This window comes from Poecilia formosa, unplaced genomic scaffold, assembly GCF_000485575.1.
Source record: "Poecilia formosa unplaced genomic scaffold, Poecilia_formosa-5.1.2 Scaffold126, whole genome shotgun sequence".
Classification (NCBI taxonomy): Eukaryota; Metazoa; Chordata; class Actinopteri; order Cyprinodontiformes; family Poeciliidae; genus Poecilia; species Poecilia formosa.
The window spans coordinates 5,559-77,135 of NW_006800065.1; the positions used below are offsets into that span (position 1 = coordinate 5,559).

General features: G+C 38.7%; 4 protein-coding genes and 1 long non-coding RNA gene across 8 annotated transcripts; 2 read left to right on the forward strand and 3 right to left on the reverse strand.

The window, feature by feature from the left end:
• Positions 1–18,494: 18,494 nt before the first annotated feature.
• Positions 18,495–19,770, reverse strand: LOC103144438 (ankyrin repeat and BTB/POZ domain-containing protein BTBD11-A-like). Its single transcript, XM_007561428.2, has one exon. The coding sequence runs from the start codon at positions 19,375–19,377 to the stop codon at positions 18,514–18,516; it is 864 nt and encodes a 287-aa protein (XP_007561490.2). The 5' UTR covers positions 19,378–19,770; the 3' UTR covers positions 18,495–18,513.
• A 3,706-nt stretch (positions 19,771–23,476) lies between these two features.
• On the forward strand, positions 23,477–35,404 carry cry1b (cryptochrome circadian regulator 1b). Of its 4 annotated transcripts, none has more exons than XM_007561355.2 (12): positions 23,477–23,568; positions 24,301–24,558; positions 27,274–27,382; positions 28,154–28,296; positions 28,422–28,606; positions 29,034–29,122; positions 30,166–30,306; positions 30,430–30,741; positions 31,901–32,052; positions 32,347–32,549; positions 34,254–34,382; positions 34,726–35,404. In XM_007561355.2, exons 1-12 carry the CDS (start codon positions 23,492–23,494, stop codon positions 34,809–34,811), a joined length of 1,884 nt encoding a protein of 627 aa, XP_007561417.1. In that variant the 5' UTR covers positions 23,477–23,491; the 3' UTR covers positions 34,812–35,404. The 4 variants fall into 4 exon arrangements, with proteins under 4 accessions (XP_007561417.1, XP_007561422.1, XP_007561423.1 ...); XM_007561360.2 differs by having other exon boundaries at positions 23,560–23,578; XM_007561361.2 differs by lacking the exon at positions 23,477–23,568 and adding an exon at positions 23,748–23,833.
• Positions 35,405–37,246: 1,842 nt separating this feature from the next.
• LOC103144396 (dihydrofolate reductase) lies at positions 37,247–41,316 on the forward strand. The gene is made up of 6 exons (XM_007561362.2): positions 37,247–37,454; positions 38,211–38,260; positions 38,344–38,449; positions 38,586–38,712; positions 39,798–39,913; positions 40,921–41,316. The coding sequence occupies exons 1-6, from the start codon at positions 37,348–37,350 to the stop codon at positions 41,009–41,011; spliced, it is 597 nt and encodes a 198-aa protein (XP_007561424.1). The 5' UTR covers positions 37,247–37,347; the 3' UTR covers positions 41,012–41,316.
• Positions 41,315–43,025, reverse strand: LOC107837245 (uncharacterized). The gene is made up of 2 exons (XR_001663253.1): positions 42,810–43,025; positions 41,315–42,472 (listed from the first exon to the last, which is right to left on the reverse strand). It is a non-coding gene; the product is annotated as an uncharacterized LOC107837245 (long non-coding RNA).
• Positions 43,026–47,233: 4,208 nt separating this feature from the next.
• mterf2 (mitochondrial transcription termination factor 2) lies at positions 47,234–50,700 on the reverse strand. Its single transcript, XM_007561363.2, has 2 exons — positions 50,595–50,700; positions 47,234–48,759 (listed from the first exon to the last, which is right to left on the reverse strand). Exon 2 carries the CDS (start codon positions 48,728–48,730, stop codon positions 47,603–47,605), a length of 1,128 nt encoding a protein of 375 aa, XP_007561425.1. The 5' UTR covers positions 48,731–48,759; positions 50,595–50,700; the 3' UTR covers positions 47,234–47,602.
• Positions 50,701–71,577: the final 20,877 nt, after the last annotated feature.

A 71,577-nucleotide genomic window follows, 5' to 3' on the forward strand; every position in this document is an offset into this window, starting at 1 on the left:
GCTCCTAAAATCACAAAATAAGACTCTGATGGAGCGTGACAGACATCTAAGCTTTGCTTTATATTTAAAGTCTGCGCTTACAGGAGCCTCCTGCTGTCACTTGTAAACTAATGAAACTGAGGTGTGAAATCCGAGTCAATATGAGACGACTGTCGTCTTAATCAAAACAACTGTGAGTCAGCAGGGACAGGAAGAGCTGCGTTACGACAGGGGAGACGGGAATGAACAACAAACTTCTTGTCCAATAAGTCTGAAATGATGACACAGCGAGAAAGATATTTATCAGCTCTTAGCTTTTAAAGTGATTAACCTTATCTGGTATTATAAAGCTGAGCACATTCCTCTACAGAAGTCGAACTATTCGGCCGTTAAGATGAAAAGTTTAAAAGCAAATCCCAGAAATGTGTCATTATCATCAGGAGGAGATATTGTCTGTCCTTGACTGATCAGTCTCTGTTCTCCTTTTTCTTTCCTCCAAGACGCATTCCCTTCTGTTGCAACTTGGACATGACTTATGCGCTCAGGCCTGCATCACAAAGAGGATAAATGTGTTCAAATTACACAGCTTATTGCTCCCTGGCTTTGTTTACAAATTAAAAAGGCAGCTGCTGTCACGCCGATTCCTTTCTCTTGCCATGTGTGTTGATCTATCTGAAGATCTATGCGGCTCTCAATGTGAAGACGTTTTCACATTTTGCTCGCTCGTTTGTTTTTGCCACATTATTAGGCACGTGTTGCCGGCGCTGATTTTGTTTTCTCTCTCTTTTTTTTTAACGTTCCAAACTCAAAACCGCTTGTGGCATTTCAACAAGAAATCAGGTTTTTCAACCATCCTCACATGAAAGCACCTTGCATTTGCTGCACATTTATCGGGTGCATATCTATAATTTGAATCTCTCATCCCAACACATCCCGAAGGAGCTCTGCTGCTGGATTGAGTTAAGGTGACTGCGGAGGACACTGAAGTACATTGGGCTCGTTGTTGTACTCAAGGGAACAGTTATAGCTGATTTCAGATTTGTGACATTACGCATTGTCCATCATAAATACACTCTTTTTTTAAAGGAATGGACATGTGTAACAATACTCAGGTAGGCTGAGGAGATCAAACAGTGCTGAGTTGGTAGTACAATATGGCTCAAAGTGTGACAATGCCTTTAAATCTGTATTTTTTGGTGTCAGTCAGCTTTGCTCTGTTTGTATTGTCTCTTCTTCCTCAGTTTTTTTTGCAATTTGAATCTAAACATTTCATTTTCTTGTGCTATTAATAATAAAAACAAAACTGTTCTATTCTTTTTTTTTTTTTTTAAGCTGCGTGGTTCCTCAGTCTGGGCTTGAACCATCGCCACTCCAGCAACCCTTAACCGTAAAACAGTTAAGGGCTCCATGACTACAGGGGTAAATATTCTGCATCACTCTTTCCCGCCACTAATCAAGATCCTTCTGAGAGGAGAAATAGCGACGCTGTCAGCTTTTTATCACCTTGAATCTGACCTCATTTTATTCAATAAAGCTGAAACACACCCTGAAATCGATGCCTATGGAAGACTTTTAGAGCTACACTATGGACAAAGTTTCCGCACGAAGCAGAATAACGAACAGTGCTGTTTTGGAGCACACAATTAAAACTTTTCTTTCAGAATAGACAATCAGCTTGAAATGTCATAATCAAGTTAAGTACTCACAATTTTTTATTTTTTTTTCTGATTTACAAAACCATTGATGAGTATGTAAGCAAGTAGATCTGTAATGAGGAAACACGTCTACATAAGGTCACATGACCGGTGAAGCAATAATGTCACAGGCAGCTGCAGGAGCATCTGACAGTGAAAACAGTGAGCAAAAGTCACCAGGATGTCTTGTAGAAATTTTGAATGGGTTTCGACAGGAATCCAGTTTCGGTTTGAAATGCAGTGTTTGTATGTAGCAAACATGTGGTTTATACAGATGTTGCAGTAGCACAATGTGGGAACCGCTGGGTATGTAAGGGCAATACAATTCAGACTAAAAGTACTATGATATCCAGAAAACAGCATCTCTTTTTAGATAATCTCTCTGGACTGCACCTCTTGCAAAAGGCACTTGCCATTTCACATACACACATGTCAGTGGCTTGGTGTATCATTGTGTCTTTGTGGCTTTCTCTTAGTTGTAATCATTCGAATTTCCAAGTATTCCGCATCACAGTTGCTCTGGCAGCGCTACTTTTAGGCGCCACTTACACAACATCAAGCCACAGTCGAGCAACAGGAAGATGAAAGTGGATGGCACAGCTTTCCCTACAACAGAGTCGACCCTAATAGTTCACTTTAGATCACTGCTCACCCTCGCACCTGAGACACGCATGCATGAGCGCATACACACTCTCTCACGCACACACACACACACACACACACACACACACACACACACACACACACACACACACACACACACACACACACACACACACACACACACACACACACACACACACACACACACACACACCGGATCCCAGCAAAACGTGAAGTCTATTGTTTTCAGGCTCTCGGTTCCAATGTTTTTCACCTTGTTTTCGCATCCTGTCCTCCGCCTCTTCCTCTTCCTTCCTCGACCCCGACAACTTTGTCTTGATGACGGATTTCACAAAGCAAGCAGCACATGCTGCAGCGCAAAAAACTTCATGCTCGGGGTGTAAGTGTGCAGCTGGGTGAAAGTGTAATTTAATTCCTTATAAAAGTTATGCAGGTGTGCAGAAGGTTATAATTACATGAAAATGTTTTTGCAATTACATGAATCAAAGCCTACGGACCATTAATAATTTAATTACATGATGAAAAAAAAATATTACTTTCACTTTTGCACATGTGGGACCATTTGCTTTTCATTTCTGCACCCTCAGGTGCTGCGTTCCTCCACTTCAACGTATGATCACGGTTAACGATTACAACCGGAGATCAGAAAGCTTGGGCAGGGATTCAGCTGGTAGTGCGGGGCATTCGATTAGTTTGTTTAAAACAATAGATGAGCGAACCAAAGTTGTGCCTCCAAAACGAGTCAGTTCCAGTAGACAGTTTTGCCTCACAAACATTCTTTCCAGCTTGCACTTTTTAGTATGTTTGGAGATTAACGCAAGGCAAGGACCATCTTCTCACTCAGCTCTGCAGCTCATCCTCTATGGCCTCATCCTGTGCTTTACAAAGCAGACTCCCAGCTGGGAGCGAGTCCGCGCGGATCCGAGCTGCAAGGTGATGCAGCATTGTGCCAGGTGGACAACTGACAAACACACCTGTTTCACTAGCAGCTCCTCGTCCTTTCGACTCCTCTCCATCGTGTGAGTCAGAGGGCGCTCTGATTTACTAGCGAGAAACTGATGGAACTGAAAGAACAGAAAATTATAAAAGTGGGTGAGTCATTCATAGTGGCCTTTATTCGCAGCTGTCCTGGATAGTAGTGTGGGTGTTTCCCAGAAATTACTTCTGTTTATTAAATGTACCTGTGGTAGATTCACCCTCACGTGTGAAAACAAAATTTAAGAAAAACAAAACATAGATTTTGTTGTTTCCAGCATTTGGAGTTTTCTACTTTGCATTGGAGGCAACTCAAAAGGGCATCTTTGAGCCTCGGATGAGTACAGTGAGTAATTTAAGTACCATATATAATATTGTGCAAGGTATACGCAACTACAGTTTCTCTTCTTTTTACCACAGTTTGATGTGGTGGGACTCAAATAAAGGAGCTGAACAAATGATAAAACTTTAATAACAGAGGAGCTGCTAGGCTGGGAACAAACATTAATCTAATAGAAGCAAAAGAAAAACAACCGACAAAAAAAATATAATTCTCCATTAGTCGAAAGAAGCACTGAGAACGAACAGTGCTTCTTTCTTTTATACGAGAACGTCATATAAAAACAGAATTAATTATTAATCTGTTTAGGCCAAATTATCTCTCATTTTGGTGTCCAAAACAATAAAAGTCTCTGCAGAAGATGAAGACGGGCCAGAGGCACAGCTTTCTAACCTTCACAAAAACAAATGTTGAGTTTTTGTTTCCAGCAATGCTTGGAAATAATAGAGCAAAAGATAATCTTCGACTCGCATATGTTTTTTTTTTGTTTTGTTTTTCTGTAAACATTTTCTGGGACCCAATATTTACTGTAATGTCTACTTTGAAGTGTTGCAATATATTACATTTGGCATGAAAAAGGAAAATTCCAGTCACACAGAATTCACCTCGTTTGAAATGTATTGATTTGAGTGCGACGTCTATTACTGGTTTTCACAATTGTTGACTATACGATGAGTTTATGATGTGTGTTTATGTTTTCATGATGAAAAGCACTTTGAAATGTGTTATACAAATAGACTTGATTGATTATTTAAATTTTTACCAACAGCAAACTGTGAAGGTCAGAGTTAGCTTTGAGAGTACAGCACAACGGCAGACCTACAACGACACGACCTTCCACCTAAACTGACCAACCAGGCAAGAAAATCAGTAATCTGAGAAGCAGCCAAGGGAATTATGGTAAAGACCAGCTGTAAAGACCTGAAACGTTGTGTGATAGAAAACGAATGCTACTAAAGCTGAACATCACCCTAAATGCGCAATAGTTTCTCTGTCCTTGCATGGACAGAGAAACTATTCAAATTCAATGAGCTAAGATTGAGCGAAATACAAGGGAAGGAAACCTGTTACAGGCTGAGGACACAGGTTGCAGCTTGCATTGGTCAATCACATAAAATATCCCAAAATCCACTGAAGTCTTGGTTGCAAAACCTCAAAATGTGAAAAAGCACAAGGGCTATTGATGCAGTTCACTGTGTACAATTGGCAGAAGATCGTAGGGGGGGCAGGGGAGGGGGTATATGTATCTTATATATTTAGGCAGGGGGTCTCGAGATAAAAGGTCTGTAGTACATCAGATGTCAAGACTGACTCAATGAGAGTGTAGTTACTAAAATACTCCATAGCTGTTGCCCTGGTAACAGCACTGCAGAGTAAACATTCTGTGAAATCTTTGCTGTGTTGTTGTGAACAGTGGTGGAGCCCTTTCCTCCAAATCCCTCACATTTATTATTGTTTCTCCTTTCTCTATCTGCGAAAGTTGTAACAATGTGTGATGCAAAGCATCAGCTACTGTACAGGAGCGACCCGGTGCCATTACACGTCAATCACCTGTAGGGGGGGTTTGGCTGGGGGTACCTGCAGGAAATACAGGGGGCAGTCCCCACTCTGCACTCACTCTAGCTTCACCCGGATTGTAAAATTATGAACAAGCATAAAGAAAAACAAAACATGCAACAGAATTCTAAGAAATGTGCTTTGGAGAGAGGGAAGAGTGTTCTCAAAAGAGAAAACAGAGGCAGCTTGTACAAGGCTGCAAGAATTTTTTTTTTCCTTTGTTTGTTTTCTACACTGATTCTGTTCGAAAGCTCAAATAAACACGTCCACACTTCAGCACACCTCCACACAGTCTCGTGGGAAGGAGCTGAATCTGCAGATTTTATGTACAGTCAGAACGTATGTGTTTAGCACACAGATAGAGAGAGCGCATTGAAAAGATGCGAGAAGGTTATTTTAAAGGTTGCAGCCCAAAAACATTCGGAAAAGCAGCTAAATAAGAAACCAGATAAATCCTGGCATAAAACCGTGTCTCAGCAGAGATATGCTTAACTGCCTACATGAGCTTGCATAGGTTTGCTCTCAACGCTATGCCGATCCTAAATTTCATATTTTGACACTTGCAGCAACTGCTGATTAATAGAAGTACTTCCGAATAGTTTCAAAAGAGTTATCTCTCGGAGTCATACGTCTTTTTGCCCTGCAGCAACTTTATAATGCATTAATATTTGATTAGCTGAGAACTGGGTCCACAAATGTTTACCAATCCCAGCTCATTTCATGACATTATGTTGTTGGGATTGGAACAAGTAAAGTTTGTGCAAACTGTGAACTGCAAAATGCAGCTGTTTTTCATAAAGGTAATCAAGCAAGACTCAGTAGTCACATCTGCATCCTGCTGCGGCCATAATTGGTACAAAAGCCGAATCTGCAAAAATGTTCCAACTGGGAAAAAATCACGAACAAAATAGACATTTACCTTCTCCTCTGGTAATCTGTACCATATGTCCCTAGTTCAGATGGGGGTGGAGAAAACCCAGAAGAAGGAGTCAGAAATTGGGAAAATGTCCAGCGATCATTTGTTTTTAGCACTTTAGGTATGGACATCATGTGCACAGCTCTGCCCACTCTGCACTGTAAACTACAGTTGCAGAGCGTAGTTTGATCTAAAGGAGATTTGCCATGGCTCAGACGCGCAGAGATTGTCTGTCTCTGCAGCATGTAACACAGTCAAGGCTTTCAAAGCTCAGATTGACAGAACTATTAGAGCCCCACAAGACACGTAGGATGGGACAAGGTTACCTCACCTCTGCATTTACTCCTCGTCATGCTGTTGGCTGACTGTGAATATGTGGAGTGAATAGAAAAGCTGGACCAAAACAAGAGCGAGAAATTGAAGAAGGAAGGCAGAGGGAGGGAGAAATTGGGAGCAGAAATGAGACAAAGGAGAAGTGACAGAACAACGGCAAGAAGGCACAAAAAGTCGTTCTCCTGAATCTCTCAGGCAGCGCATCGGAGCTGATTGTGTTCTTAAAAAATAGAAAGGAAATTGCGCATTCACTTAACTCAAACATGTAGAGCGGAGTGTAGAGTGTGCTGCAAGCAGTGACACAAACATAGTCTGAAGGTCAGTGGTCTGAGCTCTCATGGGTGGTAATGGGATACTGGTCCAGTGGAACAGAATTGGTACTGCATCAGCAGATTTAACACTTGCTTAAGAACCAATAAAGCCCTGTTCTGAGCATGTCTTTATGCTAATTTAGTTTTCATGTGCAGGAAAAAAGGCACCAAAAAAAACATCAAACATAACATAAAGCAGTAAATTTAGGACACTTCCATATTCACTCCTGTTTAAAAGCGCTAAAGTCACACAAAACAATCACCTCAGGCCCACTTGATTGAAACATTAAAGCACTCAGTATTCTTTGGATCTTTAACCTTTTTCAAACTCAAGACATTTAGTTTGGAGGGCTTCTGACTGTTGAAGTGAGACGGAAAGACATTATGAGACGAAAAGCGCTGTCTGATGCGTCGAGGAAGAAGAATGTAGCATTTAGAAAGGTCTCAGATGACTGTCAAATCAGCCACTTGTATGGAAAATAGTTTCAAAAACAACTCACAACATGCACAGATCAGACAATCCAAGCAAGCAAAAAATAAAATAAAATCTTTCCACAAACCCTAAAATGTCATCAAGCAACCTACAGCAGGCTCTCACAACTGTTGGTTTTAAAGTTCGTGTCGTTCTATCAGAAACTCAGCAGAGTCGTTTAATTGTGACTGAAAGTGAAGGAAAAAAATGATGTCAAGACTAAAGTTTGGCGTTTTCATGCACAACATTTTCATATCCAATCTAAAACATGTTAAAGCAGCTCATGTAATCAGTACTATACGATTCATTAAACCATGTAATCAATATTGGTTGTTTATAACAAAGAGCATGGTAGGTCATGGTTCACAAAAAAAGAAAATAATTGGTTTAAAAAAATAATAATAAATATGTTTTGTTGAATCCAGAAAAACCACTCAAATAAAGTGGAGGGAAAATTGAAAATATGACAAAGACTCAAGCTGATGCTAAATTTATGCTGCCAACCGATTACCACAGACTTTAATGGTCATTTAGACAATTTCTGTTTCATCAAAAATCAAGATGCTAAAATGGTTACTTCAGAATCCACCAGTCGTAATTATCCGCTTCAAAAAAAATATAAATAAAAAAAATCCAAACTATTCCTTTAAACTTCAAAAGGTTTGTCTTTGGTGTCTAAGAAACCCACTTCAAATGGCAAAGCCACTGCTGTCACAGAAGATATGCACTCTGGATGTTTTGGTAAAGTGCACAGTTATTCACAGCCATCACATACATGTGGAGGAGCAAATTAGAAGCTGTAATGTTTCCGGTCCCATGCAAGATACAGACCCCATCCTAAAGGCACTAAGAACTATATTTATCTGAATTGCATTATTTATTTAATATCTTTGTAAGCAATCAATTGTAGACATACTTGTAATAAATGCTGTTTTTCTTTATGGGATTATGCTATCTCAGTGAAAGAGCAATTTGTTTAAAGTTTTTTTTTCTATATATATCCTTATCAGAGGAGCCGATATATGTGGAGGTTGGTACAATTTTGCTAATACAGTGGGACTCGTTTTTTTTGTTACTGTCCCACTGCCTCATTCACATGCAAAGTGAGTGAAACACACTCGGACAGAACTGGGGTTATTCCTGCTAAGATAGTTCCTGATTTGTAAGCGCTCCAGATGAGGCAGGCCGATGGAGAGTGGATAAAATCATATGTGGCAGTTTCTTAGACTTTAAGGTTCCACGTTTATTCAGGTCCAAAGCAGCGAGCGGCAGAAAAAAGGATCTGTAATGGCAAAGGATAATTCTGTCCTCCAGTGAAAACAGAGGGTATATAGTGTGTGTGATTCATAGAAAAATAATAATAATTAAAAAAAAAAAACAAATTGAGAGGAAATGTGTTTCTATCTGCCACAGGAACAATAATATCTGTCCAGCGTTTATTAAGCTATAAATAGTTCTGCGTTCCTCATATATAATATAGTTCATCTGCTCACGGCAACTCCAGAAATCCCACATAAGTTTGCACCCACACTGCTAAGCGTACTGAAGCCAAGGATTAGTGAAACCTGCAGAAGGCTTGACATTGGCAGCTCAGGGAGGCAAATAGTAGGAAACCTTCTTCACCTTGAGTAATCCTCTGATCATGATGACGACACCTAAGGGTTTATAGAAGGAATATAATGAATAATCCTTAAAGGAATTAGTTTGACATTTTCAGATGAAGGGTTCTCTTAGCTTGATAAGCGTTAGCCAAACTGTGAATATAACAGAGCAAGCACTTCTGTGATATCTAGTATGATATGAAATGGCTGATTTTTTTTTTTTTTAGACAGATGTTTAATAGAACATTGCCATGCAAACCTCGACCTAAATAATGCAGATTTTAAATTTGACAGAGTAAGTGGCGTCCTATTAGCAAAAATGTGGGGGCAAGTTTTATTCGGATCTTTACCAGATCTGCCAGCAGGTTTGTCTGCGTCTGCAAATATTTGTGGTTTTGCATGTATTAAAGCTCCATCCATCCATTTTCTTACACCCTATTCCCGTTGGGGTCGAGAAGGGTGCTGGTGCCCCTCTCCAGCTGTCAGCGGGCGAGAGGCGGGGTACAACCTGGACGGGTCACCAGTCCATCGCAGGTATAAAAGCTCCGACAAATGAATATGTGTCTTGATGCATACCATCACACAGCTTCCCTTAGCACATAAGATATTTTCTCAGAATTTCATTTAACTTGCATGAAAAAAAGCAAGTCTAAAACTTGTTTGCCACAATCTTCCCTGTAATTTCCAGGCCAGACTGGATGCTATTTAAGAGGGATCATTTCACTTTATGTAAGAAAAGGTATTTGGAGCTCCAAAAGAACGCGGTGATACTGACGCTTCACCCAGCTAATCCACTTGCTGGTACTTGTTTGCCCAGACTTTCTCTCTTGCTATAAAAAGACATAGACACCGCTTGTTTGGGTCTCATCTGTCACCAACAGCATCTCTTATGGATTTTCCTGTTTTGATCCTTGCCATCTGTGCCTCTTTCTTTCCTTCTATTTTCCATCCATAGTCAACATAATGAACAATTCATGACTTTGGCTATGCATTTATTCTGGTCTAGAAGTGCTGTGTTATTCATCAAAGTAAAAGCTCGTTCAGAGTAACAAGAAGGTAATGGTAAGCTTCAAGGAAAACACAACAAAGTTTCTCTAGAATGGAAAAATAAAACACTCTAAAAAGAGCTGGAATTGTGTTGATTCTATGATAAAAATAAATCCACATTTGGGGTAAATGCATAATCTATGGTAATTTAAAAGCAATCGTTGGGTTGACAGTGTTAGACCTATTATGGGGAAAATCTAATTTTGGTATAAAAGGTCAAGCATGAAAATGAGCGAAAGCTCCTAAATTATTCTTAGCTGCGGCAGCTCCAGCAGTAAAACGACTTAGAACAAAGACTCTGAGCTTTTTACCTCATGATTGACCATAATTGGGCCGGACTGCAACGTTTCCTTCAAGGACACGAGCTCCGTCGAGTTTACATTCGATGACTGGTGAATGGATATGTGTGTGTGTGTGCTCTGCAAAAATGCTGCACTCATTTGAGCAGCATGTGGATTAGAATTAATGTATGGCAGCTCAGCAGCTGCACACACCAACACACAAAGAAATGAAGCAAGCTTCTGCGATGGGAAGGTTTTACAGGAGCAGATTAGCACACTTTTAATGGCTATCGGTTTTAGTCCTTGTTGACATGTCGATGATGATTAAATGTGATAATCGTGTTGACATGTGTGACTTATGCCTTGACTGTCTTTGACTGCAGTTGTGCACAGAATGTCCCTATCTGGGACAATAAAAAAAAAGAGTGAACTGAAGTGCATAAGAATAAGGCTTTGTTACGGAATTGAAAAATGAAGTGCAATCTATTGCAGGCATTGCCATCTGGGTGCGGGACTTACTGTATTCTATCACTTGTCGCTCCTTAATCAACTGGAGTAAACTTGGCTGGTGTTCTCCCTCGTTGTACCAGACTCTGCGTCTCATCAGCATTTCTCATTACGCTCAGAAACTCATAATTTATCCCACATCCCCTCGTGGGTCCTGTGTGAGTCTGAGTGTGCTTGCAGCAGGTTTCTGTGTGCGACTGTGTGCTGCTGTGTAAGGGTTTCCCTTAGTACAAATATGTTATGTTTCACTGCTAGACATAATGGGGACCGGTCTCCGCTGGTACAGAGTGGTACTGCTGCTGACTGCAGTCATTCCTGCCTGCCTGCTTTCACCACATCACGTCCACCAGGCGTCCACCTCGCACAACACTGACACACAGATAAGCAACAAAAGACTTGTGAATGTGAGGCGGGGGCCCCACTTAATCACCCCAGAAAAAGGCTCTTACAACAGAACAAACAGTGTGGTGCAATTATTCTAAAAGCACACACATCATACCCTCGACATGTGCCCTGATGCTATCTAAAATCTGTCTTTTCTCACATTTTTTATGCTGACTTTAAAAGGAAATCCCACCTGGGTTGCGCACTTCAAACTGTAATGTTCCCATTGTTTCCAAAGGATGTGCTTCAGCACAGTAATTTGCCATTTTTGTGTGGCCACTTTGCCTTTTCTGCTTTCCAGAGTGGGTTAACCTCAGGAAGGTGCATTCTTTGTGTTGGAAAGAGCACACATTAGTGACAGCGAATGTGAGTTCCTGGCAAGAAAAAGCGCACAAGAGTGAACACAGCACAATACCAACGAGCAGCAAGACGGTTGTTCAAATTGTCTCAAATTACCTCTCTGCAGTGTAACAGTTCACAGGTTCGTGGCAACTAAACAAAAGGAAGAAAGGTGTTGCTGTGGATCATTTCTATGAACTTTGCAGGTTGTGCAAGATGAGACTGTGAAAGATGCAAATATTGAATCAAAACATGTGTAATTGATTTAAATGCTGGAATATGGGGCTTTTCAATGGGGCGAGGGGTACCACATGAGGAAAAAATTAAACCAGAAAAAGTAACTTCAGATATTTAGCCAACTTCACCAAACCTATGTCAGAGAGAAATGGTTGGATTTTTAGTACCTAAAGCTAAAACACAATATGTCTGACTTATGTGGAATGGTTGCCAGGAAAAAGTATTTTCTCTGACCACAGTAGGACAACACTATAACCTCTAAGGGTAACTTAGAGGTCACTTTAATTGAACTTACTGGTTAGTTTCCTGTTTATCAGGTACTTTCCCATAACTTACTGTGTATCTTCCTGAAATGAACAGTTACTAACCAGGTACATTCATGGCAAGTTCTACAAAGTAACTTATAAGTGCCAGAAAAATATCTAGTAAGAGCCATAAAAGTAAATTCTGAAATATATCCTGGTAAATCCCAGATAGTACCTGGTAAGTGACCAGCAAGTTCCTTGGTAGTTTAAGGAAAATGTCTTGCTAGTGCTGGAAAGTAACCTCTAACAACCAGGAATGTGCCCGGTAAGATAAGTAGCAGGAAAGTACCCGTTACTTCTGAAATGAACTTGGGATTTTCCCGGAAAGTACTTTGTTACTTTAACTAATGAACCAGGATGTTTTACTAAAGTTCCAGAATGTTCTTGGTAAGCTGTAGGAAAGTAACCAGCAATTCAACACAAGCTCCAGAAACGTACAGGATAAGACGAGCTTCAAGAAGGTAAGAGACAAGTTTAGTGAAATAACTTGAAGGTTTACAGTAATACATGAGCTATTTTAACATAAATCTCCATTTGGCAAACAAATAAACCTCATATTAGCTGACAAGCTTGGCAGCGAAAGGTGCATAGCTTTGTTCTGTGAGTCGAAGCACATAGATGCTTTACCGACATCTTCTTTAATCAGACATGGGGCCTTCTGACCAACAACTGGAGCTCATGTTTTGGGTTATCAACAGGACAATTATTCCAAGACATCATATTGAAAAGGAAAACAAGCAAGGTGTTTTAGTGTTGTAGTTAAAGTCCACACCTTATTGAAATGCTGCAGTTGGCGCTTAAGAGAGTGGAATTTAAAGAGAAATGTCAGGAAACCTAAATGGAGTGAAAGTGGATCTGAATTCATCCACACATGTGGGAGGGATACAGAGAAAACCACTTCACAGGGTATTGCTGCTAAAGATAATTCTTTATCATTTCAGTAGAATTTCTTAGCTTGATTAATGCATAATTTAGTTACCTTTCCCACATAATTGAATGTAAGCATACTAAATATGCACACCATCACTGGTTTCTGAATATGGAACATTTTTGAGACAAATAGTTTAAAGACTTTTCTACTCATACACCTTAGGCATATGTATTTTTTGTCCACAATAAAACCTTAAGAAATAACACCACAGAATAGCGTTGGTTATGAAAACTAGCATCTACCCTCAATCACTTAACATCAAGGTACAACAATAAAAAAAAATATATATAAAAAAAGTGAACAGCTTCAACCCAGTCAGCATTGCTTGAACTTGAAAGTCGTGTCACAACTGTGAGTGAGATTGAGAACCTGTCCTCGGGGTGACACAGATCCCTGAGCGCTGGATATAATGTTCCGCTAAATTCATTTTCTGTGACATGCACATGCCTTCAGGAATATTAAAGAATCCCTGTGCCCTGGTTCTGATAGGAGTCAGAAGAAACTGTTCACTATATGGAGCAGTTTCCTGTTCTGACAGGAACTCGCAGCTGAAGCAGGGAAACCCAACACCCACTTGCAAACAACACTGAGTCAGACATGGTGAGGAGCCCCTGACGTCTTGATGTATATATGCGTATATGGCAATGTGTGTTTTGGGTTCGTGTGTAGCAGGGCAGCTGGGGGGGAGCTGCCATATGGTGGATGTGCCAAAGCGTGACTGCAGCAGTAGGTGAAAACAGACTTTATAGAACACGGTAATTATGGACTCTGTGTTAAAGTCTGACATATCAAGTCACAAAACAACCAAGAACAAGCATTTCCGCATGTGTTTAAAATTGATGAAATGCAAAGAGAAAGAGCCATGCATATTTTATAATGTACTGTACATCCAGTGCCTTACCAATAGTTTCACATTACAAGGAATAATCTAATTTTTAAGCAAACTGACAATGAAAAAAATTATTCCCGAAGCATTGTTTTCGGCATTGATATAAAATAGCCTCCTTCTGTAATTTAAAATGAATTTGCCCACAGAGGGACAATAAATGACATTTCTCTCCTGTTCTCTAATTAGGAATTTATATTGCAGAGGTAGACCTTTCCCTCGCTGCTCCAGTCCTAAAGTTGTACTAAGCTATTTTTATATTTACAATATGAGTGTGAAGGTAAAATAAAAAAAATCGTAAAACTCAAATTTACTTCAAACAGCGGAAAAAGTAACCAGCATAGCTTATCTGCAAACATAATCTGTTAAAGATTATATTTGTTTTCACTTTTTGTCACATTCATAAATGTGTCAAAAAATCAAACAAATTTTAAAATGAGTTTGCATCTAAAATACAAAAGGCAGTTCTCAAATGCTGATCTCATTTACTAAGGAAAAAATAATCAAGGCCAACTTGTGTGAAAATATAATTTTCCCATGTTCAATATTGGGTTGAAGTTCATCCGTAGCCATAAGCAGGTATATTATTGTCTATAACTCACTGTAACTCACTGAACTGTAACTTTTTGTCTAACAAAAAGCAGGCCATGAACCTGAAAAGTAACATCTAAAGCACTGCAGCATCACTTTTCCTCAGTTAATGTCACTGTTTATAATTCATCAACAGGAATGAGTAGGCAAAATCCATGCCAGGACTTCCCATGTAAAAACCACATCTGACCAAAAAGGCCTGTCTCAGATTTCTCAAAAAAGAGACATACATATATTTCATTAAAATACCGATGCAAACCCAAAATTGGCCTTTTACGCTGAAAAACCCTGGATTGTGGCTGAAAAGAAACATAAATGAAATGTAAAAGAACTGATTTTCAGTTACTTGGTGGCAATTGTTCAAAGGGCAGTATTTAATTTAAGTGTAAGTTAATATCTTTACAAAGTTTTCAGATGTTATAGTGTAGCATGCAAACAATAGTTTTTGTAAAAAGAAATTAGAAATGAACTTTTGGGAGGAAATATTATCATTTGCACTAATCATGCACTGAACCAGCTAGTTAACCATTTTAACCTCTCTGATGTTCAAATGCTTACACTTGACTGTTCATCCTGCTTCCATCACAACCAGGTGGAAAATAAATGTTTACTTAACTTCTTACATGTCATAATATTATGCCTGATGCTGGTGGTAAAGTGCTAATTATTTATTTATTTAAGTTATGAAAGTTGCTTAAAGGACTAAAATTGTCTTTGCCATCTGTTTAGACAATAAAAAGTATAAAGGAACACAAAAACATAATTGGCTTTCAATGAAGATAAAGCATTTGCTTGTTGAGGGATACTTGAAATTGTTCGGGGTGTGTACTTATTTTTTCCAGTGTAACCTCATTACTAAGATAAAGACAAGACAGGAAGGAACCCGCCGAGGTAACAACCTTATTGGATTTGTGACAGCACAGAAATGGAAATCGTCTTTGGTGGATGAGATGCAATAAAGATATTCATAAGAGCTTCCTCACAAAGCTGGGTCACCAGCACCATTGCCTAACACAAAAAAATCACCTCAGTAACTCCCGCTTGGCAAAGGGAGACAGATAGAATAAATGGAGCGATGCAGGGTTCAATTTGGCGGGCAGAAGCTCTGCTAAGGTCAATCCAGTCTCTGCTTTACTGGTTTGGTTTTGGCAGAAAAAAAAATGGCAGTCTTTGCTTTCCCCGTCTCTAAAGATGAAAGCAGAAAGGCCACTTTAGATTACTGAATATTTCAGAATAAATCTTACATTTTTTAGCATGTTGGCAAATAATATATCCAATAATAATATCCATCTTAACCTGTAATATCTATTCATTAATAGTAACCTGCATAAGCTTACAACAAGAAGGTACCCAGAGACTAAAGCTTCTGAAATGGGATTTTTTTTTTTTCGTTTGTAAAGACTTCATTTTTTCAAAGTTTAACATTCAGAGCTCCAAAGATAACAGGGCACTTAAATCATGATGTAAATGATTAGATGAGACAGTCCTTCATCTTCTTTGTTTTCTTTAACAGTGCTACCAAATTAATCGTTTTTGCTTTGCATGTTTCTAAGACCTCTATAATGTAAACAATGTTTCAACACTTGTATTGAATTCAATACTTGTCTAATGTCCTCTGATGGAGGATTAAAGTAGTACAGGTGACAAGTCCCATTTTAATTCAAAGTCTACAATGGCCAGAAGCAGTTTTCATGGAGTGCAAAGTTTTGAAAGACTTGCTGCAGAAAGTTAAAGTGAACTGATTAATCTTGACCCCTTATTAGACTCGCAAAATAATAACTTCTTGTCAGTGTTTTGAAGTAAAACTGACAAAAATGTGAGTATAAACTGCAAATTGTTTCCTCAAAAAGGACAGGCTGTTTTCTACATTTGACAACAGTCTCCTGTATTCTCTATATGTCCAGGCTACTAAGTAAGACTGTGAAACATAAGATATTTTCCTATTCTATTCTGTTCTATTCTGTTCTATTCTATTCTATCGGAACACCATGCTCACAGTGAAACATGGTGGTTGCAGTATTATGCTCTGGGGTTGCTTTTCTTCACGGTGGATGGAATAATGAAGAGATGTCAAGAACCAGCCAAATTAGATCCTTTGATTGATATCCTGAAATGAAGCATGCGTTTAAAGCAGTGCACATTTACAATATATAATATTAGAGCTTTTTCATTCATTTTTAACTTCTCAAAGAATTGTTTTATTTTTTGCAGCTAAATTGTACGGGATATATTTCATGTGAACATATATGAACAAGTTCTGAAATAAGCGATAGCCACTGTAGCCACAACTAAAGTGAAATAAACTGGAATCTCCTTAAAGTGTCTTTTGTGACTAGAACTCTCCACTTTGATTCCTAGCAGCATCCTATGAAAACAACACTGACCATGATTCCTTAAGATTCACTTGAATGATGTGAATGACAAAATGATCGATAACTTTTATGGGGTTCATAGTTTATGGTAACAGGATCTGGAAGTGCCTAGAGTTTCATTTGCAAGTCAGAAAACTTGGGATTTTTGTTAACTGTTGTATTTAGTGGCCGGGCTATTAATGGCAGGACAAGTTAAACAAACAACATCCAAGATGGATGTTGTACAATTCTACATGTCCAACTGATTTAATGAGATACAAACAATCAGAAGTGCAAATACTGTTTAATAAATCCACTCTCAGCCATATTGAATTGAGTTGATAAGGGATCTCTGACTTAACAAGTCTGCAACTCATGAAGAATTCAGACGTAAGGGTCAAGCTCCAGTTGATTTCTCGGAAGTAGAACTTGTGAGATTTTCGCTACTAAATACAAATTGGAGAGCACATTTTCTGAACTGCTAACACCCGATTACTCTGCATGTAACGTGGGGTTGGCCATTATAGAACCTTTGACTGAAAACTCTCAAAAATGACATTAGAGCTTATCAACCAAAGGAGCAACAAGGATTCCACACAAAACAATGATTAAACGCTATAGAATAATCTGGTTCAAAAGCACAGACAACCTTCCCATTTAAATGCCTCAATTTATTCAGCAAAGTACCCAAAATGTGAGTTTGGTTCTACACTACAGTCCAACACTCATTCAAGTCAGCAAAACAGTGCTCACACTCAACAAATATTGCATTGATGTCGAACTCCATGGCACTTGTCTCTAGATTTTTCTGGTATGTGTCATAGTATGTGAGCAGTGCGTAAGTTTAACTTGAGCCGTCCAAAGAAAGTTAGACAATTCTGCACTGCTCTCAGCAGCTAGAAATGGAAACAAACTTCTAACACGTCTGACATATAAAACCAGTGGAACAGTGAAGGTAAACCGTTCTCGACACAATGACAGGTTCCTCTCAGTGATTCATAAAAACAGTCAGTCTTTCTAGCTTCCTGTCTGTCTCATCCCTCTCTCATTCACTCTGTAGCTCAGTTTTATTTACATCAGTCTGCATAATGCATGACAGCACACAAGTCCCACAAGGCTTTTCATTATGTAAACCTGTTGCAAGAGGAACATCCATCATTACACGGGCGTTTGTTTGAGTAGTTTCTGATTGGTAAAGCAGCAGTAAACTCTAAATGCAATTTTACATTTCTAAATGTAAAAGACAGAAGCGAACGGATAGAATCTGTAAAGTGTTTTGCGGATCTGTTTGTAGTACAAATGACTACAGGAATGAAAGAGAACCGCCCCCTACTCCTTGGGAGGAAAAACCCACTTCTGCAGGGAATCACTGATGGACACCAGCAGGGAGGGGCCCTTTAACAAAAAACTCTGAGAATGAATCACTGAACCTGAGTGTATTGGCTCTATCCTTATCAGTATGCACATTAAGAAAACAACTGCATGTAATTTAAGATTGATATCAGGCAGTTGTCTCTGCAGTGCCTGGAGAGAAAAAGGAGGCAATGGTGATAAGAAAAGAATTCTCCTCCTTTCTCCCCACCTTCACATTTCTGTCATTCATTACCTGCCTGCATATTCCTGTAGTCTGAGCAGCATTGCAGCTGAATGCACTAAGAGTAAACGTCATCAAGTATCGTGACGACGAAAAGGCTCAAACTTCTCCTGCACTCGGAGAAAGGACTTGTTAATTTGCGAGTTTCTCTTTATTCACTTGATAGTCACCAAGTGAAGATATATATAATATATCTATTAGCTATTTTATACATTGAGCTGAAGAGTAGTAACACCCTGTTGCACCGACTTCCAGCCTTCATAACTCACCACTCGCATTCTTCCCGCAGATCAGGTGTTGCCAGGGCTGCACCGACCCCCACACCTCTGCGTCGCCGTTGACGGCCTGCTCCAGGACCTCCACCGTGAACTTGGGGATCCCGTTGTCGCGCTCCAGCAGGGCGCTGCGCAGCACCCGCGCGTACACCTCGCGGAAGAGGCTCTCCATGCATGCGGCCAGGTAGATGGCCGCGTGCTCGTGGATCCTGACCGCGACCCTGCTGTCCACCATCCACCTGAAGAACTTCCCCACGTTGAAGATGAGCCCGCAGCGTGCCGACTTGCCGCGGCTGAACTTGTCCTCGTCCGTGCTCATGTTGTACATGGACAAGGCACTGACGGCCGCGCCGATGCAGCTCATCGAAACGCTCCATGACAGGATGATCTTTATGGCACTTTGTACCTCGTATTTAGTGCATTTGGCGTAGCGCAAGCTCAGGCGCTGCGCCTCCTTGGCCACCCTGACCAGGACGCGGCTGACCAGCACCGAGAGCCTGAGCAGGACGTCCTGGGGGGGCGTCGGAAGACTCATCTCCTCGTCCTTGCACAGCGCGCTTGCAACTTCCCCGAGGCTCCATGGCACATCCTCAAGCTCGGGTAGTTTAGCGCACTGCCCGCTGCACTCCAGGATCTCGGCGTCCTCAACCAGGACCGTGTTAACAGTGTCCAGACTGTTGTGTCGACTGTGCATTGAGTCGGTTAAATGCCAGTAATTCCCCCCATGTGCCTCTGAGCAGCACAGCGACGCACTGGACGATCTGAAGGAGTCAGCGGCTCCACCATAACCAGAATCTAGCGTCAAATCCTCCAGGGTCCTCGCTGCTGACTTGCTACTCCTTGCCATAACTGCACTTCATAGCTACTGTAGAAAAAGAAGAGCTTGGGAAAAAGTGGGGAGTGGGGGGTGATGCTCAAATGATGGTAGTTTGGAATCGCCTTGCACGGGTTCTGCTCACTGATTCGTTTTTTCCTTTTTTTTTTTTTCCTTTTGAGGAAAGTCCATCCAAGCCCGAAGAGAAGAAAGTTAGATTGCAGTATTTTACTTCAGCGCATCAACGGTGCTGTACCAACGCAGAGCCTGACAGATGGAGGCGGGGCCCTGGAGAAAATGAGAGTACCCCTCAACCAATAGACTCTTGGGAAGGGACAAGAAAAGAGTTCTAATTGGTTTGCTTTAAAGGATCGATAAAAGAAATGAAGCTCATGACCAAAAAAATAACGGAAATGATAACTGTAAATCATTAAAGGATTTTTTTTTCTTTTTAATTTAAATAATTTTGGAAAGAAGAAATAAACTTAATAATAACAATAATAATAATAATAACACTAGTGGAGACATATGAGCAGATCTTATCTAAGGTAAATGAAAAACAAATGCACTGCAGCACGTAACGACTGAACCTCTGATTCAAAAGCAGCTGCCTGAATGTGTTCATGGTTAAGGGACAAGTTCGAAAGAGTATCAGGCTATGTGGGCCCATGTCTGATCGTAACATGATTCAGTACCATTAATAATAGATTGCATGCATAATGCATCGTCGTTTCTCTGAAGGAGAACTCATCGAAAAGATCCAATATTCTTTCTAGGACATGTGTTCTCTGGTTGATCCTCAAGGTCTAACTTGGACTTCAGCTTCTTCATGGACACCGACTGCCTTCTTACCGCAGTGGAAGGACACAAAGTTCAGATGAGAAATCTGCAGGCATACTCGGAAAGACAAGTGTGGTAATTCAGTTTTGTGTAGTGATTATGGCAACAACAAAAAAAAAGAGAAAAAGAGAGAGAGAGAGAGAGAGAAAGAGAGAGAGAGAGAGAGAGAGAGAGAGAGAGAGAGAAGAAATGAAGGAACGAACTACGTCAATGCAGAGAGAGTAACATGCTGAGGTCATGACAGAAATAATGTAAACGAGCCGCAAGGACTGCTCAGTGAGTAGTCACTGAGCAGTGAGTTTGCATTACAGATGCAGTAGAAAGCTTCTGCATTTGACAGCAGAGTGCTTATGTGACTGAAGCAACAGTGATCCCTGGTGTTGGGGTGACTAACAACAGTTCTGCCCCCCCCCCTCCTCCCTCCCCTCCAAACAACTTACATTCTGACAAATTTTAAAAAAATATATAGGAAAATTCTATAGCTATAAATAAGCAGAGCTCTGAGCCAAAGGAGATTCAAATGTCAGACTGGCCCAGTCAAAGTAAAAATATTAAGTGAATGCAAATATACAGCTTACTTTTCAGACCTTCATTTGTCAGAAATTTGGGAAAATAAAACCTACCATCTTACCTGGACACTGGTTTGTATTGATCCGTGCCATAAAATCAACATAAAATGCATGCGAGTAGTGTATATGTCTAATTCATAGCTGTTAAAATCAGCATAACCCTCTGCTAAATGGCTAATTAAAAAAAACAACAACATACAATTACTAATGTGTGCAACATCAAACATGTTTGTGTAAAAAGAGAAGGAGGAATCTACCATACATCTGCTTTTAAACAAGTGGAGGCAAACACACTTGATTATAGTTCCATCAGCCTTGAATATTTGGCTAACAGTGAAATCCTGACTTTCATGCTGGTTTTGCTGACCTACATATGGTAAAATGAAATTACCTCTTTGTAGCTCATTAGAAATTACCACACATGATAATATCAAAAATGTGAAAATTGTGGATTTATTTCATTATAAAGAAGTCGTCAGCTTTAAAATTTTTGAGTGCTTAGCAGACAAAAAGCTGAGGCGCTGATAGATAACATTGTGAAGTGCTCCATTTAACCTAAATTAAATAGAAGTTTTTCCACTTTAAAAACCTTCTGAAATTAAAATTTTGTAAAAGTGTGACCATAAATCCAAAAGTTGATCTTTCAAACTCAATCAGAACACTGAAATACTTCTGGTGGGTCAGCAAAAGGTGAGAGAACAAAGCTTCTTTGGTAGAAAAATTGTTCATCTAATTAAAACCCACCACTAAGCAGTTTTGGCACAAACCAGTGACCTGGTTTCCAACCATTGTGCTGCTATTGTTTATGGCATGTTGGTTTGCTCTTCTGCCGGCTAGTTTGTATCAGAGTTTATTATTAGTAGAGTGCTATCTTTATACCATAGGAGGTGGAAGTAGTCATCTTCAATTAAAATCTTTACTAATGAACCTTTGCTAAGTGACACATTTGCTTAAATGTTATAATTTAAGTTAGCTGCCTTACCTTGACACTCCATAGTCGTGGAAAAAAAATCTAGAAAAAAAGCACTAACAAGCAAAGCATTCAGAGACAATCTTATTATTCTTTCAATCACACAAGTATATGTACTTCTAAAATTTACAGGGAAAATTTAATTTTAGATATAAAAGCAAATGAAGTGCCAAACCGTTCAGGTAAAAAGATGTTGCTTCAAAGCATCTGACATTATTTTCTTGGTCACATTGCCATCTAGTGTCAGTTTGTAAAGCTGCAAGTAAGAGTTAAGTTTGTGCGGTTAATTTTGATCGTATTTATTAGTGAAAGAAATAAAATCTACTCGAAGAGGACCTGAAGCAATCCTCTTGACCAGAAACAGTGAGGGAACAAGATGTCTAAAGGCATAAAACTTGTTTTTCTTGTAACATGGGTGCCCCCTTAATCCGCCCCAATTTTCTTAATTTTGGCAATTGGCCAAATTTTGGGCAATTAGGTCATACTTACATAAGAAAACAGTCTTATCCACTGGTCTTATCCACCTCAGCAATGGACTGAATACCAGCAACTGTCCGCTTTTGCTCTGCCATGAGAGAGGGCTGACTGGCAGACCTGCTCACTGGGTCATGTCTAACTGGAGATTTGTTTTAGTTCCCTTACACTCAACGACAAATTGTAGGGTTCTCATCCAATCTGTTGGTCATTGGCAAAAAAAAAAGAATGGCCTTCTCTGTGTTGAAACAGTTATTTTTCAGGAAAAGAAAGCCTGAAGAATAAGTTGACCAGAGTTCTGAGAAACTCTGAGAATTAAACCAAAAACTAAAGCTCTGTTTTAGACATAAAACAGAGCTTTTTAATGTCTAAGCATAACATATGTTTATCACATAAACATATGTTATATGTATATAACATATGTTATATATATATATGTTATATGGATATATATCTGTTTTAGATATATCTAAAATTATATTTACATTTTAGATATAATTGTGGCTTATAGTAAAAGTGTGGCTTATAGTGCACCACTATATGCCACACTTATAGTGGTGCCAATAAGTGTGGCTCCAGTGATTTTTGCATAAACATATTTAAACGTGGATTTCTTTTCCACATATATTCTCAAATTTAATCTTTTGTTTGTTTCAGTTCTGAAAGTAACCAAAAGTATTTTCAAAACCATGTCTCCTGTTCTTGTTTTACTTAAATCTAATTTTTATCTCCAGATTTACATCTGCAGTAGAAACTGGATTTGAAACACTGAAGAGCAGTGTTGTTTTACGCAGTAAACAAATTGTGTCAACAGAAATGTGTATTCTGAGTGAAACGTCATGACATTCCACCCCTGAATAATTGAGGTTGAAGAAACTTTGGCTAGACGCAAAGAACCTACTTATCTAATATATTCCTGCAGCAAATTATCCCCAAAGCAACACACTTCCAACTCTAAGCTTTGCATTTGGCATGAGGTTTTTCTTGTGGAATGGTGTTTGGTTCATACCAAACGTGTCCTCTGTTCTGGTGTTCAAATAATTACGTTTCAGAATTCTTTTAAATTACTTACTAGAACATTTCTTTCTGTAATAAAAACAAATGCTCCCGTGTTACACGCCTTCAGTAGAATCCATGACACAGCTGACAGTTTTATGTAATTTAACGTGGCTCACATTGGTTTGAGATTATCGCTCCTCTGGATGGGCGGGGCTGGCCATGACCGAACGAACGTACTGTTCCTGTTTCACCCCTGCGACCGCTATGCTAAATCAAACGCACCAACTAGAATGCCATGTCGCGTGTGACCATCCGGGTACTTCTGCATAGCTATATAACTGCAACTAAGGCCTCTGATTTGTTGCGTGTAAAGTACGTTTCTGTAAGTTATTTCAAGGTTTTACCCTACAAAAAGACGCTTCTACACAAACTATGTTGTATTTAGACGTTGAATCTGATGTTTAACAAATGCAGTTTAACAAAAAACGCCATGTAATCGACAGTTGTAAAGCACATTACGGAAACGTGACGGAGAAAGTCTTACATAACTTCCAGTTCTGACCAATCAGGGCGTGTAGTTTCTTCCTCCGTCTGCATGTGGGTGGAGATGTTGACACAGAAGAGACAGAGACATCTTGTAGGTAGTTGTTCATACGCGTAGTATATATTTACAGCTTTTGTTGTGTTCGTATTTTAAAATATTTGTCAAATTTGCCTACATTAATTATAGAGCTAGCTATAAACCGTAAACATTTGGACGTTTTGAAGTTTTTTTGCGTGTTAGCAACGTGCGTTTGAACCGTCTGAAGGTGTCGTATTTCTACACTCGCTTTTTCTTTAATTGTTGCTACTAGCTTGAAATAGTTTAATTTTCAGCTTATTTTTTGTAAATGTTTCCATTTGATTATAACAACTGAGCTTGATTAGATTTGTGTGTGTTTTCACTGTGTTTCGGGGTTTATCTGCCGTCTACACATGCAGCCAGAGCTGCTCAGCAAACCCAACTCGGTGGATAAAGCCATGGAGCAAGGTTAAACTGGACAAACGTACTAAAAACTGCGGAGCAGGTTGAAAACTCCATCTTTAATTTTTGTCTACTGACAGAGAAAAACGTGAACGGACACCCTCTTTGGTTTGTTTTTGTTTTGCCACTGGAAGGACCACCCTCTTTATTTTCAACGCTGCGCTAAAGAATTCAGACAGCATGGGAGTCAACACCATCCATTGGTTTAGGAAGGGACTACGGCTGCACGACAACCCGGCTCTGAGGGACTCTATCCGGGGTACAGACACCCTGCGATGCATCTACATCCTGGACCCATGGTTCGCTGGTTCCTCTAGTGTGGGCATCAATAGATGGAGGTAAGAGATTGGACAGAAGGGGTCATAAAGATATTTATCTGAACGCCTCCTTGGAGAGTTGTGGACCAACTTCAACTAAAGGGTATGAATTAGATGCTACGAAATTACTTTTGCCCAGCTGAAGACTTTCTCTGTGGGGTTTGCATGTATGAGTTTTCTCTGGTATCCTTCCTCCATCCAAAGAAATCAATCCCCATGACTGCTATGAAGACCAGCCCTGCAAGGATTAGGCAGGTATAAAAAATAGATGGACGGATGGAGAATAAATATCTTATGAATCATTAACTTTAATTCAAAGTTTCAATAGAGACCATAATACCATGCATGTAACTAAGAATAAGGAAATGTTTACATGACTTTGTTTCTCATTTGCTGTCTCTTAGTCTACCCTGTCATCACATATAATATTTAAGAAAGCCAAAAAGTAGGGTGCTGTATAAACTGCCAAAAACAAGTGTTTGGTCACTTGGGTTCAGAAATGCGAAAAGGCAACAGTTTAACACGACTTAAAGTATCAGATTTAAAATCTGAATTTTATGGAATCATTATAGTACTGTCAAATATTAATTATTATACTCCTAATAAGAGATAGTGATGATCTCCTGTTTGACTGACTATTTAAAAACACTTTGAAATTTAGATTCTTATCCTACACTATTTGTTCAGCGGCACTTCTCACAGAAGAAGGATCCCAACGGGTTGTTAAGCTGCTATTCTGAAATACTTACTAACCTGGTATTCATCACAATCAAACATTTGTATTTTAGTTACTTCAGAACTGTAGATAATGTGTTTGACTTTTTTTATTATGTGATTATAAAAATGTTTCCCCAAATCTCGGTGCTATGCACAAAATAACATTTATAATCTGCCATTTTTAGAAATCCACATTTTTCATTTATATTCATAAGTTAGTTCATCATCTCATGCTCTTTCATATTATTGAGAAACACTACTTTCAGTCTATCCAAGTGAATTTCTTTTGTAGACCGAGTTTTGTTTGAACCAGAAAATGGATACTTCACCACCCATACATTAGTTGCTAGTCTCCCAGGGTTTAGTCTTTTGCATTTATTGATAGAGTATACATCTGTAGACTGATAACTGTGCAGAATCACAGTACACGCACGATGATCAGATTTGCTGATGACACTATTAATGGTGTTATCCACTGCAGTGAGTCAGCCTACTTGGAGGGGATCAACCAGAGAACAGCTTGCATCTCAAAACCAGAATAAGAAGCTGATTGTTGATTCCAGCTGATTTGGAGGAAATCACCATCGTCTATGTCATTAATAAACACAAGTGGAAAAATTTAAAGATTCCTAGGAATGTGAACCCACTTGCAATTTAATCATTCATCTTATTTGTATTTAACTGGTTAGTAAATAAATTATATCTTTGATACATCATGTTCCGCATGGAAATTGTAGATTTTCCGCAGTTAATCTGGTACTATGTGGTATTTAGTAGAAGCCATGTGCTGTTTCAGCCCAAATTACTTTTTGAACTCTGATTTCATTTGGACTAATGTTATCTGGGCACAAACAGTGTAGACCACTCATGTCTTGGTTAAGGCTCCAGGCAATGAGTTGCCGGCCTAATCACCGTATTGCTAGTTCTCTTTCTTAGCTGTTCAGTTTTTATGAAAGACTCAGAAACAGTGTCGGTGTGCTGATAGCTTTAGCCTACAATTATACGCTTTTATTCACCAAGGAGCTCTCCACATTACCGTATTTCTTCCTGTACACTTCATTGTTGTTTCCATAATTCCACATATTACATATTTCCCCATAATGTTCTGTTCATTAATGCTTGTGTTTGAGTCACTGTAACAAGTTAATTTGTTTGCAGTTAATCTATATTGTTTAATGAAATCAGTAAGTCAAATAAAGACACTTTTCAATAGTATTCTAATTTAAGAAATATGACTGGATAAAGTGGGGTTTTTTTTGGCATTTTTTCTTTAATTTAAGAACATTAATATTGATCCATAATTTTTGTGCTGAATCATTCTATGCCACGGTTAGTTAACATGTGTTCTTATTTTTAGCCACAGGCTAATATGAGAGTGCATAAATAAAACTTCTGAGAAATGTATTTAATATAAAGCCTTTCAGATCCAAGTTTTATGCCATGTATGTAAGAAAATTAGAACTTTCTAAGTGGAGAAATTATGGGAAGATGCTCCATAAAATGTGTTTTCATCTTTTGGCTCTATATCGAATCAGATAAACAATTAAAATATACAAAAACACTTGAGTCTGCTTTCACCATTTTTATATTTAAAGATTAAGGACTCTTTCAATCTTGACAATAGTTTTTTTTTTTTTTTAAAGCAGGAACAAACAGTATAGATTTATTTTGGTTTTCATCATAATGAATATCTTCAGATTAGTCTTGAGCAGCTCAGCAGCATTTGATGTTTTTATGTGGTTTACTTTTTAAACTAACTTGTCAACCATAATTTCAGAGGTTCTCATTGAAGCAGTTAAAGTCTCCTATAATTCAGGGCCTTCGGTTGTTTTTCCCTAACATGGTCCCACATGACAGTCATAAAAATAAATGTCTGCTGAATTGCGTGGTGTATCTAACCTCTAAAGAGTTCGTTCAGATCAACTATGCTTGTCAGTACTGATCTTGTGATTGCATTCTGTGTATCTGTGAGCATGAAATATAAGTCATTTGGTAACGTCTGTCCTTCTGTCTTCTCAGGTTTTTGCTGCATTGTTTAGAGGATTTGGATGCAAGCCTGCGCAAAATTAACTCCCGCTTGTTTGTGATCAGAGGCCAACCCACAGATGTCTTCCCTCGCCTTTTCAGGGTATGAAAATTACTTCCGAGTTTTTGTTAATCTAGGTGAAAATGAGAATTAACTGATGTGTTTTTTCGAAAAAGTAAAACCATGAGGTTAAAAAAAAATGCTGAAATTGAATTAAGTTTAACTTTCTATATGCATCTAGAGCTTAATGCATTATTTGGAGTTCTGTCCTCCACCTGGTGCATTAAATAAGCTAACATAACAACTAATGAGTCAAAACTGATAAAATACAACATTAGATCAAGTTCACTCAAGCTTCAATAAAAGTATATGAAAATACAAACTTTAGCAGTATAATTCTACAGTATCGTGGTTGTTAAAAGTGATTCAAGAACCCATTAATTAAAACATCTAACATATCAGTACAAGGACAATAGAGGCAGCATTACAGGGTAAATCAAGTAAACAATTATAAGAAGTCTATAAATCAGATACTTTTTTTCATGCAAAAAAAATGAACTGATTACATTTTCCAGCAAGTCAAAAACATTTTCATTTGGATAGTTTTAAATTGTGTGCTGCCCTGTTAGTGATTGTGTTGATTATTCTACTCATCTGTTTTAATAAAAAATGGATCTGTGATGATATCTAAGTTTTTTCATATCCTTTTATAAACCAAATATTGACAGAATTCTGTATTGACAATCAGATTTTGGTGTTTGCACATTCATGCCGGTTTGGACAAATTTATGATGTTAAATAAAACAACTAATTGTGTTTAAACACACTCCAGTATTGTGTTTCTCAGTCTTTGTGTGATCATTTGTTTCCTAGGAATGGAATATTACGCGGTTATCCTATGAATATGACTCTGAGCCATTTGGAAAGGAACGTGACGCTGCCATCCAGAAACTAGCCAGTGAGGCCGGCGTGGAAGTCACTGTCCGGATTTCACACACTCTCTATAATCTGGACAAGTGAGTTAGTCTGGATTATTTGTTGGGATAATTTCCTGTGGCAATCAACCTATTTAAAGCTGTTGTTTTCATACTATGTTTGCATGTAAGGGCTTCCTTAAAAAAACCTTTTTTGTCTCTTAAAGGATTATAGAACTCAATGGTGGTCAGCCTCCACTTACATATAAGCGCTTCCAGGCTATAATTAACCGAATGGATTCTGTGGAGCTGCCTGCAGAGACAATCACATCAGAAGTAATAAAAAGCTGCACCACTCCAATTGCTCATGATCATGATGACAAGTTTGGAGTTCCATCCCTTGAAGAGCTTGGTGAGCTGCTTCTTCGTTTTAACTTTGTGAAATGTGTTTATAGGCTCCGCCACCTATTTGTTTCGACCTGGAATGGTGATAAATGTATTTCCCGGTTCGTCCGTTACGCTAAACTATGTTTAGAGGAAGAAATACTATTTTATTTTTCATGCCTAATACATAAACCCCGCTGCAGAATTTTAATTTTGACACATTTCTTGGTTATTAATGAAATTGTAAAGCTTTTTAGCAAACCTCCCTCTTTGCTTTAAACCACAACTGTTAATACTCGTTTCATTACAGTATTAGTTTTTCTATTCTCAAGATCAATGAATATTATTGGTTGGTTAACCTAAAATAACCCAGAATGTTGCAACTAGGTATCCAAATCTAATTGATCCACTTCGTTTCTGAAAGCCATGAACTAACAACCCTTTTCCTCTGGTAGGTTTTGAGACAGAGGGCCTCAGCACTGCAGTCTGGCCAGGCGGAGAAACAGAAGCCCTCATGAGGTTAGAGCGACATCTGGAGAGGAAGGTAAAAATGTACCTTTTTAAAGTACTGACCCGATGAAATACATGTAATCATTGAACTCATATGGGAAAATAGCTTCTTTCACAATCTAGTGTTTGAATAGTCAATTAATTCATGATTTTAATTTAGTTTTTGGCTGTAAACATGTTGATATGAAGAGATAATTTTACTACTACTTTCAACATATGCATTCTGTTCAGAGAGGACAGCAGAAGGTTAGGGGCTTTGTTTTTAATACTCCGGTTCTTCATTACCTTAATGACGTGTAGTTGCATAAAATTAACAGCCTTTTTTGGTGTTTTTTAGAGTATACAACTGACCCCTGTTCTAAAACTTAACAAATTATAACTGTCAATTATCATCTGGGCATGATGGGTGTGCATAAAAAATAATCCACAATCAGCAATATTTTAAAAGTTATTGCTGATTGTGAAACTTACTTTTTCACCACATATAATTTGAAGCTCAAATTCAAGTTTTTGAACAATTTTAAATCGGTAAAGGGTATCAGAAAATGTAGACTGAGAAGAGGAATTTCTCAGATGAATAACGAAAGGCTTATGGATGCTGGTAGAAGTGAATTTACAGTTGTAACAAATAACGGCTTTTACTGACTGAAAGGTCTTCTTTCAGAGCATTTTTATTTCTAATTAAGTCTCCAGTTTTGACTAGCATCAATTAATAACTATCATTTTTTATTTCAAATGTTTGTTTCTTCCTTGAAATTAACAAAACTCTTAAGTTTTCAATGATGCTTTCCAAATGCTTAAATCAACATTTTCACCAGAAACAGCTAGAAACTTGGCTATCTGTGCTTTTTCCCTTCCTGTCGGGTTTTTATTGTGGCAGAAAGCTGCTAAATAAAAATGTCACAGATTAATGCGTCCGTAAGGCATTGCACAATAATCTTTAAAAACTCTTTTTGATTTAAAAATGACTTGAAACAATTTTATAAGTAAGTTATTCTTGTCAGTTCTGTTTCTTTTGCAGTCAGCTATAAAAATGTTGCTAAAAGCAATAATAATATTTTTTACATGTTTTTGCAGGCGTGGGTGGCAAACTTTGAGCGTCCTCGAATGAACTCCAACTCGCTGTTGGCCGCTCCTACTGGCCTCAGCCCGTATCTGCGCTTTGGATGTCTCTCCTGTCGGCTCTTCTACTTCAAACTCACAGATCTTTACAAAAAGGTAGAAATGATCCTGACAGATGAAAAACATTTCTTTGCAATATACGGTAGCTAAACGTATATTCTGTAATAACTGAAAATGCGCCATTATAACAAATAACAGGCTTGTTTCTTAATTTATCAGGTGAAGAAGAACAGCACGCCACCTCTGTCCCTTTATGGCCAGCTCTTATGGAGGGAATTCTTCTACACAACGGCCACCATCAACCCCTGCTTTGATAAGATGGAGGGGAACCCCGTGTGTCTTCAAATACCCTGGGACCGAAACCCGGAAGCACTGGCCAAGTGGGCAGAGGGACGAACAGGTTATCCATGGATTGATGCTATAATGACCCAGCTGAGACAGGAGGGCTGGATCCATCATTTGGCCCGGCACGCTGTGGCCTGTTTCCTCACAAGGGGAGACCTCTGGATCAGCTGGGAAGAAGGCATGAAAGTAAGAATAACGAGGAGAAACAAAAAATCCACTTCCTTCCTCATTTGAACCAAGATCTGGTTCAAATGAGGAAATATTTCCTCAAATATGAGGAAATATTTCCTCAAATATGAGGAAATATGTTTAAGCTGGTTGGTTTCTGGCACCAACACAACATCAGAGCATTACCCACAAAGGTTTTGCATTGTTAAGTTCAAGGCTTTCCAGAAGCTTAATGTTATACTGCTTAGTCCTTTGATGTAGATTTGGCATCATTTTTCCCTGCTTGAATGTTTTATTTTGTGTCTAATCTTCATTCATTAGCAGCAGCTTTCAAATGAAGCTGAAGACTCTTCCTTTGTTGTTTTCAGATTTTGTTCAAAAATCACAGGCAACAAATAAGCCTCTCACATGATGCTGGTACTTACTTTTTTGGCACTTGCATATTGTTCTTTGGTTTAAACAGAGAGGCATTTTTCCTCTCTGTTTGCAGCAGCAACATTCAGTTTAGGTTTCATGTGTTTTTGGACCATGCACTTACTTTTGCATGGTAAAAGTAAGTGCATGGTCTCTTAGTCCATGGGAACATGGAACTTCTTCTCCTGTAGTCAGTGGCACTGATGTTGCAGTCGTTTCCCTCTGTCTGCTGCAATCCGTCTATATGGCTCAGGTGAAGGATGAACACAGTGGGGTGTTTTGACAGGGCTGTGATCCCAAACACACAGCGAAGATGGTTTTGAAATAGATAAACCAGGATAAGCTTCTGGAACGGTCCTGACTTCAGCTGTACTGAACACTTGGGAAATATTTTTAAAAGCAAAGTCTGTCAAGGAAACCGACCGATTTGAATAAACTGCACCAGTTCTGCGCCAGTAATTTGTCATTCATTCATCCACAGCTTGTTCATGAAAGACTGTTAATAAAATATTTGTTTGTATATGAATGTGTAGATGTGAGGAAAAGCCCTCATAAATTCACATATCTGAATATAATTCCTGAGTTTAGATTTCAGTGAAGTTGTTGCTGTTTTTCATCCTGAAAAAAACATCAAATTCCAAAATCATGAGATTAAGTGAATGTAAACTTGTGACAGAATGCGTCACAATTAACTTCCCAGTTGAGTCATTTGAATAAACATTGGAATAAATGGAAGTAGTACAGTGTTGTTGTTTGTTCGCAGGTCTTTGAGGAGTTGCTACTCGATGCAGACTGGAGTGTAAACGCCGGCAGCTGGATGTGGCTTTCCTGCAGTTCATTTTTCCAGCAGTTTTTCCACTGCTACTGTCCCATGGGATTTGGTCGACGCACTGACCCCAGTGGCGACTACATTCGGTCAGTCACTGCTTTCACATGAATATAAAAACATTTGTCTTAAGGTTAGGGTGTTTGATTTGTGCTTCCCACAGAGATTAAACTGGGAAACCAAAATCTCATGGTTAACTTGTGCTTTTCTAAACTCTCACATGGGGGGGAAGGAATGTCAGATGGTTTCAGAAAATTGCAAAAATAGCAAGTGCATCTTGTATCTTCACTGTGCCTATGAAAAAGTGCTCCTTAATACAGTGAAAACAAAGGGTGCTTTGTCCCTGTGTTTCATTTTGCACATCTTCCTTTTTCTTTTTTCAGTCGTTACTTGCCTGTATTGAGGGGTTTTCCTGCAAAATACATCTATGACCCTTGGAATGCCCCGGAGGATGTGCAGAAGGCAGCCAAGTGTATCATAGGAACCGACTACCCCAGACCCATGGTGAACCACGCTGAGGCCAGCCGCGTCAACATCGAGAGGATGAAGCAGATTTACCAGCAGCTCTCCAGCTACAAAGGACTGGGTAAATGAGCTTAATGATTGTTAAATCTTCAAGCACACTGTAGATTAATATTAGATGTAATGAATGGCAAAGTTGAAGGCAGCTGTAAGAACCACTTAAATCTAGAAAAAAGAATGAGACAGATCTTCAATTTATTCCTACATCGACCGTGAAAAGTTGTCCTGCTCTGACACAAGCAGTCAGTCTGTCTTAGACACTAAGTCACATCGTCACATAACCTAGTAGATCTTGTTTCTTTCCTCTGACCCAAACTCTAGAGCAGTAAAACAGGTCCAGACATGTTCCCACTCATTGACAACTTCATCTGTTCTACTACTTTTAAGGTGTAGCTGTATTCTTCTAACATTTCTCACAGTACAATCTGCTGCTGTCTTCTCCTCTCTTATGAAAGTTGTAAGTTTTCATACAGATAAAACAAACAAAATATTTATGGGGAAGAAAATAAGTAAGTTTATAAGTACAGCCCCTTTCAAAATATAACCTCTATTTACGTTTTGTCACTTTACTACTCACCCATTTAACTCACTTTATCAGGAAAGCGGTAACACTTTATTTGAAGGGGTGTGCATAAGACTGACATGACACTATCATGACATAACACCTGTCATGAACATGAAGAAGTCTTTATGAATGTTTATGACAGTTGTCATGAAGTGTCATTCGGTAAATAATGACACTTAATGCAAAGTTGCTCTAAAAGTTGCATTGAAAGTCCATTAAAAATGCCAACTTTGCATTGAATTATCATAATTTACAAAATCATGCAAAGTTGGCACTTTTAATGGACTTTCAATGCTTCATAAAGACTCCTTTATGTTCATGACAGGTGTTATGTCATGTTATGACAGGTGTCATGTCAGTCTTATGCACACCCCTTCAAATAAAGTGTTACCAGGAAAGCTAAGTTGCCACTACTTAGCATTTAATTGTAACCACTGTGAGACCATTTAGACATCAATGCCATTTATATTTGACATCAGTGTGTTTGGACTCTTGATGTTGCCGTGGGCAGAAATCTGTTTTCCCAGATAGCCGCCACAGTCCTGCAGAAGGCAGAGCGGGTCAGTGTCAGGGAACATCGTCTGTGTAAATGGCTTGGTTTTTAGAACCTACAGTGTAAATGCAAAGTAACAATCTCTGTAAATAAAATGGTTGCATGACATTATGTTCAAAACCGTTAAGCAATGCAACTTCAGTTTTTCTCCATCAGTAGCATTTCAAATGGTTGCTTTTTGGTCTCATATGAGTGAAGCGGCTTCATAAACGCGTTTGCTGTGTCACCAGTGTGGCTTGTGGCAAACCTTAATTGAAAATTATGCATCCTTTTGTCTTACACTTTAGTTGTACTCGACGTTGTGTTACTCTCACTCATAAAACTGCTGTAAAGTACATTTGATTTTCTGGTTGTACTGTGACAAATGTGAAATAGTTCAAGGGCCATGAATACTTTTCCAAGGCAAACTATCATTATTCTGAAGGGAAATTTGTTTTACTGCTGGTAGTAAAGCATGAAACACATAAACACGTTGTTCACTTTACCACTGTTTTTATACTTAATGTGAGTAATTGCTGAAGTCTTGTATCCAAGTCTCTGTGCATATCGGATGGCAGCATGATTGAACAATTTAATCCCCATGTAGGAGGATACCAATTTTAATCTAGAGGTACACAATGAATAAGCATGAAATGCTGCTTATGTTTCAGGGCTACTTGCAACTGTTCCAGCAAATCCCAACAATGGCGTAAATGGTAGCAACATTGGAGGAGTCAACGCTTACTCTGCTGCAGGGTCCTTTGAAAGCCCCCTGGTGCAGGAGGGAACATCTCAAACAGGTACGGCAACTTTAAGAATACAATTAAGTTGCGCATTATTCTCAGTACGCTAAGATTTTTACAGAAGAATCATGTTATTCAAGACTAAAATTGCTTCTCATGAGACTTGAGCGTGATACCCAGCGTCTGAAATGTGGCCTGCAGAGCTGCTCTAAGTTGTTTACAACTGGAAGAGGAATACAATGAATTATTATGGAGCATCACTAATACTCTGAGGAGAACATGTAATATATCCTCAGCACTATAATATTCTGTAACAGCATTTTTTGTCACTCATCAATGAAAGCTGCTTGCTAATGTGTCTGAAATCTTGTCAATGTCTCTCCTGTGTCATATTTGATAGTTGGAAGGAGACAGTCCTCGCAGAAACGCTGTCATGAAGAGGCGGAACCTGAATGCAGCTTCAAATCCTGGAAGCACAGCAAATAGCTTGGATATTAATAATGGATATTAATAATCCATCACATGGTTTCTGTTCCATGTCCTCCAGTAGCAACAACTAACTCCCGCCTAATGACGATGGAGATGAGACCGTTAATCTGCTGGTACCATTCAGTATTTCTTTTATGCAGGAAGTTGTAGACATTAAATGAATTATGAGTTGCTTGCATTTCAGATATTGCCTGTTAACATGTGTTAGTCGCAGGATGGGAGCTGGTTTACCTCTCAGGTACAAAGTCATAAAACTGTAATATATCAGACCAAACCATGCAAAAATGACATGAAGCAGCCTGTTGTCTTCCACTGCAGTGTGTAACTGCGAGCATGATGAACCTGCTAAACAATAATATTTCCTCACATCATTTAGCATTTTGATGGAAGAGTAAAGAATTTTCTTAAATTCATATACACAAATAAAATGCCTGTTGTTTCAGCACAACAATGAACAATTTGGAGTTTTCATTCCACAAAAGTTGAGATTTGTTTTCTAAGCTAAGAGTCTTAGTAGAAGCCAGTCAATATTAATCATTTTGTAAATATTTGGAACTGATTTTCTGTTTTTGTATATTTGGCTGTGGTCTGTGAACAAAGGTACTGAAATGTAAAGATTATAATTTAAATATATATTCTTTTGTCACCTCAGTGATCGTAAATGTGTTTTGTATAAATAACGGCAATTTTCTGAATGTTTTGACATGACAATAAAAGACAAAAAATGATAAAGTTTTGCATTTGGATTTTGTGAGATAAAACTTCCATTTTTCTGTTCACCAAAGGAAATGCAGTAACCTGATATTTAAATGCAATGGTTGTTGGTGGCATTTTAGAATTGAAAATACTCCATAAAACAGCAAGTCAGGCCTTCTAGCAAAATGAAATGCAGCTGAAGTCATTCAAACACGTCTGCATTTCCTGCAGCGACTGGTCAGATTGGAGCTCCACTGAAGAGTATGCAATTCTACTGGAAGCATACCCAAAAAGTATACAGTAAAGAATAATTTTAAATAAATCATTTAACATTCCAAAATCCTGATTTCAGTTTCTTTAACTCATTTTATAATCCGAGAATTAATTGCATGAAAACTTAGACATTTTTTCATGTAGAAAAGTTTTTCACTTTTTGTTTTTATAAGTTTTCCTTTTTCAAGAAAAGATCACGAGAATTAACATATCTAAAAGTTGTAGGACTCTGGCTCTTGAAGAACACCACTGGAGAATAGGGACCTAAAAATACTGTACCAATCTTATAAATAATGCCCAATCTTTAGTCCATTCTGTATTGAACACAATGCCAACAAACAAACTGACATGCCTCTAAATGTTTGAGTAGTAAAGATGAAAAGACCTTAATTGGCATTCATGGTACCGATGTGTAGAAATCCTAACAAGACTTTTTTTTTTTTTTTTATGCAGTAGCATTATCACACACTGAAAACTAGAAAAATCCAACTTTGCAGTACAGTACATTTATTCAATCCCCCCCCCAAAGAAAAAAACAATAAATAAATTAATAAAATTATTGGCAATACTATGGGCATGTCCGTGTTCAGCATTCAGACTTCTCCTATGCTATTATAATGAAGTTGGAACATGCACAAAAGGATCTTTGACTGCACATTCCTTTCTCTACATAAGCCAGAAATTTTACTGAGGGCTGTATTTTATGTTTACTGGTAAAGTGAACTTCATTGTCATTCCAAATTTTTTGGGTGTCAAAGGATCCACCCGTGCACTTTAGCAAATTTCCCAAGACCTTTAGATAAGAAATAACCCTGCAGCACCATGTACGCTCACCACACTCAACAAACATGCGGTGCTTCATTTTTGTTGCTGTTGTCATTTTACACTAAACCAGTTGGTACTTCGAGAAAAGCTCATCATTTGGCCAAAGCAGCTGCGAAATGCCACATTTATGTCGATCATGGTAATAACTGTAAGCTAAATGACAGAAAACCTCTGTGTTCAATTTTTTTCTTGTTCAAATATGAGAGAGAAATCAGAGAGAGTTAAAGGAATAGGCCGCTTTATGTGCAAGTGTTTTTTTTTTCTCTCTCTCTCTCGGCTTCAGTCAAAACAGAAACCATCACATAAGGAAAACCACATGCAAGTCATTTTCATGTCAAGTCATTTTTATCAACCAGGTCTAAACCAAACTGCTGCTATGCACGTTGTCCCAATTGCGTGAATAGGCAAACATTGCAAAATTGTTTGATTACGACTTGCGCTTCAAATACATATCACAACTCTAATCTTTGTAAGCACTACATTAAGATACATCACATTTGATCATTCTTATGTAATCTTTGCCAGCGACTCACTCGGTCACGGTTTTGTGACAAAAAAAAAAAAAAAAAAAAACGAGGAAAAGCTGCACCGTGTCCAATGGCAGCAGCCGGTCGGTGGGCGGGGACAGCTCAGTGCAAATTCAATAAAATGTTCGCTCACACACATGCAGCTTCATGTTGCAGACCGCCAACCTGCGCTGCTTCCTGGTTGAGATTTTCTACACCGCCTGTTGCTGGAGATGGAGAAGGATCGGGAAAAAGTGCAGAAGAAACCCGTTCGCCTCATAGCGGCAACATGTAACAACATGGGGATGGGGAAAGACGGGACGCTGCCCTGGAGTTTACCGTAAGAATAGCAGCATAACACAGCTGCATCCATATCGTGCTATGTACTCAAGGCTGCTCGACTTTTGACTTTTTAATGCTGTAGAATAAAAATGACGAAAACGATGCTCTTACTGTTTTTCTACGTAAAAAGGCATGTATTGTTTTAATAATCATCAGTAGGAGTTTTATCGAAGCGTAAAAGTTACTTAAAAATTCCTTTGTTCATTTGTTGAGGTTTAATTAATTTTACCAGAATTATCCTTTATATTTTTTTAACAGTATTCCAAAATTTCACCAAAGGAAATGCAGTAATCTGATATTTAACCCTAACCCTAATCACGAGTGTGGCATTAGTTAAGCTCTGTGGTGAAGTCGCTTTGGTATTAATCACCTTCACACAGCCAATGAATAAGTTATAGACTGATCAATGAACTTTAGAATAGCAGTAAAATTAAAGAAATGGTAGAAAATTGTGGATAATTAAAAAAGAACTGCACAGTCACTCACAGATAGTAGATTGGCTTCAAAGCTCTCTAAGAATTATCAGTGTGCACGCTGATGCTAACATATTGTACTTTAATTTGCATCACATAGAGTATGTTATGAGCAACCCTGTACAGCTGTTAAATTGGGTGTCCTGTGTGGGATGGAAGTGGAGCTGCTAATGTTTTCTTTTCCACCATATTTTCCGCATGTGCAAAAACATCAGTATGTGGAATCAGTGAGCAAAAACTAAATGTTTCTGGACTAAATGTGGAAACTATGATATCCACAGATCTGAATTCCAGTACTTTTTGAACACCATCACAAGAGTGTCGCGACCAGGTAGTGCTCAACGTTACTTCAAGAAAACTGTTTTAAGGCTCCAGCTTGAACACATTTTTAGGTCATATTCTGTTATTCTGCAGGTAACATGAATTTGCTGATTTGGGGGCGACTCTGCTGGAATTCCCATCCCGAAAATATATTTCCACTGGCCAATTCGCTGCATGTAGTGCTCAGTAAAACATTGAGGTGGGTATTGTTCCACAAAATCCTACATTTATATGTAGATATATGAGCTTTAGCAAAAACTCCTGATTTTCATAAACAGGTTACTCATTTTTTTTTTCTTCTTTTCCTTATTTCTGTGAATTCATTTTTCTCACAGCTCTGTCCCAGATCATGCCCACTTCTTGTGTCAAGACTTTGAGAGCGCTGTCCGCCTGGCTGCTCAGCCCCCCCTGTCTGGCATAATAGAGACCGTCTGGATTCTTGGTGGGACGCAGGTCTATGAGGTGAATCAACCTGGTCCATATTTTAACAACAGAACATTTTTAAGATACTTTAACATAATTTGGTATATTTTTTTATTCAAACGGGCTCAGAATCAACACAACTGCAACTAAGTATAGTTAGTTTCAGTAAAGTTTTATAATTACATTTGAAACAAGGTTGGAAAATTGAAGATTAAAATAAAATAACATATAATAGAAATAAACAACACAAATTTTCTTCTGTTTTCAGTATAGCAACTCAATGATGTCTCCAGAATGGCCTCAAAGTTTCATCATGTTGATGTTAGTATAGTGAACTGTGGTATTTCTCCGAATTATGATCGACAATATGCTAAATACAGTGCAAATAAAATACTTCGAATAATATGTGGTACCATCTAGTGGCAGAATGATGCACCTACACCTTGTAGCGCTTAAGTGTTTAGCATTTGCACATTTGCAATGTCCTAGCATAGTTCTAAGCAAAAAGGAATTGATTGAAAAGGGTTTAATTACAATAATTAACTTGCATGAGGCTTTTCCTGTTGGTTTTAGAAGATACTTGAGTTGCATTGCTGATGTTTTAGCAAGTAGTGAAAATTAGGCACGTGTTAAGCTTAATTTTTTTTAACAATGTGCTTATCTGACTTTCTTTTCTCCCTTTTTTGACCTCCTATTGTTAGAAATTCCCTCTTGTTGTAAATGGTTGAATTATTTATCCGGTTGCGTATAAATCCCGGCTTTGCCAAAATTCCTTTTCTAATCAACTAGAATAAAGACAGAAACTGTGATTTAGAGAATGGACTTAGCAGAACATTAGCAGACAGGCAGAACAACAAGTGCATTATTCTTTTGTTTAGGGTAAAATTGAAGCTTACTCTCAGAGCAGCAAGGTACATAAACAGACCATAATTTTTGTTTTCCATCTATCCAAAGTTTGTGTGTTTTGCAATGGTTTTTAAATCAACAAGGTGTGGACTTATATTAAATATTAGTTTAAGTAATTTGAACCATTTCAGAGCTAATAATCCGAAGTCTCAATGATGTATTTCGGATTAATATTTGAAGTGTAAGTGTATTTTCTGCGGTCTGCTCTGCCCTACCAGGATGCATTGAAGCACCCGTGGTGTGACCTTCTTTACCTGACCGATGTCATGGCCGACTTTGACTGTGATGTGTTCTTTCCTGATTTTGACAGAGAATTATTTAAATTACAGGAAACGTAAGTTTTCGTCTCATTCTGAAACTGATGAGCATCTGTTTTTCTTTTCTGAAAACTGGAGCGATGCATTTGAAACCTGCCTGCTTTTAAGCTGTTTAGTGACAGAGCTATTTGTCCCGTGGCAGAGAAATGGAAAGCAAGAGTCAGCAATATTGTCAGTGAAGCTTAAAAGGATTTGCTGACCCAAACCAGAGCTTTGCCGCTGTGAATAGAAGAAATCTGAATTGCAAATTAGTAACAATGTGTCCATCAAAGTTAGATTTTGTTCCTGTATTAAGAAATAGTAAATTATCACTAAATTCAAATCATAAACTTAATTCCGTGAAAATTAATTAGCTCCCTAACAGTTGTGTTTTGTTTTTGATTTTGTGACACACTGAGAGGTTTCAGATTATCAAACAAATGTTCATCACAACACATCTAAACCAACCTGGTCAAATTCTAAAAGGTGCCCTCTAAATCTAATAACTTGTATTGTCTAATATCTGATTAGCAGCAACAACTGCCATTAAATGCTTTTTTATAATTGACTCTAAGTCCTTTACATTGCTTTGGTATCATGCTGGGTTACTCCCCTTTAAAGAATAGTCCTATTTCAGAGTTTCAAGCATGGAAGGTCTTTTTAATATCGACCCTCTGCAACCCAAACAGGATCTGTTTCTAGACCACTTCAGAAACATTCATTTTGTGTTTTTTACCCATTCAGAAATGGACTTTGGCAGTTGGATGGGTCATGGATAATTTTTCAATTATGGTCAGGTTGGCTTGGACAACTCTCCTAAAAACAATGATCATTTCAAATCCTCTTTTTATATTTACTCTGGAACGTTTTCACAACCTTGTACAAGGATCGTAATCTGCATTTAATGTTTTCATACAGGTCTTCTTTTTAAGTTTTTACAATATGTAAGCATATATATATATATATATATATATATATATATATGTGTGTGTGTGTGTTAATTTTTGTCCCTGACTCACTTGTTTTTCTTTTGTTTCCAACTAAGATTTCCAGATGTGCCGATTGAAATTCAAGAGGAGAATGGGATCAGGTTCAAATGCCAAGTTTTCAAGAAGAAGACGGATGATACCATGTAGATGGAAAAACAATTGAAATAATTACAAAAATAGAAGCAGAAAATGTTTTTAACAAACTTATCTTTACACTCCTTGGTGAATCATGTCCTGACCAAACTGTGGAGTTTTAGGACAGCAGATAATATACATTGAATTGAAAAGAAGATAACTTTCATCACACACTGCACAGTAAATTTGTGCAATTTAATACTGTATTTTAATACTGCATAAAGTACATACAATTAATTAATGAAATGAGTTACAACACTTAATTTGCCTATGGAATCAATCAGTATTTTACAATTGAATAAAACCATTTTTCCATAGATTTGTAGTCTTCTTGTTTGGATAGACTCTGGTATTAAAAAGTTCATCCTCTTGGCCAGAGCTGTCAACTTTTAACTCTTTAGGTCCTTGTATTGTCCTCCCTTAAAATCCTCCGCACCAACGATGGAAATGTGTGTCACTCTGCAGGTCTTTTCCCTTAACTGATTGACACTTTGGGGAGTTACACACATAATTCAACTTGTGTTAAATGTGATTTAAACAGATGTGGGCAAATGTTGCAATTTGTAATTTATTTTGAATAGAACATGTTTTAGTGCTTATTATTATTATTATTATTATTATTATTATTTCACTCAGTGTATTCCTCTTTGAGATCGTTTCTTCAGACACAAACAGTTGTTATGCTATTAATTAAAAATCTATTTACAGCATGTCTACGTGAATAATTCCTTGTGAATAAAATGTTCCCTTACATTCGCGTAGTAGTTGGTCTTTTTAGCCACTAGATGGTGCCATCGGAGAGGACAGAAAGTGCACATTTGCTTGGGATAGAAGACCCGTGTGCCCTTTCAATGCAGACGCTTGACATTTTGCTCTAGCAACCCTCGTCATGAACCACCTAGTTTGTGAAACTCGCCAAACTCACAACACCTCTGAATTATCCGGTCAATTCAAACAACAACGGTGACATTCAGTTGATTTCAGTAAATAAAACCTAGACACTTTCGATATTTTATCCGCCACTGTTCAACGTAACCAGGAGAGGAAAAAAGGCCAGCTTGAGGCTAGCTGTGTGAAAGGATAATCAGCAGGAAAAACTATTTGCGCACTACTAAAATCATAGTAAGCTGGACATTTCCTTCAGACTGAAGCAAGAGATGAAAATGTAACAATTTAACAAATGGTGTTTAAATAAGTACAAAAAAAACTACAGATCAATATGCAGAGATGTATGCAAAGAGCTCCTAAAGAACATGTACATTTTGAAACTACAGATACAACTGCTTTGGCTCTCCACTGAGTTGTCTGTAGAAGTGTGTATTTTCTCTCAACCAACTTGAACTACCAGTTTACGTCATCAGTGTGAACTCAAGTCCAAACGAATCAAAAGGACTCACTTCTGGTAAATTCGTCACTGAGCCGCTCTCGTGGCTCTTGACATCCGCTTCAATGTCTTCCATTTGTGTTCCAGCTCTGGTTGAAGCACAACAAAGCAACAGAATCAGAGACAGGAAGAACAATATGTTGTCAGAAAATTTATAAATAGACTTGTTTTCTTTTGAAAAGTGAGCACATTTTATTTCACAACCAGTTTGGCCGAAAAAGAAAATCAAAATCAAAAACAGATGATAAAGAGAAATCGATTACAGGCCCTGTACGCCCTTCAATGTGATTAGTCATATTTAATCAACTTTGGTTTTAACTGTAATTGTACAGCTACGTGACAATTCATATTTTTTTAGCATGAAAACATCAAACACAAAACTACTCCCAGGTATTTCCTGCTCCAAACTACAGAAAACAAACTTACCGTTCAGCAGTGACAGATGTCCAATATGTTCTTCCAAGTTTGTTGTTTGTTTTGATATGATCAATCTGACTGCTGGTTTTGATTTCAAAGGCAACCAGTGGCAAAGACTCAAATTCAAAAAGTGTTTTGGATACAAGAATGGAATCAGAATTGGCTTTATTCATGTTTTTGAGGAATTTGACCTCAGTTCCACTTTGCTCGACATTTTAAACATAAATGTATAAAAGAAAAAACAAAAACCAATTTCTTTCGTAAATATGTATATGTATGTTTTTAATCAAATTCAATTAAAAATAATTTATTAATGAGAATGACAAATTAAATGTTGTAAATCATTTATTCAAATTCTTCAAAGAGTTGTTGTAGCTTGTGACGGCTGTTGGCAGGAAATATCTCTTGTAGCAGTCTGTATTACAGTGAATTTGAAGACGCCTCTAACTGAAGACACTGTCTCAAGGAAGGGGATGGTGAGGGTTGTCAAAGCAACACTCCTGGTGTGTTTTTGATGAGGGAATAGCATTATGACATGATGTAATGCTCCTAAAAGTCAATTTTGCTTTATACCATCTCTCCCCTCCCACACTGAGTTCCTCCAGACTAGCGGCAGCAGCAAGTAGCTAGCAGTCAAATGAAACTGCATGTCTGCTGAAGCTCATCATGTGAAATACTACTCAGTCCAGTGCTCCTAAAAGTGCGTTCTCAACAAACACGTCACGCGTGTCGAAAACACATCCGACACTTTAAGTTCAGCGCCATCATCCATTTTTACACTAAATTTGTTTCCCCCCCCCCAACACATTTCCAGGACGCAATGCATTTTGCTCCATTTTTGCATGTTTTTCACATCCTATCTGCTTCATATCTGCACTATATTTTCAACACAGAGCGCACTAAATACAAGCACATTCAAAAATGACTATTAAGACTTGCAGATGCAATCACTTTGCTTTGCTCGGCACTCGTGGACAAAATGGCGTCTCGGAGTCTGTCAATGAATGCATTTGGTTCATCTGCATTGTGGTGCAGAGGTAAAGCTGTTATAAAACGGTAAAACAGGCAAAAATAAATAAATACACTAGCACAGTTTGGTGAATATATCTGAGTTTTTATGAAAAACCTGATTATGTTTGGTTCCCTCTTGACTTTTTGGTAGATCGCCTTTGTTTAAATTTTGGAAAAAAGATGGACCTCAGCTCTGTCCAAGGCTCAGCTCTGTTTGTAATCAGCAAAAAATAAGTCTGACTGAAAGCAATTTATGCATCTTTATCTTTACAGCCACACAAAACAAAGTACCTCGCCCAGATTTGAAGGAGAGCTGGTGATTAGGCCTTGGCTCCTGGTACAGAGACAGATTCACCCTGGAAACGCAACAGGAAGTTCACTCCATGCGGTACCACCAGCAGCGAGGGATGTTCTGTTTGGCAAGTGAGGTTAGGGGGCTCAGTCTATCTCTGGGCAGTACTAACCTTTATATTTGTATTTTTTTTGTGCTATTCGGGCTTTTACAAGATCTGATTCTGCTTTAAAAGTCTACAATTTGCAACAGCTCATATGCTCTCTTTATTTACCTCAAGAACTCTATAATAAGCCCAATTTATTGGAAAAAGTATGTGACCTCCTGACCCAGAAAAATACAACGAATGTCAAAAACAAGAGCTTAAATGTTTGTCGAAATGATCAAATTCGCCATGAGTAGATCATGTCAGTGTCATAGCAACAGAATAATAAAAAAATTATTTTGGAGAATCTCACATGGCGTTTAATGCAAAATTCTATTTTAGTTTTGTCACTGAACATCAAAAACTGGGTCTTTTATTTTCTTCCTGATGCTTGACATTTGATCTACAGAGAGAGCTAAGACACAGATGGAAACACTTTGATGGAGCATAAAGGAAGAGAGAACTGACATGCAAATCACTTTCAACAAAACGTTAATCTTGCTTTTGTGAATGAAAATGTGTGTGTAGTTTGAATGTCAGCTTTTTTTTTTTTTTCTTCCCATGTAAGCAGTTTGAAAAGGACGCTTTAAATAAGAAATCCCCCCGACAAAGTAAATGGACAAATCAGGACATGAAGACATTCATCTGTTTCTGTTGCAAATGCACTAAGTTAGGCTTGTATGAATTTAAAAAAAGATTCACTCATACTAACCTCTCAGGCTTGTCTGAGTAATTCAATAGCTTAGTATGAAATGAGCTGACTGTCAACAGAGGAGGAAAGGACACCAAGTGAGAAATACCTCAGGCCTCATCTCACCTTGACACATCCTGATTAACTTCCTTGTTTTTCTTACGCTGCATTGAAGGCAGGCATAAACCATTGCCAATCAGTGTAGCGAGGTAAAGTTACTGCAGGTGAAAACTGGAGACCTTCAGGACATCAGCTGCAGTGTACTGGTGGTAATGTTGTTGCCCCTCAGGCTTCCCGTGTTGTGAATGGTTGGAAAAACGAACTCTGGTCAGACATCCATCTGCTCGGCTTGGTGTCATTACCAGATGCACTCAGTGTTGCATCACCTGCCCGCTGGCTATCGTCCTGACTACACGGTCGCAGTGAGTGATGCCGAAGACACCAGATGGGAAGGGGAAGTTGTTAACGTCCGACCGCACAACTCTGGAGGCACACATCCTCTGTCTCAGTCATGACCCCCCCTGCTGTGAGAGCGAGGGAACCTCGAGGCGTAAAGTCGTGGCTTCATTAGAGGAGAAGCTCGCTCTCATTAAAAAGCCACTTTGTGTTTCAAGGGCTTTGCATGGGCGCAAACATCACAGCATCATTATAACGTGCCCTCTTGATGCAGACAAGACACAGTATGACATCTTTTTTTTTTTTCTTACGTTCAGCCCTCACTCTAAAGCTTTTCAGAAGCATCTTAGATTTAGGGACAGCGAACCCTTTCAGGAATACGGTCAAACATGAGGGTCAGTTTTGGATGAAAGGTCTAAAATTCAGTTAATGTTCAAATAAGCACTAAATTAAAGCTTGGAAGCACATTCAAATAAACCACTACTGACCCAATTCTTATCATATGTTGATGTTTTGAGTTCATTAAAGCGATAACTAAGTGGCACTTTAGTAGCTTATAATAAAAACCTTCCATTTGCAGAGCAACAATAAAACTCTGAGCTATATTTTCTCCCTCAGGGGAAGAGTTGCAGAGAGCCCTGAAAAAACGAGACTCCGGCTGTAAATAAAATGGGCTGAAAAGCCTCAGTTGTGCTCAATAATACATTTGACAGCATCTCAGCACGTCTGTCATTACGCTGTTATGTCAAGCAGAGTTTTTATGAGGAGTTATTGTAACGGTGAGATGTTTTAATGAGCTGTGTAATTTTTTTTCTCAACTGGGGAAAAAAAACAAAAAAACAGCTGTTAGACATCAATAAGGCGCTGCGTTTGTCTTTTTGTCATCACATTTTCTCCTTCATTTCTTCCAATAAAGATTTACACTGTAATAACAGCACGGTGCTGTTAGGCTTAATTGGGAAAACCACATGCCTACGTCAAAAGATAAGTGTAATTTCCTGCAATTACAGTAGCAGCTTACAGCAAAGTATCACCCTCTTCTGGTGGGTGAGGCAAAAAAAAAAATACTCCAGCTTTCAACATATTATCAGTTATTGATATGACGACTAAGTTCAAAAGCTTTGAAATCTGAGGCAGATGTAAGCTGAAAATCAGCTTGCAGAGCCGATGGCTACGGCGTTTGGAGCGTTTTGCTAAAAGTTGTTAAGCATTAAACTGAGCACATATAAAAAGAGAAGATCGATGTAATGACGTTTAAATGCACTCATTATGCAATGCAAGACACATTTAAGACTTAGTTTTTGAATGTGGAAGAATGAGGCAACAATCAACTTCAATCACTTCTCACAACTACTATTCAATTGACTTTATTGTAAATTTTGCAGGTTGAATTATTTAGATACATCTACATTTTGGTTAAAGAGGAATCAAAAACCTTTTGCAGACATAACAAATCTGGGTGAATATTAGAGAACTTGTGTTTTTTTTTTTGTATCAGATTTGGTACAGTTCATTTAAACGAATTGGATGCTTGGCAAAGCTGACCCTCAGCATGACGCTGCCACCTCCGTCCTCAACTGTTGTTGAAGTGATCTGATGTTATAAAATTTTACTTTGACTCCTTCAAACTCTGATAAATTCATTGGAGTGAAGTTGTTTGTTGGGTAATCAGTTCTCCCTAGAGAAAGCCAAAAATGTATGTCCAATGAATGTAAACTTCTACTGAAATGCAGAAAAGCCCTGGTCCAATCATTTTCCTTGAAGGTAAGGGTGCCAACAACCGCAGCCAAAAAAAAATGTTCTGGTCCAAACTACAGGTTGAAATATGAATCTCCCCTATGGCAAACACAGCCCAAACAAGCAAAATAAATAAATAAATAAATAAAAAATAGCATAAATAGTGACACAGAACCCACTGAGGATGTTTTTTATTGGATTTATTTCACTTTGCATTAATATTGGAGCTTTGGCAGCAGGTTGAAAGCTATTAAGTTGTACCTTTAGGTGACAGTGAATAAAACGGAAGTCTCACTCTTTACACAGGTTCAATCTTAGACTTGAAAATTCACAACAGGTTACTATTTCATTTATAATTTTAAGGCTGATGCACTTTGGATTGCCACCATGAAAAACCAACTGCAAATGAAGAACATCATCAGATTTAAGACACTGTATTATGATACAGGCACAAATGAAAAAGCACTCATCAAGGCCATATACTACAACAAATTATTTTTGATTCATGCTTTCGTGAATCCGACATCTGCTCAGTCGTCTCCTTTTAAAGGGGCAACAGGGTTAAAAAGTGGTCTCTCTCTACGCAGCTGCAGTTTCCCAAAGTTCATCTCAAAGTCTTTCTTGGTACCGTTTATCACGTCTAGACTACCTGTGCTAACGTCGTAGCCGCGACTCTTCAGGTGGTGGATACGGTAATTTACGATCTGCGTGGTTAGCTCCAGGACGGTTGGAGTCTGTATGATTTGAGACATACTGATCCCAGCGCTGAGGAGGCCCTCAAAGCGCTCAGCCAGAGTGGATTCTGGATGGTAAAGCAGAGCCGGACACTTGAGGATGATCTCCCTGAGCTCTGCATCAGAGCAGCCGATGGTTTCCTGGGAGAAAGCCAGGGTCCGACACATGCTGTCCGGATTCAGCTCGGTGACGAAGCCCCGCAGTTTGGAGAGGAGACGGAGGAGTTCGCTGGTGGTGAACCCTCTGTCTTTGAGGAACAGCAGATTCTGCCTCAGCACCTCCGGTGGCTTTAGCAGAACAAACGGGTTCTGGCTCAGCAGCTTCTGCAGCCATATTCTCATGTTGGCTTCGTCGCCGCCGAGTTCTGTGTAGGCCTGTTGGAGGGTGCAGACCATCAGCTGGTTCTGCTCAACAGGCCTGCTGAAGCTCTGTGGAGCACTGGCCATGAGTTTGGTAATGATCCTCTTGTTAAGGTTCAGACTCTGGAAGTAAGCAATGTTCTTCTGCTGGTTTTCTAGGTGACTGGAAGCGGAGAAGAAGGAGGCTGGGAATTTCTCAATGATACCAATCAGTTCTCTGTGGTTCGGACAGACAGACATCCACAGATCCTGCTGGGCCTGCAGTTGCTCCGGATTACAGAGGACGGCCTCAGGGTGAACAGCCAAGATGTGAGCGATGATGGGGGCCGAGGCCCCCATGTCTCTCAGCAGGCTGGCTACCTCCTTAGTATAGGCCGGACTTTGATGTAGCACCCATCCTTTGAGTTTCCGAACTTTCTGGATGTCCACAGAGAGCTCATAAAGAGCTTCCACAGTCTGTTGGTTTTCCACAGAGTCGAGTGTTGAACATGCCCTGAGGTTTGAAAGTAAAAGTGGGACATGTTGACATCGGAGGCACAAGGATGTTGCAATCAACCGCAACATTGAGACAAAGTCCTCTGGCTGCTCAGACGCTGTGATAGAAGACAATAAAAATAACAATCACATGAGGAAGCTCAGTGATGAGAGCTGGTTCAAACAGGTGTAGTCATAAACAGACTTTCTGATTTTATTTGCACTTTTGTTTTACTTGAAGTCATGCTGCATTCAGTGCAACATGAACATGAAATAACATAAATTGAATTATTTTCGTTGGCTATCACTTGATGAGCTGGTATTATTCACAAGAAAATCGACATTTATTGTCACCATTCACCTCTTTCCAAATGTATCTTTAATGAACCTTCAGCATTTTAGGAAAAAAAGAAGTAGAACGATGAAGTCAAGGATTATGGAGCCAATATGTTGTAGAGAAAAATTGATGGTTGGCTGTAATCTTACTTTTTGTACACAATACTGTTTTTTTTAATAATAATTATAGCACATGCAACATGTTAAATCTAGATAAAAGTACTTCATTTCTAAAATTTCAGCCAATCTACAACATGAACGTGGTAGGTTCATGTGGCATACACTTATATTATTTCAGCAGCTCTGTAATTAAGTACTGTTTATTTAAAAGTAGTTGGTTGGCCTGTTAAGAGTCTTGAGCAGCATGTCTGTTGAACTGCAGGTGTTTTTTTTATATGCATTTTTCTTTTTTTTTTTTCTTTTCTCTGTTTTTCAGCTGCAGCCCCTAGGCTTTGGAAAAGTCTCCATTTTTCTGTGTGGTCTGCCAGAGCTTTAAATGACTTCATATCTCTGTTAAAAACTCATCTTTTTAAGTTGGTTTTCAATTCCAGAGAGCATGACCGGTTATTGTTTATTCTGTGCCTTTTATCACCGACTTCATTGTTCATGTTGTTTACCTTTTTGGCACTGTTTTTATCACTTTCTTATTTCATTTTCTATTCTTCATGTCATTCACCTGCACAGGAGTTATATAAATAGCTTTTCAACTGTAGCTTTAAATCAGCTTTTCCTTAAAAGGAGTGATAGTGTTTTTTTTTTTCCTTCAGTTTTCTTGTCATCACACACCTTGTGTTGTTGGGCAAGACATGTGACCAAAGATCTGAATCAGTCTTTCTCAGCAGTGACACTAGGACAGAATAGACAGTAAGCTCAATTCACTGTGGAATAGCTTTCTTTCAGTCATCTTACTGATCTGAGCATCAGGTGGGGGAGGGGGAGCGTTTACTCTTACGCTCCATTTAACCAGAGAAGACTCAACCCATCTCTGCAATTTCTCTGGTACATTACCTCATCTTCATTCTACACAATAAACCTTTAACGGAAATATGCTATGCCCCAATTATTTTTCACTGTAAGCTAAACAACCACCCTTATCATTCATCCTGAACCAACACTTTAAGCCTGCAGTGATTACATCTCCTAAAAATAAATAATTTGTGATAAAAATAATAAAGAAAAGAAATTTATGGCTTATTTATTTTACACTAAGCTGATTCATGTCACTCAACGTTAACTCAACCTTAAATTTATAAAACATGCACCCTGATGTGATTAGATTTAATGGGTTTTCTTCGGCTAATGCCAAATCGAGTCAAAGGAGATAGCATGAACAAACATGAATGTCTGGTCTGAGTCAATAACGACTAATGACACGAAACGACCTTAAAACTGATACGCTGTTTTTAATTTATCACACAATACGAATATAGTGGGATTGTAGCTTGGAAGCTAACAGCTGGATGACACTAAATTACCTCCAATACACTGCAGGAGGCGCATTGACTGAGTAATGTGCTGGATTGTATTGGTTAAGAACAGTATTTATTTAACTAAAGTATTGAAATACCTTAAAAATATAGAGTAATACAGGAGAACATTTGTAACTTAAATGAATTACCTTTAGCAGCGGTCAGAGGATGTGACGTTTTGTTATGAAACACATTTCTAGTGTGGGTGAAAACAGTGACACACAGTGGCCGTAAAAGGTATCGCAAAATCTGCAACCGATACGAAACATTATAAATATTTTGTTTTGTTTTTTTGGAAAAGGAAGAAAAAAAACAAAAAAAAAACACGTATATAGTTTTAACAAGCTGATCAATAGTTAGATAGTTAGTCAAGCATTATGTTCCCTTAAGCAGGCTGGAGTTACCAACTACGATAAATTTAGTCATTGAACAGCTGAAATGTGCGAGCCAAATAAATTTGATCTGATGATCTGCTGTGGCGTTTAGGTACTCCCGAATGGTTGCTAGTGGAGATTCAAGGATTTCTCAAACATGAAAAAACCAAAGCAACACTCCTGGTAACTCTAAACAGTTGATTTTACATAATATCCCCTTTAAACAATAGAAAGTAAGCATAACATTGTATTTTCTTTTAATTTCAAGAGTACACATTTCGTCTTTCTTAGTACAGGTGCTACCACACAACTTACAACTTTTGCTTTTTCTATTCTCAACATTAAATATTTAAAAAAATTGCTAACTAGCAAAAAAAAAACCCTCTTCATTATTTTTTTGCACACCTCATGCTATCTGCAGCTCTCACCTTTTTAAAACTCTGCTAATTTATTTCCCCCCATATGTCCAGTAATCAAATAATTTTGGGGAAAATTTGGATCTCAAACAGCAGTTGGTGCGCCTCCAAACCCTGGAGCACGAGGGGTCCTGATGAGTGTAATCAGCGCCAGACTGAATTGGACCGAACACATGGAGAGTTTTTCACAGTTGGTGCTTAATCATGATGCTTGATCATCAGCTCTGCAAGCTGTTGCCTCTGCCAAACAGGACCTGCTGCTGCTGCTGTGTGAGTATCTGGGTCCATTATAGTTTATGTGCTAGTAAACTGATTTACCCCAAGGGAAAACAGGTTGGTGGTAGAATTGCACTTATTTCTGTCATTTTTCTGACAGATGTCCACACATAAAGAGATAAATGCGATTGTTTTGCTTCAGCACTGTCAGTGGATTGCATGACTTTCATGGGAAATTCCTTAGAGTGGAATCAAAGAAACACATCTTTTGTCACATTTCCACTCAACCTGCTAATTGTTTCAATAGCTGTTAAAGAGACGTTTTATAGCGGATTTAAAAACTTAAACATGCATTCAAAATAGATAAATCAAAAATGAACAAAGGAAGATAATCATTTCATATATAAGAGTCTACAGGTCCCTGTCAAGATGCTCTGACGAATGAGACTTTTGTTTTGTTTGTGGATGTGTTGTGGTTTCTCCAATGTTTAACTTTGTGTGAGGTCTGTGAGAGCGTTCCCACATTACAGAACTGGCACTAATAAAGAAACAGAATAAAACAGGAGATTCCCGTCCGCATAGTCTGAATACCTCCTCACCACTCCTCACTCCACAAAGTTTCCACTGTCAAGTGATGTAAGGGTATTTCACTAGTCCTTTCTACCCAGCATAGATCTGGGTAAGTACGGGGATTTCCAGCTAACAAATTATCTCTGATTCAGACATTGTTGAAATGATTTTTATGAGACATTCTTATTCTTTAAGTTTCTTTCGCTTTCTTTTTGTGAAAAGAAAAAAGTGAAAGATCAAGCTTAATAATGGCTGTGTTGTGAATACAGACTATATTATACGGCGAATACAGTCATGGGAGGGGCTATTTGCCAGATTTACGGCTTCTATTATAAACCCCAAATTTAGTTAGGATGATTTTAATTGTAGGTTGAAAAACACCATCCGAAGCAATCTTGGCTTTGTGTGACAAATGAATCCCCCCCCTTTGTTAAATTGAGAAATAATTGATTTAGTTTAATTGTGTAATTCCATTTCCTTTTGCCACACTAGGGTTGGTTATAGCTAGACCTGTAGAGCTAAGACATTTAAATAAAATGTGTCTGACAGTATAAAGTTGGCCAATAGGTGTTAAAAAGCAATATATTATGCTGTGATCTAAAGAAATTTAAAAGCAAATGAGAAAAAAAAAAGTCAATACCTTCCAGTCTGAAAAGGGTAACAAAGCAACCTTTAAGGCTTTAGGACCCAAGCAAAACACAGAGAGGGATTTTCATAATGATCAGAAAGACTTTTGGGAAAATATTCTTTAAACAGCCAAGACAAAAGTGTATCTTGTTGCATCCTGTTACATCTGGCATAAAACTAACAGTAAACCAGAAAAAGAACAAGACACCAGCAACTCCATTCTCTGTAGCGTAAGAATATTTTGTGCACAGAACACAAAAGCTTTTTGTGATGTTATCTCCTTTCTGGATGAATTACGAGCAGATATTCAGTGGATGCAAGTCTGATACTGAATGAATCATTTTTTACTGCTACGCTTTGCCTGTAAGTCCATCCCACCACTGACAACAATAACAGGGCAAAGGATAATAAATGTGAGAAATAAAATGTTGCATTTGATGCCCTCTGTTTGAAAAGTCTAGTTTATTGTACTCTTACAAATCAGCATTCAGTTAAAAATTAACTGATCTGCAATAACATTACTATGATTTGTTAAGTGAGAGGGAAAATGCATTACATATTAACATGGCATTGCAGGATAAGTGCTGAATAAACAGTTAAATAAATAACCAGACACACATTTGTCACAAGGTGTAAAGTTCCATGTCCATACAAAAAAGTGTTGTATGGTTACTTAGTTATCAGTGGGGAAAACGTACATTATGTTAAACACAGAAAACACCATTCAGAACAACCACATGAATTCGTTAACTTTAGGAGTAGGGCTCTGTTTAGGAAAAAAAAATAAAATAAATAGAGGTGCATGCACTCGAAATCGCAACAAAGAAAACTACACGGACATAAGCAAGGGGGAAAATAAGATAAATGTGGGAAATATTAAAAGTACGGCATAATATGTTATCTGCGCTGCAAAGAAACCTGTGTGTCGCAGCCGTCATAAAATGGGGCAGCGGGCCATAGTGTGTCGACACAGATAATTAATAAACTAGGTTACAGAGGCAAAAGATGAACCAACCTCATATCTTGTACAACTTGAGTGTCATAAAAATAAGAAGAGGGAATCATGAACAGTAGCTGAAGGCTGATGAAACTCAGGTTGAATTTAAAATTGACACTGTTGCCGATGTCAGTGTGATAAATGAGGACTCTTTTCACACACTGCAGCCCTGAAGGAACTCTGAAGTCATCTGATTGGCCCATGAACAGCCGAGGAGGAGAGCAGCTGTTTTGATGTCAAACCCAAACAAGGAAAAACAATCTAACTGAGGTTTATAGTCTGTGGATACAAAGTCACCTGTCTAGTCGGGAGATTTCTTTTAGTAAGGATGAACATGGTGAGGCGCTAGTCAAAGTCAGAGCTAGTCAAAGTACAGCTACTGCATGCTTTACGCCCCCTTCCTTTATTATAACATTTTAAAGAGGACCCCAAAAGAATGGACATTAATGGAGTCGAAGAGTTAGGCAACCTACTGAGCGGTGCACTCCTATGGCGCCAGACAGCTCCAGCAAAGGATTTGTGTCGACGTGATCCGTTTCAATAGTGAAAAGAGAGAGCTGCGTATCTCCCACGCCACAAGAAATAACCTCTAAATGCAGCTTCAGTGTTTTCCTCTTGATACTGCCAGAATCTTCTGGCAGCATCCACGACATCCTGACAGCTATAGATTTACAACATTCATAACTCTGTTTGGCAGGTATGGCCAGTAACGCTGAAAGACAAGCCAGCGCTTGATTTTTCTACACAGAGAACTATTATTTATCTGAGCTAATGATAGTAAACTTGGTCACTTAACAGAACAAGTAGCTTTTCCCAATGGAACATGACTTTTTTTTAAAAGGTTTTGTTGGCTCTGGTGGCCTTTATTTGAGAGTGGTCAGACAGGAAAGAGGGTAAGGAGAGAGGAGGAAGACATGAGACAAAGGTCATGTCAGTTCAAGTCAGAACCTGTGACGCTGCATCAAGAACCAAGGCCTCCACATATAGCTTGTTCTTCACACCCGAGCCACCGCAGCACCTGGGACTGCAACATAATTTAGCTTGGTGTGATTTCATTTCTATTTTTAAATATTTATGTAGATGATTGCTGCAGTTTGCATGTTCAGAGTTTTTCATCGTCGGCGTTGCTAACATTCTTGGCTCAGTAGCCATTACATGCAGTCATTTGAGCAGCTTTGTCCTGTTAAGTGTTTTGCAATGACTTTTGTTGTGAACTAGCGTCATACAAAGAAACCGAACCTTAATTATGCACATAATGACTCATATCCTTGCTTGAAAAGAAAATAATCTAATTCGGATATACATAAACAAAGAGAGAGATTTAGAAGCTTTTGGATGTTACAAATGTAATTTGTTGTGCATGTCATGCAGGCCCATAAAAGTTGTCTTCTCATTTTTATGGGCCTGCGTAAAGAAGAAACAAAATCTGAAATGATTTTTCATTATGCACAACTTAAAATAGAAGATTTTAGTCTAAGTTTTACTTTGTGTTTTGACTTATTTCAATACGGAGATTGAAGTAAGATTCATTTTTAGAGAATACCACTTGTAAGTTTTTTCCTAACACTTTATTATCAAGATCACGTCAATAAATGCTTGAAGGGCAAAGTGCAATTTTATTATCTTGCCGAAGTGGACTTCGATACTGAAGAAACCAAATAAAAACCTTCCTCCACCTGGAAAACTATTTAAAGGCACGGTGTAGTGAAAGTACAAATTCTGCAGTGGTTCAGCACGGAAACATGCCTCTTATAGAGAAATGCTGTGCTAATAAGGCCAAAGCTAAGAGGACTTCTGAGCAGCTGTGTCTGCTCTTACTGGCACTCTAATAAAAAAGATTTTTCATTCATCTTCCTGTGTATCATGTTTCCCAATCTTTATCAAACTTGAAACTCACCTTCGGTAAAAGGTCGCGAGCTGGCCGTTTTCTTGCATTACATCAACAGGTGAAATAAGACACTCACAGCTTCCTGGAAACTGAACCAGTATGTGATTTTTATCTACATCTAGATTCAGTTCAGATTGTTCTGTTGACTCAGTGAACCTATAATGATTTTTTTGTAATAATAACAGAAAAAAAAAACATTGCATGCATTTGCAAACGTGCCAGTAAGCTTGCTTGCACGAAACTGTCTTTCCAGAAAGCCTTTAGCCACTCCTACAGCCCGTCTGATGACTCCGTAGGTCTGGTGTTGAGTGAAAACCTGTCAAAACAGCAATCATCTTAGTCAAATGACAACCAGGTAAGACCTTACTGACTGACCTAACAAGAGTTTGTCACGATAAAATAACTTCATTATTTTAGTTTCACCTGCTACTGTTGCCCTCCTCTGACATTTGTTTGTGTGGGAGGTGTCTCTGGGTTTGCTTTAGAAAGAGGAAGACAACATAATGAATAGGAGGCGGAACAAGTGAAATACTAAGGTGGATACATAAAACAGAGACTGTACAAGCTCAGCCCAGTTGTGGTGTGGAAGAGGCAAGACAACCAACATGGCCTGCACAAAGATCACAGACCTTCTGCTTTGCGTCCTCCTCCTCTTCCTCAGTCGGGTCTGCAGTCAGGGGCCAGAGGTTGTGTTTAGGGAGGAGGGCGGCAATGTTGTGATGGGTTATTGCTTTGGAGCGGATTATCTTCTTACTTACAGATCTGCTCCAGGTGGAGAACAACTACTGGGTAACTTCTCGAACCAGAATCTGCCCTACACACCTCCCGTGGACCTGGAGGGTCGAATTCAGATGAGTGAAGAGACCAATCTGCTTGGGATTCAGATAGATGATCTCAGATACGAGGACTCCCGGATCTACAGGAGAGAATGCTGGCAGAATCATACAATGGTCAAAAATGATACAGAGCAGCTCTTCGTGTGCAAAGAAGAGATTTCACCTGAAGAGATCAAAGTGAATAGTGAAGGTGGAGCGGAGATTCGCTGCATCAGCTCTTCTGTTGGTCAGGCGGGAACTTTTGTGCGCTGGTATCTGGAGCTACAGCCTGACTACAAGCCCATACTCCTGCTGGACAGCAGCGTGTCACTGGAGCCGGTGATAAGAGAACTGCAGGATTCTGTGGAGGCCCGAGAAAACGGTGGTGTGCTCATGGTAAAAGAAACTGTGCTCGAGAATTCTCCACAGTTTCACTGCACTGTGTTCGAAGGTGAGATTTGCCTTGGTTTCCAAAACCTATACCTTCCAGACTACAGTGACAGCAAAGAGATGTATGTCTCCACAGGGGAAAGAGTAGTTCTGAATTGTAGTGGTGATAGTGAAAAACTGCGGTGGGAGACTCCACAGGGACAACTTAACAGCAGCAACCCAAGGAACAATGAGATGTACATATCAGCTGGTGAAGGACCGGGCAGCTTCTCCTTAATAATCCCTGCTATTTCTGATGAACAAAGAGGGACTTACACATGCGTCGCTAAAACATTTGAGATCGAGTACTCTTTGTTCCTGTGCCCCAAAATTGGATTACCGAAAGAAGTTGACTTTAAAGGATCAAGTATCTCACTGGAATGTACTTCTGGCCTGGATGATCTTAAAAGAGTCCTGTGGTTCCGCCATGTACCGACAGGCATCTATGAAGTCATTGGTGACACAAATGATGAGCTTGCTTTCATCCCAGAGGACCTGGAAGGTAGAGTGGAACTGTCTAATTCTGGATTGCTGACCATCTCTAACCTGAACAGAGAGGATGAACGGATGTACAGATGTGTTGTTTTGAAAGAATTCCAGGATCCAGGCAATGTTAGTGCTGTAGAAAACGATTATGAGGAAGGCACGAATGAAGATTTCTACAACGAAGATGAACACGATGACACAGAGAGGTGCCTCTTTAAACAGGAGTTTATACCACTGGGAGGTATAACTGCCCCTACAACTGCCCCTACTAAGGTCCCTGGATCTGACCTTACTGTATATGCAGTGGTTGGAGGACTGCTGGGGGTTCTCGTTGTTGCAGTTTTAGGCATAGTGATATGGAAAAAGGGACCATTAGCAACAAACAAAAACAGAGCTGAAGCAACTGCAGTGGATTCTGAATGTACAGAGAGCTTAAAAAACAATGCTGAGGATAAAGTTTGATACTTTTTAGGTTTGTGTTTAGATGTTTTATTTGATGAGCCTGTCTATGAACTTTTATTGTTTTAAAAATATTTCTCATGTGAAAGTCTTTAGATTGCATTTGTTGAATGTAAATAACCTCACTTAAGTGTATGCTTTCAGTTTCTGTTAACACTTTTTTTTTTGTTTTCTTAATAGTGACTCAGGACTTCATACAGAAAATCAGCATAAAATGTGATTTCTTTAAAAATGTAACTTATTCTTGAAAATATTTCAGAAAACTTTTTAAAAAAAGACAAAGCAGTAATTATTTCTCTTTCATTTCGAGCTTTTAAGTGTACTGCTTGGTGTCTTCTCTTACATTGCGTGCTAAGTGAGACTCAGGGATGTGTAAAAACCAGTTTGACCTGCTTAAAAGTCAAGGCATTGGTTGGCTTGTTTCAGGGAAAAGGAAAAAAAAATGACAGATTGTAATTAGATTCTGAAAGAATTCAAGTGGCAACACCTACTAGGAGAATATCCAACAATGAAAAACCAGCCAACAAGATTATGTTCAGGTTTCAATCACTGTAAGACTCAATGCAAAAATAAGAAGAGGTGGATCTTCAAAACTCTCCAAAGTCTAAGCAGATATGGTTTAGCAGAACGCTAACAGCTGCTGAAAAGACACAATCACTTCTGTTTCTTAAAAAAAAAAAAAAGTTTTTTGAAACAAAAAGGATTGTCACAATTGAGTATTTTGCTTGTGCGATGCAATATAAAGAATAACTGGCGCTAGCACTGATAAAAATATAATCATCTCACATGTTTTTCCTGTCTACAGACAAACATTTGACTGATTCAAAACAACAAACTCAAGGGTTTCCCCTTGTGCTGTGGTTTTCTTTCAAAGTCCAAAAACATATTTGTAAACTTAATTTGCCACTCTACATGAATCTTATATGTCAGTGTGCGTGTGTATATGTGCTGACCCGGAGACGGACGGTAAATTTGCTCCAGCCAAACCGGAAACTGCAAATTAATTAGATAACCAAATGCAAACCTGGTTCAGTTTTAAATCTTAAATTTGATTTGAATTTGGTTTAAATTTAACTTAGTTTTTAATTGAGCTTAAATTTGACTTGCATATATATATTTTTAACTACAGTAATCTAAGATGACCACCATCCTCTTCAGACCCTAAAAAGTATTTGTTTTTTGTTTTTTGTGTAAAATGTCTTTACAGAAAGAATGACTGGACTTGTCTGGAGTATCAGAAAATGTTTTGTTGTTTTCTCATCCTGCTTTCACCCCACAGCCAAATGGTAATGCTGCAGACAGAAATCCACAGGTGGTCAGTCCAATCTCTTTTCAACAGAATGCGACTGTCCCATGTAATGCTATGTGTAATCTTCCACAACAACTGTTTGTGATTTGCCGATGAATTGTAAATCGATGCCCCATTTGGGAAAGGGAGGGACTTTGTGCCGCTATGTACTATATGCTGTAAATTATTTCTGTAAATAAAGGAGAAAACTTGCATGTTACTGCAAGGCTATGGTGCTAACCACTGCTCCACCGCGCAGCCCATAAATGTTTTCAAACCAAATATCTGAACATTTCTCATAACCTCCACCACCGTCTTTATGGTTTGGTAACCCGAGCATGTTCGATTTCACAAACTTAAAAAGTGAGAGGAGAAATTCTGGTCTCATTCTCTTTGCAGACCTTGATAATCCACTTAATCAACAGCATGTGGAGAGTTGTTATGCAGCAGTCGTTAATCTGTATTCCCCAGAGCTCCTGCACAGCGAGGCCACTGAAACGCCTCTGCTCTCCCTCTGGGCTGTCAGTACACTGGGTTCAGGTCTCCTTACAATAACAGACCCGCACTTCATGTGAAGCATGAATAATGTAAAAGTCATTGTGAAATCCGTATAAGTGGGAAGACGTCATGAAATAACAAACTTGTGAGCATTTGAAAGAAAATCCGTTTGCTGTTGGGATAAGATATCTCCAGAATTTTGTCTGCACCACCGTCAGGTTCTGTCAGTCTGTGCTGCTCGGTCTGTGTCATGTTTTTTTTAGATGAAATATACAATTTCGTCAACAAATGTTAAATAGATGAAGTTTTATAAACTTGTTTGTTGAAACACTTTCAGATATTAGAGAAATGTTTATATATATATATATATATATATATATATATATATATATATATATATATATATATATATATATATATATATACATTATAAGATTTTTTTTACTGCTTTTCATTTCATTGACTTATATATTTTCATCTGTTGTACATAGTTGTGTTGTTTTTAATTAAATTAAACAAATGAAAAAACTGAATACACACTTTCATTGTGAATTGGATGTTTGTCCAAGCTAGCAAACATTTCTTTTGATGTTTAATGTAAAATAAGGTAAAAGGTGGTGCAGGAAAGAGACACTTCAAATCATTTAGAAGAAAAATCACATGTTGTCAAAATAAAAGCAAGAAAAGTAGACCAGGACATGGTTTCAAAAAGATTTTAAGTTTATCGCATGCACCATAATAAGAAAAGAAAAAGAAGAAGGCAGTTATGAAATGTGTTAAGGCACGTTAACATCAAATAGGTCCAACATATTTACTGTATCATCAGGCGTGTCTTCTACAAACCACATTTTCACTGGATCAACAAAGACTGTTGTTTCTCTTACGTTTGCCAATCAGGTTCCTGCAGGCACAGAAAACTGCAGCACACGCACTGATATAAAACTCTTTATGCCCTTTATTATGAAACAGCTGCAACTAGAAGTCCAAGTCAACAGTGTTATAAGTCTTTTTCAAACTCTCATAAATGAGTAAGCACAGTTTTTCACCAAAGCACATCCGTGTCAATGAAACTGAACCACAAGTTCAGTTTCATTTTCAGTGGCGGCTTTTTTTTTTTTTTTTTTAGTGATGGCAAACTGATAGGTTGATCTAAAATTAACTCTGATCTAAAAGTAAAGATACACAGAGTCTGCAATTAGAAGTGTTTTGCAAACGATTTCAAATTTCCTAAGCCAGATTTGAATCCACGATGAAACTCAGCAAACATATCGCATCATGTGTTTGCAATCATGTTTCTTTTATTGCACAGATCAGGCAGTAATCAGGTCTGGGATTTTCTAATGACACTTTAGTAAGTTACTTTATGATTTAACAAAATCAAGGGGAATATATTTTCACACAGAGCTAGGTTGGTTTGAATAGTTTTTCCCCCCCAATGAATTAAACCTTAATTTAAAAACAACATTTCTTGACTCCTGTTGTATTTGATTAATATTAAAATATGATTAATCATCCGAAACACTGAAGTGAGACAACAAAATATGAAAGGGGACTCATATCGTTTCACACCAAAGCAAGTTTTGCAGACCATTGTAACAACATGCAGAAGTGATTCTCTTCCTCTTTAGTACGAAGGACGTCAAATCTATTGTTTTCAGTCAAATTTTGATGTATATGACACAGGACAGTTTTCTACTTTGCTTCAATCAGCTGAGCTTATTTATTTATTTATTTATTTATTTATTCATTCATTCATTGACTCATTTATTTATTTAACCTTCAATTTTTCTAGAAAGAAATTCATAAAGATGATGAATCTCTTTTAAAAGGATGTCCTGGATTTACTTTTACAGCCGAATTTTGTTGGCATGTGTTGCAGAAAACCATCTAGCAGGGCGACTGCAGAGGGCCGCCCCTCTTTTTAATGGGGTCTAAAATTAATGTTTTGTTTTTTTTTTCTTTTGCTTTTCATACAACTGCAACATCCCACTTGGGTGAAAGGTAACAAAAATGGCAATGCACACGTGGTATATATAACATCAAAATGTTATGATGATTGGTAATCGAAATCCTCCAGGAAATAGTGAATTATGACTTTTGCCTGTTCAACTCCATTTAAAAGCTTCTCAAAGCTTTTAAGAAACAAACCATCTTTACTGTATTGCTGACACTGCCCCCAAGTGGCAGAAAGACGATGATGCCGTCTTTAGACCAAACTAGGTTTTGATGATGGAGACAAATTTCATGTTTTACCAGGTCATGTGTTTTTATGTGGGATAAAGCTGGAGGAAGAACTCACACATGCACAGGAAGAACATTTAAACTCCACGCAGAAAGATCCCAGGATGCAATGCTGGACGGATCTTCACCCCACAAGTTAAAAGTGACATCAACTGCACCGCTGAGTTGCCTGATTAAGAAAATACAATTTCTCACACTGGCAAAATAAAAAATAAAAAAAATAAATAAAAAAACAACAACAACGATGCTATTATCATTTAGTCTATGTTCCCTTCAGTGACACAGACAGCTCCAAACTAATTTGAAATAAACTATTCATTTTGTATTTTTTGTCACTTTGTCTTTTTAAGATTCAGCGATCAAGACACGGCTCTGGTGTTTTCTGAAAGTTTTGCATTTTACAAATCCAAGATGTTATGCTTCAGCAGTATCTTAGCTGCCAGATCATATCACTCCCACACATTTAACCTTTCTGAGCCTCGATAAATATTTATGATCCACAGCAGTGCCAATACACCACAGGAAGAAATATGATGTTTGTTTAAAAATATTTGCTCTGCTGGTTTATGTAAATCGTACAACCTTATTGAATTCTTGGTTTTAATTTGGTAATAGTGTCGTTTCTGGTGCAGTGCAGATTCAGATGCGGTGTCAGGATTCAATGCACGATGTTCTAAACTCTTAGATACATTAAGATTTTCCACTTTTAAAATAGAAATAGTTTATCTTTTTAATATATAGTCATTACTGCAGGGTCTTGCTGATGTTGTTCCAAAGTTATGTTTCACTAAAAATATAATGCAACAGTAATAAAGTTCTGGTGTTCCTTGAACTCTTTTCTACTTGGACTATCTATAAAAACAAACTGCAGATGCTTTTTTTGGGGTGGGGGGGGGGGGGAATGATCTGAATAATTATGAAGGAAAATTAAAATCAAATTTAGATATAAAGATAAAAATAAAAAATTAAAATCTAAAAACAGTGAATTGTGTTTTCTATTAAACCCATTAGAGGCTGCAGAAGAATCAACACTGGGGCAAATGTTCACCATCCAGGAGGACAATGACCCTAAATATACATTCACAGATACATGGTTTATATCAGATGTTAGAAATGAGTTGGTACAAACCCAAATCTTATTGAGAAATGTCTTTTATGCCATTTAACTCAATCTGAGCTATTTTGTACAGAGCTGGTAGTTAGTGCATGATGGTTCTATAAAATATCAAAAGATTAACTGAAAATGCAAGTGGCATATTTATAATATTTGTATGTAATTAAACAAAACAAACTCTATATCCTTTTTGTTCCACTTCACAAAGATGCTCTAGTTTGTGTATCAAATAAGACTTGTGGTTGTAATGTGACAAAATCTGTAAAAGTTCAAAACGTGATGATATGTTTTTACACAGTAATGTACATATTTACACATTTATAAACAGGGAAGGTTTATGGCATAGGAGGAGTGAATGCTGCAGAGACTCGGTGCTGTGTTTCCTTATAGAAACTTTTAAAACTAATTTATAATAGCACACTGAGCTTACTGCACTGTTTGATAGGATCAGCTGGAATACACGTGTGAATGAAAGGATTTTCTTTGCAAAGTGCCCTGAGACAACATTTATTGTGAATTGGGATTACATAAATAAACTGATTTGAATTGAATTGAATTAGCTGGAGAAGTCTAATAATGGGAGGAGGAACGCGCATAAAAGCGTTTTCCGTATCACCTGGTTTGCTTTTTACTCAGCCCTCCACAGGGTTGACTAATGGAGACACAGCTGCGGCGGCAAAGCAGCTGTTTTCCGCTCTCACGTGTAATTAAGAAAAGGCTCGGTCACACAGAAAGCCCTCGGGAGTCTCGAGAGAGCGCGAGGAATTGTTCATGCCTCAGAGAACAGTGAGTTCCTGCAGCAGGCTTCCTTCAGCTTGTTACAGTCGGAGACTTTAAATGGATCGGCTTAATTGCTGCAGCATCCCTCAGACCATCTGCGTGTGTGGCAGGGCATGTTGGAGGAGTGGGCGCGTGTCTTTCTCAGTGCTCACAGGCCATTTTGTTTTAAGTTTAAGCACAGCGAGGGAGCCGCTGCAATGGCAGAGATGACAAAACTTATTAAAGCAATCTATGCATTCAAGCCAAAAACTGAGCTCGTCGTCTGAGGCGCTACTGTGTTCAGTTCTGCAGAAGATGCACAGTTTTGTGACTGGACTACCAATCCGAGGATTATCTAAAGTTTTCTTTGGACACAAGGCATTTCAGTTCGCTTCATCCGACAGCTAACGCCCCCGGGGCGGTTCTGTTTGTCCAATCGGGAGCTCTTGTTCAGTGGAATCAGCACGTCTGCTCCGTGCTCCCTGGTGGCTGCCAGGCTGAGCCTGCTGAGGGCCGATCTGCTGTAATTTGCCAGGTCCATTACTCCAACAAATGTGATGGCTACGAGGCCTGCGAGCGTGAAACAGTTGGTGGGATAAAGAGATGGAGAGGGAGAGAAACAGAGCGCAGGGCTCCTGTCTGACCACAGTGTGTAAGAGTGTGCCGGCGACTCGAACTAATGGCACTAATTATGCACCAGAGAGGACTGCTGATGGGCCGGTTTTAGAGCAAAGGTGCTGGGGGTGAGGGGAATAGCTAAAGGTCCACAAACTGCTAGAAAAGATATGTGAGAAAGGATTAAGATGAGTCACTCGGGGCTTTTCCTTTCTAATAGCTGTCTGTTTGTTACTCAGACATGTGGATGTGTCTGGTTGAATTGCAGCCACGGGGATTTATGTTTGTTATTTACAGAGGAGTAATCCAAGTGAAGCTTGGCCCGGTCGAATGTTCCCAATAAAGCAGACTTCACCTGGAACCACTGAAGCTTTTATAGATTTCATTTGAAGACTGTAGCTTGCAAATTGCAGAGGACGGGGGCTGAGATGCCGTTATGCGTTCCAGTCGGTCAGGTTGTGATATTTCATCACCTCCTTTATGTGATGTAACTGTTGGACTACAGAGGAAGTGTTTGTCAGCTATAACAACCAGAATTTAAACTGAAGCTGGACTCGATAGGTTTATTCCATGAGCGCAGCAGGAAGATAAACAAGCTCTGAAGCTCCAGCCCAGAAACCGAGCGGCAAACTCCCAAGGTCCTCGTTGTGCCTCTGGCGTTCAGAAGACAATTAACTCAATCCACAAATGTGTAGCTTTAGATGAAGTGCGATAGGCAGCCTGCCATGTAACACACGCGCGGTTCATGGCAAAGAGCCCGGAGTAGACAAAGTATTTCAGAAAGAAGTGATTAGCAACAGGTGCACAGAGCAATCAGCCAGCAGTGAGCCAACTGGCCCCTCTCAGGCCCATGAGGCCCTTTGCAAAATTATTCACACCATTGCGTGTTTCCGAAAATGTAACATTGCGACCAAACATTTCAATGTTTTACTGGGATTTCAGCTGATAGACCGACACAAAGGAGCGGAAGGGGAATAACGCATGCTTTTCAAAATGTTTTACGAATCGAATTTTGAAAGTGTGTCAATTTTTCAAAAAGAGAACAATTTTAAATGGTCAAATTGACCAATAGACCTGCTAGAGATAGACAATCCTGCAAGCGTGTCAGATAAAGGATGGATGGAATTTGAACAATACATTTTAAATCATTTAAGTTTTATTCTGGGATGTGGGAAGCATAGAGGTCACCATAGGGCATTGTTATTGACAGAAAGAGAAAGCTCTTTTCACTGAGTGCAGCAGAGTTTGTCCAAAAGAAGCCAACCCTTTTCTTTTCTTTTTTTTTTTTTTGAGTTGCATACATTTAAAAAACAGCAACAACAACAACAAAGCCAATTTGCTCACTCATGTGCAGATACTGTTAGATTAAAGCTGAAATATATAAAACAATGCTAAAGTTTACTTCGCCAGAGAGTGGAAATGAGACCATCTAAATTCAAGAGAGCAGAAGCAATCACAACACAGTCGAGTATTGTTAATGCAAGCCGGCGGAGTCGCACCTTTGATGCACAGATGGCGTGTGCAAACTTCCTCGTTTCACCTCCTGCTCTTCCTCCGCTGTAATCTCCGCAAGTCTCTCATCCCTCATGTCCCACATTCTTCCTTCCTCTCAACATCCAGTGCATCACTCAGAAGAAATCAGTCACCCTCCTGTCAGCAGAGCGCCTAAGTTTAGCTAAATAAGCTCAGCAGAATTGGAGAGCGGGCCGGGGAATTCTCTGGTTGGCGACTTTTGGCTGCAAGAGCTTTTAGTAAATACGCTCTGATTGATTCTTTTTCAGATTTTCATGTCAGTAAAGAAATAGCCACAGGCGGGCTTGTCCAAAGTCGAGAAATTAATGTTTCCAATCAGAGTACTTTTTGATCCGTTCTTACTGCAAAATCGTTGAAATGGAAATTAGGTTTGACTCACAATTTTGTGGGAAAAAACACGACTAATTTGATCTTGCTATAGTGTCTCAGGATTTTCTTCATATTATTTTGGAATTAGGAGTTACAGATCAGACATTGTGATTCACACTCCAAAGTCTTTCTGGGCTTAAAGCATCTGAAGGTATTACTTCGTACTGTGCTGCGGCAGGTCACAAAAACTCAAAGCTCAAAGCTGCCTCCAAGGTTCTTTTCTTGACAGCCGTCAAAGGTCTTGGAAATATTCTTTAAATTATTCTGCCTCTTGTGTTACCTCGGTATTTGTGTGTGAAATTACAGCACGATCCCAAAAAGACACCAATGTAAAATATGTGCTGTTGAAACATATGGAGGTTGAAACCAAGCATATCTCGAAAAGTGTCAAGCAATGGCTAGTTTTGAGGCTAATGTCACTCTCAGTTGCAACTTTTTTCTTTTATTTTACTGCTGTTAGAAAAAACAAACTTGAAAAACACATTTTAAGACAACGATTTGGTTTTGCGGGAACTTATTATGTTTTCTAGAAACGGATCTGGAGCGAAAAGCAGTCATATTAAATAGTTACTTGTTTTCTCTTTCAGTGTGAGACACAAATGTAGTTTTATAAAATGTTTCTTGCAGTTTGTGAGACATTTTGTTATAAAAGTTCAATCCTCTCTGCTGCCACATGAGTTTGCCAAATAGTCTTTGCAGATAACTGAGAAGTGATCGATGTTTTTTAGATTAAAAAAACACTCAGTTATGGTAAGAAGAGCAAATATTCTCGTTTCATTTAGTTCTCTTAATTTTGTTATCCTGCTTGACGTCTTCCAAACATTTAAGCTCCTGATGCGCATAATTAAAGCAGCAGAGACATGAAATCCTGCTGAAGAATGCAAATATTGCTAATAAGCAAGTTAAACAGGGACACAGTAAAAACAGTTGTTTTTTCCTCTTTGGACTCCTGTTTCAATATCTTGTAACAATTATAGCAAAAATGTTTTCGTAGCAAGGTTCAAACTCATGAGTGGATCGGAGAACTGAAGCACTAACTCAATTTATTCACAGCCTTTCTTTAAGATAACCTCTACTGAGCGTAGCCCCTGTTCTACATGACCGTGTTCGGATCAGTTCTGTCATTCATATTTCTATTTTACCCACACATTGTCACTTTATCCCCTCCTTCCACTTCATACAGGTAAATAAAGCCTTTACCCAGGTGCTTTCCTTTTACATATCATATTATTTCTCTTGACACTGAAGCATATTTTAGAAAAATGTGGCGATAGCCAAAGAAACGCACAAATCTCATTTATAATTGAGTTTGATTGTATGTTACTTTCTAAAGAATTCATATTACACCAGATTTCCATTCTGCCCCCTGCTTGGGTCAGTCAGAGCTCCTCTGAAGTGTGAAATAAGAGCCCTCATTAGACCAGAAATAACCAGTTGATATATATTATTTATCAGAGTCACATGGCCACGTTTCTTGAAGCAGGCATGAGTAGATGTTGGAAAACGTCTTAAAATCAACAGTTAACAAAGTAAATATAGAACTAAAAGTAATAAACCCTGAAAGGGAAAATGATTCCTGCCTCTTAATGGTTGATATGTGATTTTGAATGATTAATGGGTCAGATTGGTAGACCCTGTCTGACCACATGAGAAAGACTAAAAGATCCAAAAACAAAGTTGCCATTGTTACTCCAAGAATTCATCGATCTCTACTTGTTGGTCACTTCATCCAGGAAGCCACTAAAAGACCCTGAAGAACATCCAAAGAACTGCAGACCTCTTTTATCCCAGTTAAAGTCAGTGTTCATGATTCAACAATAACAAAGACACTGGGTAACAAGGAAAGGTTTGCCTCTCGCTCCAACTCTTAGAACTGAACAGGCACAGGATGCAGCACAAAACATATTGTAACAGCTCTTTTCTTTCCCTGGGCAGTGGTTGTCCTTTGTTCCTCAGGTGAAGGGGCGGTGACCTGGTGACCCAATATTCTCAGCTTATTTAAACCTGGCTGCGCTTGCTCTCTCCATGGCAGGCGGTCTGGGTATTTTTATTTTACTTTATTTTTTTCTGGCTTTGTCTAGCTGGACCTTTTCCATGGTAGGAAATCATCTCATTAATTTTGTGTTACCTTTAATTGTGCTTTGGGTTTGAACTCACTAACCATATGTTGTTGTTTTTTTGCTCAGAAAAAGTTAACTTAATAAATACATACTAATCTGCTTCGAAATCGACCTCCCTTTGTTGGTCATGACTTCACCATCTGGGTCATGACAGTGTAGGTCTATAGATGTATTTTTTTCAGTTTAATATACTGGACAAAACCTGGCTCAGTGTAAAAATGTTTTAATTTAATAAATTCAATGTTTCACACCTGACTTAACAAAAGGGAAGAAATAAAAGTCAGAATTTCCAAGACCAAAATAAATTAAAAAAAGTCCCCCGCCCCATTTTAATGGAAAATAATAAGTACGTAACTCAAGAAAAAGACAAAAGTGCAATGCTGAGCTCCCTCTGTGGTCAGAAAACAGAAAATTACTGGCTGGAAGAAAATGGCAGAGAACCCCAACTAAATCTACCATTTAACCTTTGACCTGCCTTGCCTGCTGGTGGTGGTCAGAGGGCGCCGGTGCATGGCTGCCTATCCAGTAGCTTGCCGCCATCAGCACACTTTGTGTGAATGTGTGAATGACTGAAAGAGCTTTGCCAAGGCGCTATACAAGTATAACTCATTTACAATTCAAACATGTTATAATAGTGATAATAGGACGGTGATAGTTTGATAACTTTCCTGCTTCGGGACCTGGAGGAGCTGTTAAGCTGCTGGAAACGTCAATGCATCAGAATTCAATTAGCAGGATGCTCTAACTTCAGCTTCCACATAGTGCCAGGCTGGTGCAACTAAGATCATCATTTGCAAATGTAAATTTCAATATACTTGTGTTATCTATGTCTGATATTAGCCTGAAACATTTAACTGTGACGGAAAAGCGAACACTGACAGAATCTGTAAGGAGACAGCACTGTATCCTTCCTTTCCTTCCTCTTGGACCCTTTACCCTTAAAGTTATTTTTATATCTCTCACGGAGACGTATCTTTCCTTTTAATGTCTGATTCAGTTCAATTTGAAAACAACGTCCTTTGATAAACAACCTTGCCCCATGATTAAACATTTTTACACTCACAGGAACGACATTGTCTGCATCCATGGTGCCCGAGGGAACCATGAAGGGTTTGCTTAGTAAGAAAGTGATGTGAATCATACAGTCCAGAGTTCTCCAGGCAGCAGCTTCACTGCTATTATGAAAGACTTCACCAAATAAAGCAATATCTTTGAGTAAACAGAGGCGTTTCAGGCTGGAGCTAGCGATACCTGAGATACACTATGCTTATATTTTACTTTAGTTAATAATCTGCGCATTGTTGGCAGCTTTCTTGCTCTCCGGACCAATGTCCTCCTCGTTGGCTTTGATTAAAACAATGATGTGCATTTGCAGTGCTTCCTACCGTTTTTGATCAAACGAAGGCAGAGACAGTCTGCCATTGTGCCGCGCCGGTGGACTTGCTGAATTAAATTTAGTCGTCTCTGTTGGCACATGAGTATCTAAAATGAGATTTCTTTCACCTGCTCTCTGCAAACAGCAAGGAAGGCCTGAATAAAGGGGCCGTGGTTTCGGTGCTGTGAAATTAGATGGAGTGCAGAGGATCAGCAGCTTTCTTCCGCTGGCGAACTTTGCAGGAGCCGGAGCCCCTCGTGACAGCCTGACTAAACGGATTGCATCTTTTGACGGGAGCGGAGAATGCACTGGAGCATTCCCATCCATTAGAAGATGAGATACTTCTGTCGCGTTCAAAATAGATCCAGGGGTGAATCTAAGAAAACGTAGATTGATGAAACATTTGTTGAGCAATATGAAAGACAGCCTGTACTCCTTCGAGCCGGCGTATGCATAATTTCTGGGCATGTGCTCTTTACATCTCTCCGCGTTCTGGATAGATGCGGGCATATCTAAATGGGGAGCCCCACTGAGGATTCGGCGCTCGCTTGCAGGAATTTTCAACTTATTCCTCAAATCTCACCAAGAAGGAGTGGAGGCGTTTGGCCGCTCAGAACCAGGGAATTTATACTGTAGGCTGGCAGAGGGGTGGAATCAGCAAAAAGAGGGGAGGAGGACACTTCGCTTTTGTATCACTCACTGGGTGTTCTTGGCAGCTTGTCGTCCTTTGTGACTGGTAATGTGCCTCCACCCTCGGGCACCAGAAAAAGCTTGCTGCTCTTTACCTGCGTGGGAAGACTTTCCATCCTCTCTTCTTCCAATTTCAGAGGTTTTTGGGTTTTTTACCCTTCTGTTATGTTTAACTTGTATGGCCTGAAAAAGGAAGAATATTCAGGACTGCCAACTATTTCATTTCAGAAAAAAGTGCTTAAAAGCAGAAATGAAAAAAAAAACAAGAAAAAAAAAAACAAGCCAGCACAGTTGGTCCAAGGTCTGCACAAAGCCCTGGTCAGAATTTGATTTGGGGAGCAAATTACAGCTAAGCTCAATGTCCACCAGCAACCACAGCATCGGTAACGTAGTTTTGGTATTGTTAATGTCTCATGATTTTTGGCGTTCACTACAGCTTGTTTTATATTTCAGTAACCGACCAACAATAAATTCCCAAAAGTGAACATTTGTGAAACAGGTTTCCGCTGAATTCAGTTCAACTGAACTCAAGCTGGGCTGCAATTACTTGAAACTAGAAACCTAAAAATACTCATAGCAGGAGATGAAAACTACATTATGAACCATTTTGTCTTTACAATTTACGTTTTTCGAATGCCCTTGTGTTCCACCAGGCGGATCTAAAACCCTTTTCCCATATGTGACTTTAATTTCTTCCCCAATTAGCCCCAGTTTTTGGAATCCTGGAGATTTCAGAGAAACTGGTCTCCCAAGGGGGTGATAAACAAAATGATGCCATCTAGTGTTGAACACACTGCCAATGGAGACACAGCCGACTTTGCAAGAACCGAATCTGACACCAACCGACTGGAGTGAGACTTGACATGGGAGAAGTGGCTGAAGTTGCCCCATATGCCTCCTTATGACTTGCAGTGATTCCACCCCACCATCGGGGGGCAGGCCAACAGGTGCTTCTTTTTCTACAACACTTTTTCCTTCCATTTAGTTTTTCATTAATAAGCTTGGATGCAGCACGCTGAGCTGAACAACCATAATTTTTAGCTACAGCTTTCTGTGGCTTTTCTAATGTGAAGATTTTTTCCATCTCCGTAAAACCATCAGTCTTCCCTGTGGTTGTGTAGGCAATAAAATAGCCACATAACAACAAATCTTTATTAGTTTTAGTTTTTTAATTGAATTACTACAATGAAATAAGTTTTAAAATGATATTCTAATTTATTAAGTAGCTGTGTTAGTGGCCCTAATCCTGCCTC

Bases quoted from the DNA above. Each gene is read 5' to 3' on its own strand.
- LOC103144396 (XM_007561362.2), top strand. From the start codon at position 37,348: ATGGAGAAGGATCGGGAAAAAGTGCAGAAGAAACCCGTTCGCCTCATA. The intron at 38,450-38,585 runs GTGGGTATTGTT...TTTTTCTCACAG, and splicing joins GTGCTCAGTAAAACATTGAG to CTCTGTCCCAGATCATGCCC. The intron at 38,713-39,797 runs GTGAATCAACCT...CTGCCCTACCAG, and splicing joins GTGGGACGCAGGTCTATGAG to GATGCATTGAAGCACCCGTG.
- LOC103144438 (XM_007561428.2), bottom strand. From the start codon at position 19,377: ATGGCAAGGAGTAGCAAGTCAGCAGCGAGGACCCTGGAGGATTTGACG.
- cry1b (XM_007561355.2), top strand. From the start codon at position 23,492: ATGTCGCGTGTGACCATCCGGGTACTTCTGCATAGCTATATAACTGCA. The intron at 32,053-32,346 runs GTCAGTCACTGC...TTCTTTTTTCAG, and splicing joins CCCAGTGGCGACTACATTCG to TCGTTACTTGCCTGTATTGA. The intron at 32,550-34,253 runs GTAAATGAGCTT...CTTATGTTTCAG, and splicing joins CTCCAGCTACAAAGGACTGG to GGCTACTTGCAACTGTTCCA.
- mterf2 (XM_007561363.2), bottom strand. From the start codon at position 48,730: ATGTTGCGGTTGATTGCAACATCCTTGTGCCTCCGATGTCAACATGTC.